Source organism: Chlorocebus sabaeus, chromosome X, assembly GCF_047675955.1.
Source record: "Chlorocebus sabaeus isolate Y175 chromosome X, mChlSab1.0.hap1, whole genome shotgun sequence".
NCBI lineage: Eukaryota > Metazoa > Chordata > Mammalia > Primates > Cercopithecidae > Chlorocebus > Chlorocebus sabaeus.
Window position 1 is genome coordinate 33,112,604 of NC_132933.1, and position 72,089 is coordinate 33,184,692.

At 39.1% G+C, this 72,089-nt stretch overlaps 1 protein-coding gene and 1 non-coding gene across 5 annotated transcripts; one reads left to right on the forward strand and one right to left on the reverse strand.

Moving 5' to 3' along the window:
* Nucleotides 1-20,219: 20,219 nt before the first annotated feature.
* Nucleotides 20,220-55,990, forward strand: CUL4B (cullin 4B). Of its 4 annotated transcripts, XM_037989094.2 has the most exons (22): nucleotides 20,220-20,335; nucleotides 21,086-21,628; nucleotides 23,675-23,790; nucleotides 34,588-34,691; nucleotides 35,217-35,286; nucleotides 36,120-36,193; nucleotides 36,993-37,155; nucleotides 37,434-37,523; nucleotides 37,827-37,909; nucleotides 38,598-38,665; nucleotides 39,901-40,019; nucleotides 41,061-41,253; nucleotides 42,236-42,340; nucleotides 43,157-43,267; nucleotides 43,717-43,808; nucleotides 44,899-45,006; nucleotides 45,993-46,106; nucleotides 47,649-47,754; nucleotides 49,658-49,830; nucleotides 52,000-52,152; nucleotides 53,428-53,485; nucleotides 55,441-55,990. In XM_037989094.2, the coding sequence occupies exons 1-21, from the start codon at nucleotides 20,308-20,310 to the stop codon at nucleotides 53,467-53,469; spliced, it is 2,655 nt and encodes an 884-aa protein (XP_037845022.1). In that variant the 5' UTR covers nucleotides 20,220-20,307; the 3' UTR covers nucleotides 53,470-53,485; nucleotides 55,441-55,990. The 4 variants fall into 4 exon arrangements, with proteins under 4 accessions (XP_037845022.1, XP_037845020.1, XP_037845021.1 ...); XM_037989092.2 differs by lacking the exon at nucleotides 53,428-53,485 and having other exon boundaries at nucleotides 20,221-20,335; XM_037989093.2 differs by lacking the exon at nucleotides 53,428-53,485 and having other exon boundaries at nucleotides 20,221-20,335; nucleotides 43,717-43,802.
* LOC119621020 (small nucleolar RNA U13) lies at nucleotides 37,218-37,321 on the reverse strand. Its single transcript, XR_005237556.1, has one exon. It is a non-coding gene; the product is annotated as a small nucleolar RNA U13 (small nucleolar RNA).
* Nucleotides 55,991-72,089: the final 16,099 nt, after the last annotated feature.

Sequence of the window (72,089 nt, forward strand, 5' to 3'; positions counted from 1 at the left end):
TTAGGTTTTCTTATCTTCCCCCCAATTCTCTCCTCCTCATCCTCGCAACAGAGTTATAGCAACTTTTGGATAAATTATTATGTGTAAATAATTAACAGATGAGCCAAGTAATATATTATAATTACATTTCCTTTCTTAAACATTTGCTTTTCCTGGATTTAACAATTGCCTCTCCTTTTCATTTGCTTCGTTTTCTATGGTGCTCTGTGAAGTTGTGCAGTGCATAACTTATGCAGTTATATATGGCAGCCCTGTCTATACCTATGGCTAAGTCATCCCAAACTATCAAACAGAGCTTCTTTTTTTTCCTCTAGGGTGAATGAGGGGTGAGGGGGCTGGGTTTCTGAGAAGGGAGCCAGACTTTCAATATAATTTTACAGACAGTTAAATTAATAGATGATCTATCCATTCATTTTTTTTTTCTTAGATGCCTCTGTCTTCCTACTTCAATATCCTGTGTCAGATCATCTGTTTCCTGGATGCTATGTCTTCCTCTTTCTTGGTTTACCCTTTAGTTTGAGTGCAGCATGTCTTCTAGTTACTTCTTCTGAGTGTGTGCATGGGAGGAAAATTATTTAAGCACTGCATATCTGAAAATGTATTTATTCTACCTTAAAACTCAATTGATATGTTGACTGAATATAGAATTCTACATTGGAAATCATATTCACCAATAATTTTGAAGTATGGTTCCACTGTGTTTCAGCTTTACTGATTTCCATTAAGAAGCCAAATGCCATTCTTTTTTTTTTCTTTATTATTATTATACTTTAAGTTCTAGGGTACATGTGCATAGCGTGCAGGTTTGTTACATATGTATACTTGTGCCATGTTGGTGTGCTGCACCCATCAACTCGTCTGCACCCATCAATTCGTCATTTACATCAGGTATAACTCCCAATGCAATTCCTCCCCCCTCCCCCCTCCCCATGATAGGCCCCTGTGTGTGATGTTCCCCTTCCCGTGTCCAAGTGATCTCATTGTTCAGTTCCCACCTATGAGTGAGAACATGCGGTGTTTGGTTTTCTGTTCTTGTGATAGTTTGCTAAGAATGATGGTTTCCAGCTGCATGCATGTCCCTACAAAGGACACAAACTCATCCTTTTTTATGGCTGCATAGTATTCCATGGTGTATATGTGCCACAGTTTCTTAATCCAGTCTGTCACTGATGGACATTTGGGTTGATTCCAAGTCTTTGCTATTGTGAATAGTGCTGCAATAAACATACGTGTGCATGTGTCTTTACAGCACATTAATTTATAATCCTTTGGGTATATACCCAGTAATGGGATGGCTGGGTCATATGGTACATCTAGTTCTAGATCCTTGAGGAATCGCCATACTGTTTTCCATAATGGTTGAACTAGTTTACAATCCCACCAACAGTGTAAAAGTGTTCCTATTTCTCCACATCCTCTCCAGCACCTGTTGTTTCCTGACTTTTTAATGATCGCCAATCTAACTGGTGTGAAATGGTATCTCATTGTGGTTTTGATTTGCATTTCTCTGATGGCCAGTGATGAAGGCTACAGTAACCAAAACAGCATGGTACTGGTACCAAAACAGAGATATAGACCAATGGAACAGAATAGAGTCCTCAGAAATAATATCACACATCTACAGTCATCTGATCTTTGACAAACCTGAGAGAAACAAGAAATGGGGAAGGATTCCCTATTTAATAAATGGTGCTGGGAAAATTGGCTAGCCATAAGTAGAAAGCTGAAACTGGATCCTTTCCTTACTCCTTATACGAAAATTAATTCAAGATGGATTAGAGACTTAAATGTTAGACCTAATACCATAAAAACCCTAGAGGAAAACCTAGGTAGTACCATTCAGGACATAGGCACGGGCAAAGACTTCATGTCTAAAACACCAAAAGCAACGGCAGCAAAAGCCAAAATTGACAAATGGGATCTAATTAAACTAAAGAGCTTCTGCACAGCAAAAGAAACTACCATCAGAGTGAACAGGCAACCTACAGAATGGGAGAAAATTTTTGCAATCTACTCATCTGACAAAGGGCTAATATCCAGAACCTACAAAGAACTCAAACAAATTTACAAGAAAAAAACAAACAACCCCATCAAAAAGTGGGCAAAGGATATGAACAGACATTTCTCAAAAGAAGACATTCATACAGCCAACAGACACATGAAAAAATGCCAAATGCCATTCTTATTCCTGATCCTTTGTATGGAAACTTTTACTTTTTCCTACCTCTGGAAGCTTTTAAGGTCTGCTTTAATACTCTGAAATTTTACAATGGTATGCCTCCATGTGGGGCTCTTTCTCGCTCATGCTTCATGTTTTATGAATATAACACTATCTTTTATTGTTCTGCATATATTGGAGTAGAAGCTTAGTAGGGCTTTTTTTTTTTTTTTTTTTTCTTTTTAATGGTTTTTTGTTGGTTTGTTTTTGTTTTTGTTTTTTGTTCTTTGGAGACAGAGTGTTGCTCTGTTACCCAGGCTGGAGTGCAGTGGTGTGATCTCGGCTCACTGCCACCTCCGCCTCCTGGGTTCAAGTGATTCTCCTGCCTGAGCCTCTGGAGCAGCTGGGATTACAGGTGAGCACCACCATGCCTGGCTAATCTTTTGTATTTTTGTAGAGACGGGGTTGCACTATGTTGGCCAGGCTGGTCTCGAACTCCTGACCTCAAGTAATCTGCCCACCTCAGCGTCCCAAAGTGTTGAGATTACAGGTGTGAGCCACCACGCCCAGCCTTTTTTAAAAATGTTTTTATTTGTTCTCGTCATTGTTTATATTTTCTCCCACCTCCCTTTTTTTGTTTTTTGGGTTTTGTTTGTTTCACTTCTGACTTTCACGTTGGAATTTTCCTTGAGTTGTTTGAAATCTTTAGTGATTTGTTCATATTTAAGAGTAAGGCACTAAAAAGCTGCCTGGAAGTTCTGAATGCCTGGGAGAAGGGGTGGGCTTTGATGTATGGCAATTGGATAGCAGGATGCTTTTTGGTTGAGGTACCTGTACCTGTAGACTATTCTTTGATGTGGCTCAATTCTTCAGAGAAGGAGCCTTTAAATCTCCTATCTGGGATATAAGCCTGGCTGCTTACATTCCAGGAACTAGATGTGAGAAATAGAATCCCAGACTTTATTCCTCCTATTTTCAGTTTAGCATACTCTACTCTCCGAACTTGTCTCTAAGTCTATAACCTCTGTGGTTCATTTTCACTTATTTGCATTTTAGTCTATTTTAAAAACGTTTTGTTGGTAAGTAACATACAGAAATGCACAAATCATTGGCCGGGTGCAGTGGCTCACGCCTGTAATCCCAGCACTTTGCAAGGCTGAGGCGGGCGGATCAACTGAGATGGGGAGTTTGAGACCAGCCTGACCAACATGGAGAAACCCCATCTCTACTAAGAATACAAAATTAGCCGGGCATGGTGGCACAAGCCTATTATCCCAGCTACTCAGGAAGGCTGAGGCAGGTGAATCGCTTGAACCCGGAAGGTGGAGGTTGCAGTGAGCCCAGATCGCGTCATTGCACTCCAACCCGGGCGACAAGAGCAAAACTCCATCTTAAAAAAGAAAAGAAAAGAAAAGAAATGCACAAATCATAAGTGTACTGCTCAATGAACTTTTACCAAAAAAGCTACATAATGAGCATCCAGATGTCTCTTGTTTGGTTTCTACAAATAATAGACCTCTTTTGCTGGAGTAACATACGTAAAGCACTGTCCATCTACTTTCCATCTGCCTTTCGTTCTTTTGTTCTTTTCTTTTCTTTTTTTCTTTTTTTTTTTTTTCTGAAACAGGGTCTCACTTTGGCCGAGGCTGGAGTGCAGTGGCACACTCACGGCTTACTGCATCTTTGACCTCCTAGGCTCAAGTGATCCTCCCACCTCAGCCTCCCTAGTAGCTGGGACTACAGGTGTGTGCCAACCACATCGAGCTACTTTTTCTATTTTTTGTAGAGATAGGGTTTCACCATGTTGCCCAGGCTGGTCTCAAACTCCTAGGCTCTAAGCAGTCTTCCCTCCTCAGCCTCGCAAAGTGCTGGGATTATAGGCTTGAGTCACTGCTGGGATTATAGGCTTGAGTCACTGCACCCAGCTCTAAGTAGTGTTTTCATGTAGCATTTACCTCTCTTAGTTTCATGGAAGGTAAAGTCTACATTCCAGTTTCTCCATTTTCTTGTTTTCAGGAGATTTCTGTACTTCACTATCTTCCTTACAAAATTTTAAATTTTGATGTAGTCTTACCTGTTAATGGATGGCCAAAAGGCATTGGATAAAAACCAGCAGCTATTCCTTATAAATGAGTACAATGAGCATAGAAAGTACAATGATTATAGAAAAAAACTTTCTGTGTTTTTTTTGTTTGTGTGTGTGTGTGTGTGTGTGTGTGTGTGTTTTGTTTTGTTTTTTTTGCCATGGTCTCACTCCGTTGCCCAGGTTACAGTACAGTGGCATGATGTCTGCTCACTGCAACCTCTGCCTCCCCAGGCTCAGGTGATCCTCCCACTTCAGCCTTTGGAGTAGCTGGGACTACAGACACACACCACCACACCCAGCTAATTTTTTGTATTCTTTGTAAAGACTGGTTTTACCATATTGCCCACGCTGCTGTCGCACTCCAAGGCTCAATCCACCTACCTCGGCCTCCCAAAGCGCTGGAATTACAGACATGAGCCACCACACACAGCTAGAAAAGAACTTTCTAAACACAGTTAAAAGTATCAAAAAGCCAATAAAAAGCATCATAATCAAGTCACTTCCCCTGAAATTCAGGAATAAAGCATAGATGTCCACTATAGTGTTTTGAAGGCTCTGGAATGTGACAAAACAAGAAAACAAAATAAGCTGCATAAATCTAAAGGAAAGAGAAAAGAGGAAAAAAGTATAATTATTTGTAGATATCATTATACACATTAAGAATCCAAGAAACTTAACTTTATTTTATTTTATTTTATTTTATTTTTTTGAGGCGGAGTCTTGCTCTGTTGCCCAGGCTGGAGTGCAGTGGCACTATCTCGGCTCACTGCAAGCTCCGCCTCCTGGGTTCACGCCATTCTCCTGCCTCAGCCTCCCGAGTAGCTGGGACTACAGGCGCCTGCCACCACGCCCGGCTAATTTTTTTGTATTTTTAGTAGAGATGGGGTTTCACCGTGTTAGCCAGGATGGTCTCGATCTCCTGACCTCGTGATCCACCCACCTCGGCCTCCCAAAGTGCTGGGATTACAGGCTTGAGCCACCGCGCCCGGCAAGAAACTTAACTTTAAAACATTAAAACTAATAAGCCTATGTAGTGGATATCTGCTGTTTTGCTTTGCCCAGCATTCCTTCCTCTCTGCTTCTAGCAAGAGCATTCTTCTTCCTTTGGATACCTGCTCCTACTTTACCCTTGCAGTATAGTCCTGGTAGGACAGGCAATCACAATAGTCCCCTCCCCTGCCTGTGGCTGGGCACCTAACCCAGGATGGACTAATCATAATATAATCATAATATCCAACCCCATTGGACTTAGTGGTAGCTCCAAGTGGTAGGCATGAGACCTGGCCCAGAGATACAAGACCTCCTTTGGAATTTTCCAAATCAAAGGTAAAGAAGTAACTTTGTCTTTTCCTTGGATCTTGAACTGTAAGGATGTGACCCCAGAGCAAGTGGTAGCCATGTTGGGTCTCTACCATGTAAAAGAGTCTTAGAGAATTAGGCGATACAGAAAGAAGCAGAGATGAAAGATGAGACGGAGTGAGGGCCTAGATCCCATTTGAGTCCCTGGATCTAGCTGGGTCTGAGATCTGCCCTATTCTTCCCAGTTACATTAACCAATAAACTCAATTTTCCTCTTAAGCTTATTCAACTTGGGTTTCTGTCACTTGCAAACAAGAGTCCTAATACAAGCCAGATGTAAAATAAATATACAGAATCCCATCATTTCCAGTTTTTTCCTTTTCAAAGTATTATTAAATAGCTCCCTTTTATTTTCCAACATGTTATAAAAATGTTCAAACATGCAGAAAAGTTTAAAGAATTTTTACAGTGAACATCAATACACCCACGACCTAGATTTCAAAATTAACATTCTTTTGTTATATTCCAATAATTTTCCCTTATTCTAGTAATAACAGAACTAGACATTATGTGTACATATATATATCACATTCACAACAGTGTGAAACACCAACAGATACAGACTAAAGCCTTAACAAAACTCTTCTCTCAAGACAAAGGACCAAAAAAGGAGCAATCTAGCAATTGAGAAAATTGTAGATAGCTAATCTCGTCAAGCCAAACGCCATGGGGAAAAAGAAATGCAGACTCACCCTCACCCACGCCAGCAATGGCGGAACAGGAGCCTAGACTTCGGCTCTTAGAAGGCTCCAGTTCCCGTCTCCCATCCCCCACCTTTTCCCGCTCAGCAGAGACCACGTGGAGAGCCTGATGCCCCTCCCTCTCCCCTTGGAGGAGATGTCAGCATTACCCTGATGCCCCTCCCCCTCCCCATGAGGGTGATGTCAGCACTACCCAATTGTGAAGACACAATCCCTCCCCAGCAGTTTAGTTTAGAAACTGCCAGTCTTGGTATAGAACAACCTTGGCTTATCTGTTGAAGTCCCATAGGTAGTATTATTAGAGAATAACCCAGACTTTGGGAACTGTATAACTCTGAGATCATTTGAAATTTTCGTTTTGTTTTTCTTTTGGCTCCAACCAGGCCCCTGTTGTTAGTCTTGTGGGGTTTCCCCCTGCAAAGATTGGTCAGATCTGCTGTCTATCATCCTGGAAGGTGTTAAATACACAGGAAGTCCAGTCTCAGTCGGCAGGACCTAGCCTGAAAGGGCGGGCATTGCTAATGTGTTTTCAAAAGGTCTTCCCAATCCTCTGCTTTAGACAGATTGGACCTTAGAACACAACGGATCCTCAAGTGACTGACGGTGAGCTAATATGCCCTTTTGAGATTTTGGAATGTGGGGAGGATCTTGTTTAGGAACTTATTGAAGGTGGACCTGGTTATGGGTCACAAGACCTAAGCAAAGCCATATTTTTAGGCAATTTTAAGTTATTCTCAATGTTGTGCTAGGTTTCGTTATTCCCAAATATTTATAAGAGGTATGTTAAAAGTTACAGCCTTTATCACCTGTGATGTGGATAACTTAGGGAAAAGCTCGTTAGAGTCATAGTTATTTGTGAAGATCCTGCCCAGCAAAGTGGTGATCACAAGATGGCCTTCAACAACCATAACACTGCAACTTAATGAAGAGGCAGGAACAGAAGAAAATCTGCGACCTGATTCAGATCGTGAGATAGTATTTTGAAGAACCTCCAGAAATAGCTGGAGGACACTTTGAGGGGAATCTGTTTTGTTGACATTCAAGCCAGTAGGAGTTCAAGCCGTTGTAATTTAAAAGGGCATGTCAGGCTTCCAATTTAAGAGAGTCTTAACAAATGTGTTTTCCTACCCAAATCAGCTTTAAATGACAGAAGAAAAAAAACAAGTAAAAGAATAGCACTAAAATTGCAAAGGTTAGCAAGGAAGGATGTGATTAGCAGACCAAAATTTTGATGATTTCCTTGATATCGAACAAATAGGATAAAATTGGCTGGGAAACCGCAGTCAATGAATTCATAACACTGTACAGATATGGGAGAGGACTGCTGTAAAAGTGAATTCTCTGTTTTCTATCATAGACCCAAAGGACAGATGATGTCACAGTCATCTGGATCAGGAGATGGGAGTGATGATGAGGCTACTACCTCTAAAAATGGTGGTAAGTAAATGAACTAGTAAAACTCAAGAGTTAATCTAAATAATTGTTAACAGCATGTCTAGGAAGCTTGAGTAAATTATTATGAAATTATTCCTCAGGGCCGGGTGCGGTGGCTCACACCTGTAATCTCAACACTTTGGGAGGCCGGCAGGCGAGGGCGGGGGGCGGTTACGGGGGAGGAGGGGTTGCGGGGGAGGATCACCTGAGGTCAGGAATTCGAGAGCAGCCTGGCCAACATGGTGAAACCCCGTCTCTACTAAAAATACTAAAATTAACTGGGCGTGGTGGCACGCGTCTGTAATCCAAGCTACTAGGGAACAGTGAGCGGAGATTGTGCCATTACACTCCAGCCTCGTCAACAAAGCGGGACTCCGTCTCAAAAAAAAAAAAAAAGGAAAAAGAAGGAAATTCTTCAGAAGATCAGAAGATCAAGAGTAATGAAACAATGAACAACAACAACAAAAAAAATTAATAGCATGGTAGAAACAAGTTTTCCCAGAGAAAATTGGGATCAGGGGATAGTGGTCAAGAGGGCACTCCTGCTTTTACTTTGTTTTTGTTGCCTTACAGTGAGAATGAATTCATGTAATATTTTGGCAAAAACTTTAAGGTCTGATAAAATTTAGTGTTACTAAGGATATGGGGCAGTTAACGGTCATTCAGAAGGTGGGGATCATATGTTGGCACAACATTTCTGAAGGGTAAATATAACAGTGTATCGAAATTTTAAATATACCTTCCTCTTGACCCAATTCTACTTTTTCAAATATATCCTCAGAAATACGTTTATACATGCACAGATTTATGTTACAAGGATGTTCATTGGAGCATGTTTGTAGTCACAAAAATTGGAAATAACCAAATGTCCAAAAATAGGGGAATAGTTTAATACAATATGGTATATTTTTACTGTAAAATAGTATACAGCCCTTAAAAAGAATGAGGTAGATTTCTATATACTGTCATGGACAGATCTCTAATATATATTAAGTGAAAAAAGCAAATTGTAGAGCTATATGTACAGTAATTATGCCATTTAAAAAATATGAAAGCTTCCTATTTGTATATATACAAGTATATATGTACATAAATGCTGAGGAAGGTGATGCACCAAATTTAACAGGTAAAAGAGACACTTTTAATTTTATTTTATTTATTTTTCTTTTTTGTATGCTTGTCTGACAACCAACACTTACACTTTTTATCCTATATTCTTCTATATTGTTTAAATTTTTTCTTACAAAAAGAATGTTTATATATTATTTGCATAACTAAACAGAACTGAAAGGTGACCATTAATAGAATGTAAATAGTATGTAGAACTTCCAAAACACTAATAGTTGAAAAAAGAAACAAAGGAAATTGTCTGTTCAGCAACATGAGGTAAGAGAAAAAAGCAACAACAATAACGTATGATAATTAGATTTTTTTAAGTGATAGGAATATGTATCCATATATAGTATAGTATGTTGTCCTTAAAAATAGTGAAGTAGATCTGTGTATAGTGACAAGGAAAGATGTTCATGATATAATATTAAGCAAAAAATAAAGTCACAGAAAAACTTTTACTGTGTGATTTTTTTTTTTTTTAAAAAAAGCAAAAACTCTGCATGTTGGTTAAATGTATAAAAAAAGATCTTTAATCAGCAAATTTAACTGAAATTACCTTTGGGGGCTGGATTTAGTTGGGGAACAGGGACTGAGTGGAGATTTCACCTTACTTTGTAGTCAAAGGTTGTTGAGACCTGGACATTTCTTTTTCTTTTTCTTTTCTTTTCTTTCTTTTTTTATTTTTTTTTTTAATTTTTATTTATTTATTTATTTTGAGACAGAGTTTCGCTCTTGTTGCTCAGGCTGGAGTGCTATATGGCATGATTTTGGCTCCCTGCAACCTCTGCCTCCCGGGTTCAAGCAGTTGTCCTGCCTCAGCCTCCCAAGTAACTGGGATTACAGGCATGAGCCACTACACCCGGCTAATTTTGTATTTTTTTTTAGTAAAGACAGGGTTTCACCATGTTGGTCAGGCTGGTCTTGAACTCCTGACTTCAAGTGATCCACTCGCCTCGGCCTCCTAAAGTGCTGGGATTACAGGCATGAGCCACCGTGCCTGGCCAAGACCTGGACATTTCTAACTGTACCTCTGGTTATATTACTCCCTTCCATATTTGATGCCCTTCAGTGGTTACCCATGACTTACTAGATAGAATCTAAACTCTGGAGGATGACATACAATATTCGCCATGATCTGAACCCAGCCCACCTCTCTGTCTTCATCTCTCACCATTCCTCCACAGGCCTACTGAACATCAGTCACACAGCATGGTAATATGGTTGTTTCAAGGTATCTGCAGGGAACTGGCTCCAGGAACCCTGCAGATACCAAAATCGGTGCACATTCAACTCCCACAGTCAGCTCTGCAGAACCCACAGATACAAAAAGTTGGCCCTCCATTTACAGGTTTCCAATCCTGCAAATCCTGTATTTTCCATCCATGTTTGATTGCTGATGTGGAACCAGCTCATGCAGAGGGTCGACTGTATTTATTTAAAAAATAAGTATATAAATGGACCATCACAGTTTAAACCCCAATTGTTCAAGGGTCAACTGTACTTAAACAGTTGCCTAAATGGGCTATGATCTTTCTCATGCCTCCATGTCTTTGTACACACTGTTCCCCTTTTCAAGTAATCCATAGATCTCTAGATCTCACCATCCTGATACTACAAATTAAGTTTGGATTTTTTTTTTTTTTTTTTGAGACAGAGTCTCACTCTGTCACCCAGGCTGGAGTGCAGTGGCATAATCTTGGCTCACTGCAAGCTCCACCTCCTGAGTTCACGCCATTCTCCTGCCTCAGCCTCCCAAGTAGCTGGGACTACAGGTGCCCGCCACCACGCCCAGCTAATTTTTTTTGTATTTTTAGTAGAGACGGGGTTTCACGGTGTTAGCCAGGATGGTCTTGATCTCCTGACCTCATGATCTGCCCACCTCGGCCTCCCAAAGTGCTGAGATTACAGGCGTGAGCCACTGTGCCTGGCCTTAAGTTTGGATTTGTATGATTAATATACAGATTACGACGTTAAGCCCCCATGTTGTGGACCACAGAGAGTCCATTCTTCCACCAGGTTGGAGGGTGCATCCCCTGCCCTTGAGTAATTTCCAAAAATCCACAAGGTATGCTTAAATGTTACAAAAATCAATCCTAGTTGTCATTTGTTATCTCTGTCAGCTATTCTTTCTGCATACTGCCATGGTCTGCCTTCAACAAGTCACCACTTCCTGTCTTGAAACTTTTTTAAAAAAACCTTTTTATTTAATTTTTTTAATTTTAAAAAATTTCTGCAAACACTATGGTGACTTGTGTAATTTTAATACATACAAAAGATGTATGATGTGTAATTTATGGAGCATAATTATTAAGCATCCAGGAATCCATCATCTGTGCATGAGAACTAGAACATTACTGATGCTTTTGAATCTACCTAAATTCCCCTTCCCTAAATTTTCCTCCCACACTTCCCCTAGAGCAATCTCCTATCCTGGATCTTATATTAATTACTCCCCCCCCCCTTTTTTGTTGTTATCTCCCTGTGTTGCTCAGGCTAGTCTTGAACTCCTGGGCTCAAGTGATCCTCCTGCCTCAGCCTCCCAAGTAGCTGGGATGACAGGTGCATGCCATATCACCCAGCTATTTTCCTTCTATACTTTAATACCTTTACCATATTACATATCTGTAAGTTTTTCTTATTTTTGAGCTTTATTTAAAAAGTTATCAAATTGTAGGTATTCTTTGGTGATTTGTGTTTTTCACATAACATTGTTTGAGACTTATGCATATGGCTGTAATTTATTCATTGTTCAATGCTATATAGTATTTCATTATGTGACTATACCACAATTTATTTAGCCATTTTCTTATCAAAGAATATTCTCTTGCCATCCTTTGAAGTCTGCATGCAGACTAGGAATAGAAAATCCTTAGCATGTCCTAAATCACTTTCGCCTTTGTGCCATGTCTCTATTTTTAACAATTAGTATATTCAAATACAAGGATTGGCAATTTTTTTTTCCTGTTAAAGAACTAGTAGGAACTATTTTAGGCTCTGTGGACCATATGGTCTGTTTCAAAATTCTAAACTCTGTTGTTTTACCATAAGAGCAGCCACAGAAAACACGTAGACAAATAAATATTGCAATGTTCCAATAAAACTTTATTTACAAAAACAGGTAAAGGACAGGATTTGGTTCATGGGCTGTAGTTTCCAAACCCTGCTGTAGTTCATCTGAATTTCTGTAGTGTTGCCCAGTATTGTGGTTCTTATTATCAAGTCTGCCCTTGTCTTATTTTGCACGTGTCAAACCCTATTCTCGCCCTTTGTGATTCTCACCTCCTATATCTAAGAGTGAGCCTGACCTGTAAATCCAGTTCCTGAACCAGTGTGGCTCAAGGCAAGAAGTATTATCTGTAGCCACAGCTCCAACAGCAAGCAGGGCATATGAGTAAGATTTGGTGCTAAGAGGCCTAAGATTGCTGTACCAGACTTGAGATTGGGATGCTGCCTTCATTTCCTTCATTAGCTCTTCAGAGTTTCTGGTTAGGACTGAAGTTACACTCTAATAACTAGTCTCCTTGCAATGTCCTGAATGTGCCTTATTCTCACTTCCTTTAGGATTTAAATGTGCTTCCTATCTTCTTTCTTTATGCCCCCTGCTCCCTTTCACTCCCTTTGTCTGGCTAATTCCCACTCACTCTCCGGGATTTAAATTGGATTTATTTCTCTGGAAGCTATTCTTAACTCCCTTCCCTTCCTCCACTGCACCCTACCTCACCCTCCTAGGCTGGGCCAGGTGTCCTGCCTCTGTGTTCTCATAGCGGCCTTTGTCACTCTGTCTTGTAATTGTGTGCCTTACCCACCAAATATATGACTTGGTAATAGAAATTTCCCTAAAGTGAGTGATAATTTAAAAGTTGGGCATTTAGGGATAGTTCTAAACCTACATTGGCAATTGAGAATGGAGGGCAAGGGTTGTCTTTGTATACTAAGGGAGTAGATCGTAATATGTCTGCGGGCAGGGTTCCTTCACTGTTTTCCTGGATTTGGCCAGGAGAAGCAGCCAGTTTCTACCTCTTGTGAAGATCAGCCACTGGCTGAGGGTCCAGCCAGAGAATAAACTGATTCTCAAGAACAAAACTGCCACCATCTCCTTAAATGTGCATTGCCTGCTGTTTTGTCCTATCTGCTTGATGGTGGCCTGAACTGCATGCAAGCTTGGTCTCCTTTTGGGCATTTTGATTTGGCTCATCTCAATAAAGGAGTTATTTTCTTACTCTTCATTTTTTTTTTTCTCTTTGTGAGTGGGGCTCTGAACGTCTTTTTCTAACTTGTCTACTACTTGAGACTATTTTTATGGTGAGTCTCCTTATAAAACTGTAAACTATGGGAAGTACTGTATTTGGAGTCAGTGAAGAACTGAACTTAGGCCTGTGTGCTTTGTGACTTTAACAAGTAATTTTAACCTCCTTTGCTGAGCCTATTTCTTATCTGTACAGTGGGGATGGTACTTGATCTATCTCATAGTGTGTTTATGAGGATAAAATAAGATTGTATGTGAAAGTGCTTTGGAAAACTGTGAAATCAACTACAAATTGAATTTTGTGTTATTCTGTATTCTCTCACGATGTCTAGCACCGTGCCTTGCTGAGAGTAGTTGCTCAATACATTTTTGTTGAATGACCAAAGGAATTGGAGACAGAAATAATGCTGTTGGTGGGAATAAAGGACATTTAGTAATAGAAGCAGGAAAAATACATGATTTGGTAATAGAAACTTCCCTAAGGTGAGTGATAATTTAAAAGTTGGGCATTTAGGGATAGCTCTAAACCTACATACCCAATATCTGCTCTCTGCTTTGCTTATAAAAATATTTAACTTTTCTTTTAGTATGATTTTGGCAGCTTAGATAAGCTGTCAAACTTGATTAGGTTTTAAATATGCAGTCATCAAAAAGCAGGATTGGCCCTAGGCAATACTGTGAGGTCAGCAAAATGTACTCTCAGAAATCTTTCCTTCCTGGTTGGCAACTTCACCTCTCACCACTCCCTATTGCAGTGGCTTCTCCTAGTTCTGTTTACCTACAGGCTCCTAGGACTTTCCTATTAGCCTTTTTCCTCCAAGAGGCATTCACCTTAAAGGGTTAGGAACTAAGTCTCCTTGGCTAATTTGCACTTTAAAAGATTCCTAGAGAAGGAGGCAATGTGTTATCCAAATGAGTGAATAAATAATCATGACATTTCAGGCATTAAAGGGAATATAAGGGCTTATCAGCCCCATTCAAATCACAAGACATACTTACTTCACCTACAACTACGGTTTCTCAACCTTGGAGGTATGTAGAACTACCTGGAGAGCTGCTTCCCCCCCCCCCCCCCCCCCTTCAGAGTCTTACTTTGTCACCTAGGCTGGAGTGCATTGGCACTATCATAGCTCACTGCAGCTGGAACTCCTGGGCTCAAGCAATCCTCCCACCTCAGCATCCCAAAGTGCTGGGACTACAGGCATGTGCCACCACAGCCAGCTAATTTTTTGTTTTTATTTTTTGATAGAGATAGGGTCTCGTTTTGTTGACCAGGCTGGTCTTGAACTCCTGGCTTCAAGCAATCCTCCTGCCTTGGCCTCCCAAAGTGCTGGGATTACAGGCACAGGCATGAGCCACCGCACCTGGCCAAGAGCTTCTTAAAAATACTGATAATTGAGGTCCTCCTCGCAGAGATTCTGATTGAATTGGACTGACTAGGTTTGGACCTGGGTAAAGATTAAAAAACAAAAACAACTCCCAGGTCATTCTATTGTATGGTGAGTTGGGAACCCCAGATTTAAATCTAAATTGGCACTGGGTGCAGTGGCTCACGCCTGTAATCCTACCACTTTGGGAGGCCGAGGTGCGTGGATCACCTGAGGTCAGGAGTTCGAGACCAGCCTGGCCAACATGGCGAAACCCCATTTCTACTAAAAATACAAAAAAATTTAGCTGGGCATGGTGGCGCACACCTGTAATCCCAGCTACTTGGGAGGCTGAGGCAGGAGAATCACTTGAACCTGGGAGATGGAGATTGCAGTGAGCCGACATTGCGCCACTGCACTCCAGCCTGGGTGACAGAGCCAGACTCTGTCTCAAAAAAAAAAAAAAAAAAAAAAAAATTCTAAACTGGCCTTGTCTGTGAGAAAAAGAAAAGCTGAATGACATTAGATCAAACATTGAGCAGGGTGGGGTTGGAGGGACTTTGAGAGACATTGATAAAGTAAACAGAATGTTAAAAATAGGCCCATGCCATGGCACATCAGCTCGCCAAATATATATATAGGCCCAGCAACTCCATAATAAGCAAGTGCTTGGCAGCACCCAAAGAAGAAGTCATCTGTGGCTGGTCTGGCTCCCCACTCCCAGACCCTCAGGGAAAACAGCCTATCTCTAACTTTTAGTCCTTAAATCTGCTTTCCAGATGGTTCACAGGTATGACAGATAAAATCTCTGAGCTAAGGTAAGAAGTGCTTGAATGGTTGATGTACCAAGTCAGTAACTTCAGGCGATGTAAGATAAACAATTTTGTTAAAAATATGAAATCTGGCTGGGCGCGGTAGCTTACACCTGTAATCCCAGCACTTTGGGAAGCTGAGGTGGGCGGGTCACTTGAGGTCGGGAGTTCGAGATCAGCCTGGCCAACATGGAGAAACCCTGTCTCTACTAAAAATACAAAATTAGCTGGGCGTGGTGCTGCATGCCTGCAATCCCAGCTACCTGGGAGGCTGAGGCAGGAGAATCGCTTGAACCCAGGAGGCGGAGGTTGCAGTGAGCCGACATAGCACCATTGCACTCTAGCCTGGGCAACAAGAGCAAAACTCCGTCTCAAAAAAAAAAAAAAAAAATATATATATATATATACACACACACACACACGAAATCTGTGTTATCTATTTACATTTTACTTAGCACATAGGTTCAGCACATGTTATTACTTTCCTTGCTTTTATATAGCAATCCCAGGATGGGAAATGGATGAATTCACATTGTGTAGTTGGATTATTTTTGCTTGAGCTTTGGCCTCCTCAGCAGCCCATTGGTGTTGACAGCATAACAAAGCCCTTATTATGATACAATCTTTACCATCTCAGCATTGCTTAGTTTGCCTTCTCTGTATTTTCCTGCTTCAAAGATGGTCCTTCAGAAAAGTAGATGAAGAAAATGGACTGCCTTTTACCTAGCAGTATTTTTTTTTACACTTTTTTTTTTTTTTTTTTGGTAACAAGGTTTTACTCTGTCACCCAGGCTGGAGTGCAGTGGTGCAATCTTGGCTCACTGCAACCTCTGCCTCCTGGGTTCAAACGATTCTCCTGCTTCAGCCTCCCAAGTAGCTAGGACCACAAGTGTGTACCACCATGCCTGGCTAATTTTTGTATTTTTAGTAGAGACGGGGTTTCGCCATGTTGGCCGGGCTGGTCTCAAACTCCTGGCCTCAAGTGATCCACCCACCCTGGCCTCCCAAAGTGCTGGGATTACAGGCGTGAGCTACTGTGCCCAGCCGTTTTTTCTGTTTTGTTTTGTTTTTGTTTTATGCATTCTCAGAAAGATCTTCAGATTCTCCTGGGCAAGCAGTCTCTCCCATTCCTAAGGAGAATCCCACCCATTGGATAAGAAGGCTTCTAGGAGGGTCTGTCTAGTGGCAAGCCACTGGTATGAGATATCTGGAGAGGACCTAAAGCACCTCAGATGGCTATAACTGTATGGCATTTTACATTACACATCTTGATTCCCCAAGTACACTGGGGAATCCTTGTGATCAAAAAGGGGAAATGGGTTACACTCTGCCTTTTTAGGGAGATGTCCACAGAAATAAAGGAATTGACATTATAAAAGAAAGTCCCCTGTCTTTGTATTTCTTCCTTTACGCATATACTTACCTTTATAAACAGCTTGGTTAAAAGGCGGCCAATAATAACTACACCTCATGTGGCAGCATTGTAAAGTTTAATTAATGTTTCTAAGGTATGAGTTGAACTCACAAGATGAAAGATCCTAAATATGGAATATGTGTTAAGTGCCCAGTCTGGTTTAGTCTGATAATGGCTATAATTGTATGGTGTCCCACATTACACATCTTGATTAGTGTGGCTCCCATGAGTTCAACCTTGAAAATGTATTTTAATGTTGAGAATGTGTTTAACGTTGGTTGGCAAACATTTGGGTGTATAGAATATATGCTTCTGTTCTTCAGCTAGCCTCAGTTAGTTGGTTCTTGATGTAAAAGATATTTTACAAACCAACTCGGGAGGTTTTTTTTTTTTTTTTTTTTGAGACAGAGTCTTGCTCTGTTGCCCAGGCAGGAGTGCAGCGGCACAATCTCAGCTAACTGCAACCTCTACCTCTTGAGTTCAAGTGATTCTCCTGCCTTATCCTCTTGAGTAGCTGGGATTACAGGCACCCTCCAACATGCCCGGATAATTTTTGTGTTTTTAGTAGAGATGGGGCTTCGCCGTGTTGACCAGGATGGTCTTGAACTTCTGACCTCAGATGATCCACCCGCCTCAGCCTCCCAAAGTTTTGGGATTACAAGCCTGAGCCATCTAGCCTTGTTTTGTTTGTTTGTTTGTTTTGTAACAAGGTCTCATTCTGTCGCCCAGGCTGGAGTGCAGTGGTATAATCTTGGCTCTCTGCAACCTCTGCCTCAGGTTCAAGGGATTCTTTTGCCTCAGCCATTTGAGTAGCTGGGATTACAGGCGAACACCACCATGCCTGGCTCATTTTTGTATTTCTAGTGGAAACGGGATTTCACTATATTGGCCAGGCTGGTCTGGAACTCCTGGTCTCATGTGATTCACCCATGTTGGCCTCCCAAAGTGCTGGGATTACAGGCACAAGCCACCATGTGTGGCCGGATCTGTGCTTTTTAAAACCAAGATATAACTCAGAAGACTGAAGGGCTTAGATAACCATGTGAGATAGGGAACTATTATTACTAGAATGTAGTTATATATTAACAGGACTCAGCTCTCATTTAGGTTAGTAGAAAAGTTTATCTTTGTATGGCAAAAGCAGCTTTCTCTTATCTTTATGTCCATTCCCTTTCAGTTGCACTAATATTTGTAATTTTTTAAATGGCTAGTACTTCATATACCCTCCTAAAGAATTTAACTACATGAATTAGAACAACCGTGTTCATTAAATCCTGAAAATGAGCCAGTTAATCCTCCCTTATAAAGACACAGCATTATTTTATTCACATGCAATGAAATACTTAATTCAATAAGTATTTACCCTGCGTTTACAGTAGTTCAGAGTTTTGTGAAATGTGAGACACGATAAAGGAAAACTCAATGTTTTAAGGCATCTTTCCTGGCCTTAAGAGTTTACTGTTTCTATTTGGGCAGCAAGAACTATATGGTAGGCCCAGCACTTTGGGAGGCTGAGGCGGCAGATCACTTGAGGCCAGGAGTTTGAGACCAGCCTGGCCAACATGGCAAAACCCTGACTCTACTAAAAATACAAAACAATTAGCAGGCATACTGATATGTGCCTGTAGTCCCAGGTACTCAAGGAGGCTGAGGCACAAGAATCGCTTGAACCCGGGAGGCAGAGGTTGCAGTGAGCCAAGATTACACCACTGCACTCCAGCCTGGGCGACACAGCAAGATTCTGTCTCCAAAACCAAACCAAACCAAACCAAAAAACCTATGTGGTATATTCAAAACAGATAGGAGTGCTTCCATCTGTCCCTTTTCAGGCCCCTGTCTCCCTTCTCAGGGGCCTTGGGTTCTAAGTTCCATTAGAGCCTTGCTTTCAGCAGGCTGTCATCAAATAGCAATGATATAGTCTAATAATGCCAAACGTTGATTTGCATTTTAATCAGGGACTTTTCAAGACACAAAAACAAGTAGGCCTGTTTAAACAAAGTTAGAAAGTTATTTATTTGCAGGGTTCTGATTCACCTATCACAAGCTATACCATACAAGCTGCTTTTACTCCACTCACAATCCTGTCTCTCCTGGTTTGTAAAAGCTCTGCTTGCTGGATTGTCTCCCTGCTATCTATGATCGCCTACAGAGTAGACTCCAAATTCTTGGCTTGGTGTGCCAGGCACTTTTGAGCTTCATCTTCCTTACTCCCAGCTAGACATCCTACTTCCCAGCCTCACTGCACTTTCCATGTTTCCATAAACAGGCCAGGCCCTTTCACTCCTTGCTTTGCCCTTGTTTCCATTCCCCAAAATGCCTTTCATCCTGTTCCCTCTTGTCTTTTTGGCAACTCCCACTTTGAGGCACAGCATAAACACAATCTCTGTAAAACTCTTCCTATTCCAGATTTCCCCCAAATTTCTTGTTTTGCCTCTTCTGACATCACTTTGTATATCTGTCACAGTATTGTTATGGAAATTAGTTTTGAAACTATCTTCCCCTACTGGCTTCTCAAGGGCAGAGACCTTGCATAGTGTCTTACCATACATGCTCACTGAATGCTTTTGCAGTTAGAATGATCAACAGGTTGGCAAATTTAGTTCTATTTGACATTGTGTTACCTCCCTCTGAGAATGCCCCAAGGTTAAGTAAAAACTCCCAACAGGGAATTTACAAGGTTGATTGTTGCTAATTTAACTAAATTTAAAGATTTTTAAAATCAGTCATCAAATGTAAAGCGGGGGCTCATGAAACACATTGGTAGAAAACATTGACTTTTGCCGATATTGTTCTAAAATGTCTCCTTTGGGACAGCGTGTAAGCTGAGATTTGGCAAAAGGAGGAAGTGGGTCTTAGCTTTGGTCTATAAATTACTGAGTTAAGGACCGATAGCGTGGGGGTTAGGACGGTCCTGGGCACAGTGCTCGGTGGATGAGGGGTTAGTTACCTTTCTATTTCTTCGCCTTAGAATACACCCTTAATTTGGTCAGCCAGCTTAGAAAATGCTCCTGGTAGGAAGATAAAAGGATTTACAGCTACATGAAAGAGAAAGGCATCAAAACTCAGGCCTTATTCAGCCTTGGGTCTGTGGTGCCTTGAGATAAAAGAGAAACAATTTATAGCGGCACCGAATCAAAAAGTCCTTTTCTTCCTATCTTAGCTCGTTTTCTTCTCCTTTCCTATCTTAACATCGGTACATTCCTCTCCAGTAACGGGCATAATAGCATGATTATGTTTTCCTCTATTTAGGGTTACTCCCCTAGCCTTGCAACCACTCCTTATTCCTTTATCTCTTTCAAAGTTTCCATTCTCCCGGACCTTTACATTTTATTTCGTCCCTCCCTCTCTCCTCCTCTTCCTCCTCCTCCGTTTTCCCAGCTAGCTCACTCCGCCCCTCGCCGTCACTACCTTCCCTCCCCCTGAGGCTCCTTCCCGCTCCTCCCCGTTCCTCCCGCCACCCCCCCACCCCCTTCAGAAAGCTCCAATCAGGAGCTCCGAAGGTGTCTCGAAGGCCCGCCCCCTCCTCCCATCCACTTTTCTTCCCCCCAATTTCTCCCTCCCCCCTTCCCCCCCCAACTCAAGTCCTGCGGGCCTGGGGGCTTCGGGATCTGGGCGCTATGAAAAGTGTCTGCCCAGTCACTTCCGGTAAGGGCGCTGCGGCGCGGAGCTTCCCGCGGGACCGTTAAGGAGAGAGTGGGAGTCCCCGGTGGGCCAGGGAAGGAAGGCGCTGCCAGGAAGGGGGAGCGCGAAGGAGAGCGGGAGCCGGAGCGAACTAGCGCGAGCGTCTGGGGCACTTTAGCCGCCCCTTCCCAACCGCCCCCTCACGCGCGAGCTCCCCCGCCCCCCGGGCGGCTGCAGCGCTTCCCTCACCCCCAATCCCTGAGATTGGCACCGCCCCTCCCTCGGTGCCGCGTGACCGGAAATGGCGCCATCTTTAGCCTCTTGTGCTATTGACAATAACAAGCCCTGGTTGTTTCCCCCTCCCCCTTTCCCCCAACCACAGCCTCTCCCCTCCCAGGGAGAGGGAGAAAAGGAGGAGGAGCTGCAGCCTCACAGACTCGCTGAGTCGCTCCTGCAGAAAGGGGGGGAGAGAGATCGAAAAGCAGGGGAGGGGGACGGCACGGCCGTTTACCTGTCTGCCTCCTCATTCGCTCTCCCCCCTCGTTCTGCTCACTCCTGGTGTCAGCCTATCCGCCTTCCCAAACCCTCCCATTCCCCCGGTGTAGCCCCCCCCCGCCTTCACTTTCCTTCTCGTCCTCTGTGTTTCTCCTCTCTTCTTTCTTCCCTTCCCCCTCTAGCATTGCCACCTTCTCTCCTACACGCACGCAGGCATATAAACGTAGGTTTTTGATGCTCCTCTGCCTGTTGACCCCGCTATTTTCATGTTTCCAACAGGTTTTTCTTCCCCCAGTCCCTCAGCTGCTGCTGCTGCTCAGGAGGTCAGATCTGCCACTGATGGTAATACCAGCACCACTCCGCCCACCTCTGCCAAGAAGAGAAAGTTAAACAGCAGCAGCAGTAGCAGCAGTAACAGTAGTAACGAGAGAGAAGACTTTGATTCCACCTCTTCCTCCTCTTCCACTCCTCCTTTACAACCCAGGGATTCGGCATCCCCTTCAACCTCGTCCTTCTGCCTGGGGGTTTCAGTGGCTGCTTCCAGCCACGTACCGATACAGAAGAAGCTGCGTTTTGAAGACACCCTGGAGTTTGTAGGGTTTGATGCGAAGATGGCTGAGGAATCCTCCTCCTCCTCCTCCTCATCTTCACCAACTGCTGCAACATCTCAGCAGCAGCAACTTAAAAATAAGAGTATATTAATCTCTTCTGTGGCTTCGGTACATCATGCAAACGGCCTAGCCAAATCTTCTACCACCGTCTCTAGCTTTGCTAACAGCAAGCCTGGCTCTGCTAAGAAGTTAGTGATCAAGAACTTTAAAGGTAACCAAGGCCAAAATCCATAATCACCTAATAAGGATTTGACACTCGAGGGGTCACGTGTTCTATTTATGTTAATATATTAAACAGTTTGGAGGTGGCCTAATGTTTTATGCATAATCAATGAGGTGGAGGGGAGGTCCTTTTTTGGTGGAGGGTTCATTTTCCGGGGGTGGTTAGGATCCTTGTGCTGAAGCATACACCGGGTGTTTCTGTGCAGTATTTTGAGGTTTTTTCCAACCTATTGTATTTAATCTGTTATTCCTTATAACACTGACAATCGGTATGATTGATCCGGATTTTACAGGTGAGAAATTTGTATTCTAAAGAGGTTTATTTATTTCAGGTGCATAGCGAGCCTTGGCACTGCTGGGATTTTTATTTTTATGCTTCAGTAGGCCACATTATCCAATGCCTAGAAATGCAGGTAGCAATAGTGATCTTTTTGTGCTCAAATAATATTTATAATTAGATTTACACTGTATTCATGAAACTCATTTGGAAGCAATATTTGAAGAAAAATTTATGTTCTCTGTATTTCTTTCCAAAGGTAGGGTTTGAAAGTGAAAAACATTGTGTATACACAGAAGTAGTAAGTCTGTGTACCACTAGTCTAAAGATAGGAACAATTACTACATCTATTTTTTCCATCACTAAAATGGATTTTAAAGTATCGACCTGCAGCTTTTAGGAAAATTTGTTCAGACCGTGTTTGAGATATGTGAGGAGAGTATTATGAATGCATTGATGCAAATATAAAATCAGCAATTTTTAAAACTGTATTTGAGCTGAATTTTTATCTGTTGAATGTGTTTCTGTTTTTCTGACTGACTTTTCAACACCCTTAACTGCCAGGTAATCAGTGCTACAGTGTTTATTAAATAGAGAAGTAAATGAATGAACTTAAGCAATATTTATGAGATAAGTGCTTTGTGGCTGAATATTAGTATTGAGAAGATTAGGTTCTCTATGCTTGTGTTTTTAACATTGAGTGGAAATCAGGAATGTGCTCTATTTTGTCTCAAGCAGAGGGCTATGGTGTTGTCTATTTTTAACTCTTTCTTTTTTATATCGCTACCTTCCCATACCCAGGTTCTCAGTTTATGATTTAATAGTAGGGCTTTCTGAAGTCAATATGAATTGTAATTGACTAACGTGTTCATTGTTTCACTTAAAAATATATGGATTTTTATAGCCAAATATTTTTAAATGAGTTATGATCCTGGTTGCATTTTCAAATTGGTTTCAGAGATTTTTTTCTCTCCCTCCTAAGATAAAAGCATATTAAGGCATTTGGATGTTCTAATTAAAACTTTTTTCCCCACACTCATTGCTAGTCAGTGAAGTTTAAAGCCTAGAGTAAGGTGCTTCTTTCTATTCTGAAAATGCAACATGATTTCTGGAGTCATTTGGTTGTTTCAATCTTTAAAAATTTCACTCTGCTCATAAATGTAGTTTAAAACTACATGGAGTTAAGATATTTCCATTTCTATAGATGCTACATAAATTTGGGGGTCAAACAGACCTGGATTAGAATCCCAGCTTTGCCATTGACTAGCTATGATGACCTTGGGCAAGCTTACTAAATGAGTTCCAGCCTCAGTTTCCTCGGTTGTAAAATAGATTCCTCAGGGTATTGTTGGGAAGATTAAGAGGTTTATAAAGTATCTTGCACATAGGCAGTGTTTTAAATCTCAGGTTAAAAATTCATGTCGACTTAGGTTTTACACATGATGAAGTAAGATCAGGATTGTTGTTTTTTATGGTCATTCTTGAATTTTTATTTTTTTGAAGCAATACAATCAATAGGAGAAAAACCTCACCTTCAATTTTAATAGGTGAGTCAAAATGACTTAAATAGTATTATGACATTTCAAATTTTATTCTTTATATTAAGCTTAAATACAGTGGTTACTTTAATGATTAGGTGTGATAGTTATAAAGATCATAATTTACCCTAAAAATAGAGTAATGCTGTTGTATTTTATTGATCTTTGGTTGCTGTATCTGACATGGTATTCTGATACCAACCTTTTACATATCATTTAGATAAGCCTAAATTACCAGAAAACTACACAGATGAAACCTGGCAAAAACTGAAAGAAGCAGTGGAAGCTATTCAGAATAGTACTTCAATTAAGTACAATTTAGAAGAACTGTACCAGGTATGTATTAATATGCATAACCAGATTTGATTAACATAAATTAAGGTGGGATGTATATTGATTTTGCTTTCTGAAATAGGTTCTTAAGTAGACTTTTGGTTCCCTTCTAGTTTTAGTTTCTCAATTAATTGATGAACTCTTTAATTAGACCACGTATTCTCACATAAACTATGGGTACAGTCATACCGGTATAAATTGTGCTTATCTTTGACCCTTCTGATGAGGAATTACAGTTAGGTGTACCTTGGTGTAATAGAAGTTCTACCTATAATGAAATCCTATAGCATGAATCCCAAAGATGATTTCTGGTGACATGTCATTCTATTGTGATAATTGTTTCTTAGTTGTGTTACCTACCCATAGGAAAGGCCTCAAGACATGCAGATATTATTCATATCCTTTATTTTACCTCCTTCTTAATAGTAGACTTTGCTATTCCTTTTTCTTGCTCTTTACATTTTTCTAATACCTGGGCTACAAGACGCACCTTAGCCCAGAAATGAGCAGCAGTTTGTAGTCCAGCAGCTTAGTCTGAGGTTCAGATTCTTTAGCAAATGGGTCCTTACACTTAAATATAATGTTAAGGGCAGTTACTAATGGCAATCTCTTGCTACCGAGAAATTTTTCCCTACTGTGTATTTGACACACAACCAATTCACGAAGTTACTTTCATTAGAGTGTCAGGGATTTGGTGTTAAAAGATACTTCAGGCCGGGCACGGTGGCTCACACCTGTAATCCCAGCACTTTGGGAAACCAAGGCTGGTGGATCACCTGAGGTCAGGAGTTTGAGACCAGCCAACCAACATGGAGAAACCCCGTCTCTACTAAAAATACAAAATTAGCCAGGCGTGGTGGTGCATGCCTGTAATCCCAGCTACCCAGGAGGCTGAGGCAGGAGAATTGCTTGAACCCAGGAGGTAGAGGTTGTGGTGAGCCGAGATTGCACCATTGCATTCCAGACTGGGCAGCCAGAGCAAAACTCCATCTCAAGAAAGATATTTCAGAGTACTTCAGAGTACAATAGCTTGAATTTTTGTATTGATGAGTACCTTGTAAGAAATTATGTTGGTTCGATTTATCAGTATTTGTATATTTTAGTTGCAGAGCTAGTATGGTGATGGGCAAATCCTGGATTAGGAGTCAGAAGATGGGTTTGGGATCTAGTTTTGACTGCTGTGACCCTTGTAATATTGGGCCAGGTACTAAAGCCCTCTCAGTTTTTTTCCTTTTTTTTTTTAAGAGATAGGGGTCTTGCTATGTTGCCCAGGCTGGTCTTCAACCCCAGGGCTACAGCAGTCTTCTCACCTCAACCTTCCAAGGTGCTGAGATTACAGGCATGAGCCACCAAACCCAGCCGTCCCTCTCAATTTAAATTTCCTCCTCTCTAAAGTAGAGGAAATAATAATTTGCCCTACCTATCTCACAAGGTTGCTTATAAGAATCAAATAAGATATTTGTGGAAAAAACCTCCAGGCACTATAATCTTACAAATATGATGATATCACGAGTCATGCTTTTTTACAAGCCACAGTATAGCTTCTTCACTTGTAATATGTCAATTGAGATCACCGGTTTCTATTGCTGTGAAAATTAGTCAGTACACGCAAAATACTCAAATCAGTGCACAACACATAGTAATAATGCCATGTAACATTATAAACATTGTAATGCTATGTAAATGTCAGCTAGTAGTTGTAGTACTAAGCTATTACTTAAGAATAAGCCCGTTTCATATGGCTCTTTTGGCATATTATATGTGTGTCTCCTAAAATGTACAACAATAAAAGTCAAAATATGAAATTGACTTGGAAAGGCCTTAAGAGAGCATGTGGTCCAATATTTTTCTTTGTGGTGTCTGTGACAGCCTGCAAAGGGGATTCATCTTGTATTATCTCATATAAGCATTACGAAAACCCTTTCTGGAGTACGTAGGGTAGTAGTTACTATCTTCACTTTTTATTTTTATTTATTTATTTATTTATTTTTGAGATGGAGTCTTACTATGTCACTCAGGCTGGAGTGCAGTGGCATGATCTCGGCTCACTGCAGCCTCTACCTCCCGGGCTCAAGTGATCCTCTTGCCTCAGCTTCCCAAGTAGCTGGAATTACAGGCACCTGCCACCACGGCCTGCTAATTTGTATATTTTTAGTAGAGATAGGATTTTACCATATTGGCCAGGCTGATCTCGAACTCCTGACCTCAAGTGATCCACCCACCTCCACCTCCCAAGGTGCCGGGATTACAGGTGTGAGCCACCGCGCCCGGCCTATCCCCAGTTTATTAATGAAGAGACTGAGTCTCAGAGAAGTTGAATAACCTGCCCAGAGTCACATATTGGCAGAGTCACATATTGGCAGAGCAGGGGCAACTCAAACTGAGATGCTGGATTTCTAGTTCGTTGCACTTTTACTCCTGTACTACCTCACTAATATACCCTGGTACTTTGAATACCACTGTAGTGCAGTGTTTGAAGCAATTAAATTGTTTTACTTTAGGGAAAAAGCTCTTTATCATTGAAGTAGTATTTTTATCTGTGCATGCATAAGTGATGTTTATTTGGATAGTATATGGTGTTTATTTGGATATGCTGGTATACAGCATATTTAATTTCAATAATGTGTTATTTTATATATTCCATATTTATAACAAATGTTTATTGTAGTTGTTAATGAACCCTATTTACTTTACCTTGAATATTTTTCCAGAGCTTTTGCTTTGAAAATATTTTTCCTGATATATTGATTCTGTTAAATCTTTTCGTTTCAAGAGCATAGAGCTTGCATCTTTTGTTTTTGTTTTCTTGTACTTTGTTTTACCTGCTGTTGTTCAGTTGCATTTCTTTTAGCCTAGTCACAAGTCTTATAACTTCACTGTTTGCATTTTTCATAATACCTTACTGCTTTTGCTATAATGAATTCAAAAGCATTGGTTTTTAGCTCTTTTACTGTTTTTGACCTTAATTTTATAAATGTTCCTTTGGATTGTTCTCAGAAAGATTATTTTGAGATGTTCAAGTTCAAAAAGGAGGATAAAGGAGGTAAAGCTATTTCATATAATCTGGACTTCAGGTGCTTGTTTGGTTTTAACTCATTGAAACGTAATTAGAAGTATTCTGTCAATCTACCTGAGTGGGAAATAAAAAAATAAGAAAAAGTACTCTTCTCTTCTAAAATCGAAATAATGTGGAAATATGTAGTTATACAAAAGTTCTCCAAACCCCTGTCCTACTCTCTTTCTCTGAAGTAAACACTTACTGGCATATATCTACTTAGAACTTAACTTCTGCAAGAAAAAACATTTTGCTTTAAATCTTTAAGTATGGAAGTCCCTAGTGTGGGTTGCATGTACTGCCTACTAAGTTTTTAATTTCTATAAAAGAACATGCTGTTCTAAGTACACTTGCAGTAAGCAAACATTGTCTTTTTAAAGTAATTTTAAATTAGAATTGGACCTGAGTTTTAAAATTATCTTTCCTTGACAACCTTGAGATCCTGTGGGTGTGAGGCAGTGATTATATGTTTTCATTTGACTGTTCTGTTTGTTTGCGGCCTTGTTTTTGATTGACTACAAGTAAGACTGATTAAATGCACTGACTTTTGAGCTGTTCAGCTTGCCTTAGGTTACAAATCTGTCACTTGTCATATAACTTTGGGCGAGTTACTTCTCTAAGTCTTGGTTTCCTCATTTATAAGATGGTGAGACTAATGGCTACTTTATATGGCAAGGTTTTTTAGACGTAAATGAAATATCGCAAAAAAGTAATTATCACAGTCCCGGCTATGCATTGGTATGTGTCATCAGTGCTAGTAAATATTTGAGTCTTTAGAAAAGAAATCTTTATGTTAAAATTACATTTTATTTTAGAGCTCTGAAGCCACATGATTTTAAATTCTAAATCTACACTGGGCCAGAGCAGCTGGCTGATAAATAGATTACATTCCAAATGTGCTTCAGTAGACACCATTAGCGAAATTGAAAAACATAATAGAAAAAGACAAGAACTCTCTAGGAACAGTGTCCCTCTACACTTACAAAGAATGTGTCCTGTTTTCACATGTGGTATCGTACAGTTGGAATTTTGGTTTTGGTGAGTTTTTTACTATTAATAAGTAATATTTTAAATAGGATTATTTTCATAATCCTATTATGAGCTCATGTTCTCAACTTTTGTGTGAGTAGTCGCAGTGTTTTGTTTTGTTTTGTTTTAAATAGAGATATGGGGGTCTTGCTATGTTGCCTAGGCTGTTCTCGAACTCCTGGCCTCAAGCAGTCAACCTGCCTTGGCCTCCCAAAGTGTCGGGCTTACAGGCATGAGCCACCATGCCTGGCCTAGTACAGTGTTTAAGATCAGCTGCCTTTTTTGGAGATGCTGGAAGTTTGTACAGGAGCGTATAGCATTTATCTTTCCTATAAATCTCTAGCTATTTTTAAAGTCAAGCCTAGTTCATACTTCAATTCTGATGAAAATAATTTTATTTATTATTAATGGGAACTGTAGTTATCTGTTTGTGAAATAAACCTTAAATGATGAACCTTTATTAATGATTCGCTTATAGAGTAAATGACCACAGGACTAGAATAAAATAGTATAGATTATCCATTGTAAAATCTGGTTGCTTAAGCAGTCAGTGATTATAAGAAAGCAGTTAGATTCTTAGCATTGTTGATGACTAGCGGTTGGATTCTATGTAACTTTTGTCACCCTGTTGGTGTCTTAAAGCTTAGTCTATTATGCATTATGTATTTCTCTTTTTACTGAATCGTTAATCAGTACTATTGTTGCTGTTTTTTAAAATGTACAACTAAAATTCTACTCTTTAAGTTATTTTGAAATATACAGTAGATTATTAAATACTAAAAAATTTTAAAATGTGCACTTATAAATTCTTTATCCTTGATAATTTTCAGTCTTATTTAAGTCCTGTTTACTGGAAGTAAAAAGAAAAGGAGTTTAGGTTTCATTGTATAGTTGGTTTCCTTTAAACAGATTCTTAGTTTTTGAATATTTAGAGTATCTTAGCCATTTTTATTTGACATAAAAAGAGAGATAATGTAGATCTTATTGCTATATCAGTTGTTGAATTTTTGTTATGTACTTTAATTACTATCTGTAAACATAGCTTGAAAAATAAGACTCCACTCCTTAGACCAGTGACCAGAGTTCAACACCCTGGCGGAAATTCAGTATCTTTTTTATTGTCTGTTGTTCAGTAAATATTTGCATATGTCATTTGCTACACGTTTATATATATTTTTGGAGGGTGTTTTTTTTCAGACACTTTTTTTTATCTCATCCTTGTGAAGAAAGACACATTTTTTTATGTACCCTGTGGATTTTGGGGGGAAGGGCTAGGATTTGGAAGAATAAGGGTTAGAAGCTTGCTAGAATGTCTGTATTTTATACCTAAGTACCTTCAAAGGATTTAAGGCGGCATATTTACTGGTAATTAGTGGGAGCTTAAGTAAAAAGATAGTTTTATTAAAAAGACTTGTAAGGCTGGGTGCGGTGGCTCGCGCCTGAAATGCCAACACTTTGGGAGGCCAAGGTGGGCGGATCACCTGAGGTCAGGAGTTCAAGACCAGCCTGGCCAACATGGTGAAACCCAGTCTCTACCAAAAATACAAAATTCAGCCGAGTGTGGTGGCACGTGCCTGCAATCCGAGCTACTGGGGAGGTTAAGGCACAAGAATCACTTGAACCCAGGAGGCAGAGGTTGCAGTGAGCCGAGATCTCACCATTGCAATGCAGCCCAGGTGACAGAGCGAGTCAGGTTTCAAAAAAAAAAAAAAAACTTGTAAAGTTATCTAGAATCTGGATACAAATAGTTGTTACTTCTAGAGATTCCCAAAGTGTTTTATTAGTGTAAATAATAAATACGTAATGCATAATATGTAAAAATACATAAATACATAATATTTAAATAATAAATACATAATGCATAATATGTAAAAACACATAAATAATAAATAATATTTAAAATAATATATTTCTAAAAGTACATTTCAAAGATCTAGAGTAAAATAGAGCTTATCTCAAACACCTTCTTATTCCTGTTTCCATCCCAGCATGTAATAGGATGAAGAGTACTTAGTAAACAGTCATTCCTTGTTCAATCCATGACTGCTTACTGTGTCCAAAACTGGACTGATACCTTGGGGTTATGGAAAGCACTTAGTACTAGCAAGAGAGCATAAGTACCTACCCTAAGGTACTTATGTTCTAATGGGTTCATGAAATTAGATTGTTTGTGACCAGCATTTTTTAAAAAGAAATGAAATAGCAAATATCAGAATGCGTCACATAGAGTAATGATGTGTAGGTTTGTGAAGATTTTATTTTAGTTACATAAATTTATGTATGATAGATTGTGACATTAGATTTCCTACTGTGGCTTTGGGTCAAAACATTTTGGAAGCCACCATTTTAGAGACACCACTCCAAATCTTGCCCAAAAGTGAGAAAAGTGGAGTACTTGGATGAAAGGGTGTGAAAGGTTATAATCAGGGGTGGCCAAGGTGGCTCATGCATGTAATCCAGCATTTTGGGAGGCTGAGGTGAGCAGTTCACTTGAAGTCAGGAGTTCGAGACTAGCCTGGCCAACATGGTGAAACCCCAGCTCTACTAAAAATACAAAAAAACCTAGCTGAGTGTGGCAGCGCATGCCTGTAATCCCAGCTACTTGGGAGGCTGAAGTAGGAGAACCACTTGAACCCAGGAGGCAGAGGTTGCAGTGACCTAAGATTGCATTTCAACCTGGGCAACAGAGCAAGACTCCATCTAAAAAAAGTTATAATCAGACATGAGATGAAAATGGTAAGATTGGCCTTGAACGCCATGCTAAAAAGTGTGGTGGTGGGGAAGTTAGAAAGGCTTTTATTGGGGAAGGCAAGTATTTAAGTTTTTTGAATACCTAGTATATTTCTCTGGTTCAAAGCCCCAAAAGTATTGCAGAGCATGTAGTGAAAAGTCTCGCTTTCACCCCATCCTCCAGTCCCCCAGTTAGTTAGTTCTCTTTGTGACAGATATTATTAGTTTTTTGGGTATCTTTCCAGAGATGTTTTATATTCATAAAAAGGCTGTGTATGTTTTTATTTTGTCCTTTTTTTACATAAATGATAGCAGACCATGTACCACATAGTTCTGTTTTTTTGTTTGTTTATACCTATTATGGGATTGCTCCATCACAGTACAGGAAATGCTTGATGGAAGGTTGTTGAGGAAGGAAAATGACTAGATCTGGTCTATAGGTTAAGCAGTCAAGGCTAAATTAGAAAAACAGAATGTTGCCTTCGAACTTGACCTCAAAACTCACCTTAGATGCTCCTGCCTTTCTTGCCTTAAAATTCTTAAACCACCCTCCAGCTAAACACAGGTGAGACTGTGTACTGTAAAGCCCAGCTTAATTTTCGATTTCTCACTATTTCCACTAACTTTTATCTGTTTCCCTGTGGGTCTTTGGGACTCTGTCCCTTTACCTCTTTCCAGGAAGGCTTTTCTGACTTGCCCTCCCTTAAATGCTGGGTTAGGGGGCCTTATCTCTCTTATCCTCATCATAGCATCTAGCACACTCAATTGTAATTACATGTTTTCTGGCAATTTTTCTCATACTAGAAGCCCTTTCTATGTACAGGACACGTTGCTAGAGTTTTTTTGAATACTTAATGTATTCACTTGGTTCAAAGCTCAAAAAGTATTAAAGAAACTTATAGATAGATGACCACACAATGTCTTTCTGTCATTAAGGAGTCAGAGAGACAAGATATACACATAAAAAGATAAGTAGTTTTGTGTAAGAAGTATCCAGTGGTTGGGAGATGTATAGTGTTGACTCAATGACTAAGTGAGTGTGGTATGATGGGTGCGAGTGCCATGTGAGTCACTGGTAGCTGAGTCAATTAAGAAGAACTTATTGGAAGAAGTGGGACCTAACTGAGTAGTAAGGGAATGTGGTATCTTGTGTGAGAAGATAAGTAGATGTGCCGAGAACTGTTTTATGTGAGAAGGGAACATAGCTGAAGGAAATGGGATAAATAGGACTTAGAGAAGTACTGGAAGTGGGCGATGTGGAAAGATGAAGTACGCACTGAGTCCTATGATGGAATCTAAGCAGAGAGATAAGAAATGCTGAGAAAACAGTCATTCATTCAAAAGGAACGGTGAGATGCAATGAGAGGAATACTAAAGGTGGAAAGGGGACAGTCCACAAAGGACCTGTGTGAACAGAGAGGCACATGAAATAAACATAAATTCCCTTAAGCATCTGTGGCCTAGCCTCAGGTCACATGAAAAGTGGGCAGGCCAGCAGGGTCTCAGCTTTCTTATTCCTCCATAGCTGCTCAATCTAATTGACCTGCTGTTTCCTGATGAGGTGTGGTGACTTGTCTCTTGTGGTGTAAGAGGTTTCCTTTAAGTTCTCTTCCCTTCCCCTTCCCCTTCCCCTTCCCCTCTCTTCTCTTTTTGAGACAGAGTCTCACACTGTCACCTGGGCTGGAATTCAATGGCATGATCTTGGCTCACTGCAACCTCCATCTCCCGGGTTCATGTGATTCTCCTGCCTCAGCCTCCCGAGTAGCTGGTGCACACCACCACACCCGGCTAATTTTTGTATTTTTAGTAGACACGGGGTATCACTATGTTGGTCAGACTGGGTCTTGAACTCCTGACCTCATGATCTGCCTGCCTCAGCCTCCCAAAGTGCTGGGATTACAGGCATGAGCCACCACGCTCTGCCAAACTTTCTTTTCATTTGCTAATTTATTTACTGGACCTGCATATTGGGAATGTGACTTCTAACTACGTATTTTTAAAATTCCACTCCAACCCACAGAACTTGGATGCCCCCCTAGAGTCCATTTTAATGGAATTTTTTTCTTCTGTTGCGGTGAGAAAGGAATCTTGGTGTTATATTTAAGTCATTACCACTCAGAATTATAGATTATATCAGAGTTTTCCCAAAGAGTTTTACCATGCCTGTTATTTTACATTTGAAAGTCTTTTATATACGCATAACAGGAAACTTACTGAAATCTGAAGGTCATCCTTCTGGAATCTGAGTATAAAAGAAGACCAGTTATTACAGTGAAGTAAAAATGCAGTCATTTCTTTTGTAATTGGTGTTAATTCAGTTGTACAAATTTTGTTTATTTTATTTTTTATTCCTTTTTGAGATGGAGTCTCTCTCTGTCGTCCAGGCTGGAGTGCAGTGGTGTGATCTCGGCTCACTGCACCCTCCACCTCCTGGGTTCAAGCGATTATCCTGCCTCAGCCTCCTGAGTAGCTGGGATTACAGGCGTGCGCCACCATGCCCGGCTAATTTAGCGGAGATGGGGTTTCATTATGTTGGCCAGGCTGATTTTGAACTCCTGACCTCAAGTGATCCGCCCGCCTCAGCCCCCCAAACTGCTGGGGTTACAGGCGTGAGCCATTGCGCCTGGCCACAAATTTTAAAATCTATATTTAACTATTATTAAGCTAAAATGTTGGAGAAAATTCCTTGGTATTATATCATACTCATTATCATACTGCTAGCAATAATTTCTGCTTTGTTCTGTTCAGGAGAACCCAAGAACGTTTAAGTAAATTTTAGTTCAATTGTAGTAGGACTGCCTGATCCATCTGATACATAAACAATAGGTGAAATTCTTTTTTAAACCCAAAATGAAGCTCTGCTTGTGAAAATGATTAACATTTTAAACAACAAGACAGCTTTTTTATTTTTGAGACAAAAAAAACTTTTGTTTTTATTTTATTTTTTATTTTTGAGAAAAAAAAAACTTTGTCCCCAGGCTGGAGTGCAGTAGCATAATCATGGTTTACTGCAACCTTGAACTCCTGGGCTCAAGTGATCCTCCTGCCTCAGCGTCCTAAATAGCCGGGACTACAGGTGCACACCACTGGGCCCAGCTAATTTTTAAATTTTTTGTAGAGATGGGGTCTTGCTTTGTTTCTGTATTAGTCATGGTTTTCTTAGAGGGACAGAACTACAGAACTAGTAGGAGATATATAAAGGGGAGTTTATTAAGTGTTAACTTACATGATCACAGGGTCCCCCAATAGGCTGTCTGCAAGCTGAGGAGTAAGGAGAGCCAGTTTGATTCCCAGAACTGAAGAACTTGGAGTCCGATGTTTGAGGGCAGGAAGCGTCCAGCACGGGAGAAAGATGTAGGCTGGGAGGCTAGGCCCTTCTCTCCTTTCCACGTTTTTTGGCCTCTATATTCACTAGAAGCTGATTAGATTGTGCCCACCAGGTTAAGGGTGGATCTGCCTTCCCTAGCCTACTGACTCAAATGTTAATCTCTTTTGGCAACACCCTCACAGACACACCCGGGATCAATACTTTGTATCCTTCAATCCAATCAAGTTAACACTCAGTATTAATCATCATAGTTGCCTAGGCTGTTCTTGAAGTCCTGGCATCAAGCAGTCCTCTCACCTTGGCCCCCCAAATGTTGGGATTACAGGCACGAACCACTGCACTCAGCCCAAGTAGGATTTTCTTTGAGCGGCATGTTGGCACTCAAAAAGCTTCAGATTTTTGAGCGTTTTGGGTTTCAGATTTTTAGATTAAAGATGCTCAACCTGTAATTTGTTCTTTTCTGATACAGTGCATTGGTTATGAGAAAGTTTGCCACCCACATTGATATATTTTGTTGTTTTACCTTGTGTCTTAAGCGGATGAATAACCCTTTTTAATAAGCTGATGTGGTAGAAATATCAAATTAATAAGAATCTGATGTAAATAGTTGAGAAATCCTTCATCCTCTCCTTAAGAAAGTATGTGTTTAACCTTGCAGGCTGTAGAAAATCTCTGTTCTTACAAGATTTCTGCAAACTTGTACAAACAGCTGAGACAGATCTGTGAAGATCACATCAAAGCACAGATTCATCAATTCAGAGAATATCCTTTTTAAAACAAAAAATCATAAATAGTTTTGTCTTCCTCTCTGTCCCCTACCCCTCACTGTTTAACCCTGCTTGAAGTAGAATGCCTGTATTTTGTAGATTTGTCATTTTTTTGTGCCTTGTGTTTCTCGAGAAAAAAACACATTTTGACTTTTCAGCCTTAATTCGTGTCCAGAACTACATGTGGTATTCATGTAAATAAGATGTCCTTATGTCTTTACCCTTTTTGCCCTAACAGATTTCCACTTGAGGAAAAATAATCTAAGGAAATCGTAAACTGAAAACATGATGTTCAGTTCTGTCTAAGACTTGTTTTTAAAAGTGCTTTTTAGTATAAACTATGTTTTTCTTTTTTTTTTTTTTTTTACAAATTAGGAAATAGCACTTTGGTGCATAATCAAGTGCCATTTAGTTTCATTTAGTATACAAAGTATTCATATTTAAGACTAATGTGCTGTCTGTCACATGGCACATATGACTTGTACCAAATGCCTTAAAATATCCTTAACATATGTTTCAGGGATTCATTGGATAGTGTTCTTTTTTTAAAGAAGATTGATAGATGCTGGCAAAACCATTGCAGACAAATGGTAAGCTGGAAAAAGTATTGTATTTCAGCTAAACATTGTATTAATAGTTAAAAACATTTCTTCAAATACAGGAATGTTAGTTTTTAAAACTTAGCAATAGGGAGATTGCTTCAATATCTGTTCCTTTTTTGTATTGGAAACTAGTTTTGGTTGAGTTTTCTATTTTAAAACCACAAGTTACAGGTAAACCTGCATTTCAGAATGACTTGTACCTTAGGTTCATCTTTATTTTTGTCACACTTACCAAAAATGTATTTATCTCATTCATTAAAAAGCTACATTTTGTCTGTCACTCTTGTTTTTTTTCTCTCTTGATGGTTATCCTGTCCACTATTTGATTACCTGTGAAGGTGCCTGATGGTCCTGTGTTTTATTCAGATGACAACCTTTTCCATTTTTCTTAGTCTGGTTTATACCTTATATTCTACAGATTAAAATCTTAAAATCCATCACCCCCAGCCCCACCCCCTGCCAAAATAAACCCTCACATATGCAATGTAAGGCAGCTTCATTCCCTAGCACTGTGTCTCAGGAAGAATTATATGAGTGTCCGCTTGATTCCCTGTTATTATTTTCAGTTATTTCTCAAGTAGTAAAGAAGTCAGAGGGCCATTTTAAGTGTCTTTTCTAGAAAACACAACAAGGATTAAGACTGTTGAATAATAAAAATGATATGGGCATATTCTTAGATAGATGTGTTTATCTGCATGTTTGATCCTAGTAATCTAATATATATACAGACGAACCCTTCAGTTTTATTCTTATTGAAAGCAAATATTTCAGCTTCACAACATACAAAACTTGATTTCTTTTTTTTTTTTTTTCATTGGCAGATCATGATCAGGAGCATTTTTTTGTTTCTGGATAGAACTTACGTTCTTCAGAATTCAATGCTACCCTCCATTTGGTAAGGATGCCAGAAAAACATGAAAAGATTGTTCCAAATCATACTCAAATCTTAATTACACTAATGAAAGAGTATAAGCTATACTGTGAATATTCTAAAAATTCACATTTGGCTTCTAGACTTTCCTTTGTAACGGTTTTATCTTCCTAATAATATGTTGCCTATGCTAATATTGAAGACAGCTAACATTCCCTGGGCATATATTAATTTATGAAGAAGTTTTTTGTTAGCCAAGAGGACTAAAGTTTGCTCTGGAATGTCTATGATTGTGATTCATTTTGCTGCTGATCATCAAGAGTTCACTCATTTAACATTATGGAAAAGTATGTGTACACGAAAATAGAATAGTATCATGAACTCTTCCCCCTATCATGTACCTATCATCTGCCTACAGCAGTGATCAGAATTCACTGATTCTTGAGTATTGAAGCCAGTTAATAAATAACCAAATAAGCTTTCAATACCAGTACAGTGAAAACTGTTTTATGTCTTTGAACTAATTTTGTCTCTTGATTTGAGCAAGGAAGAAATCCACAAAAAGAAATAATACAACAAAACTTAGTTATGGAGGAAAATAGGAATTTAGCTTCAATTCTCAGTAAAGACAAAATGAGTTTCCTATGTGCTTTACTCTAATAATGTTATTCAAAATTAAATGTGTGGATTTTATTATTTGACAATTGCTGCTTCAAAGCCCTGGAGCCCTAATTAGCATGGGAACATGTGGTAAGAAGTAAAGCAAACCTCTTCAGAAGTCGTATTGTCAATTAATTTAGGTTATATGTGTTTTTTATTTTAGGGACATGGGACTGGAGTTATTTAGGGCTCATATTATAAGTGATCAGAAAGTCCAGAATAAGACAATTGATGGTATTCTTCTCTTGATTGAGAGGGAAAGGAATGGTGAAGCAATTGATAGAAGTTTACTTCGAAGCCTTTTAAGCATGCTGTCTGATTTGCAAGTAAGTTAACTACTACACATACTATACAGAGCTGATTGCTTTTCCTAGTTTTTTTTTCCCGATGTCAGACAGGTGATGTGCTGATGTCATAACAATGTCTGAAGGAAGCACATCTCATACATGAGCATAAAAACCCAATCATCATGCTTCTAAACTACAAAAGGATCCTAGCTTGATGTTTAAAAACCAAATTCATAATGCTGTTTACATAGACATAGAGAACATTTAGTAAATATTTACTAAATAAATGATCTCCTTCATTTTGTTGCCCCTCCCAGATTTATCAAGATTCTTTTGAACAACGATTTTTGGAAGAAACTAACCGGCTCTATGCAGCTGAAGGCCAAAAATTAATGCAAGAAAGAGAGGTATTTAAAAATCATGACTAATACATTCTCACTGTCTCTCACAATAGACCTTACTTTGTAGAATATAAGCTTCCCTTTGCATTTATCTTCCCAACATTGTGATGCTCTTCTCTCACTTAGGTGCTCCTTTCTTTTCTCTCTTCTTAAAGGCCAGAATTCTGGATCATAAACTCTACCTATAATTTTTACATATGATTCTACCCTGTCACATTTGACAGGGCCGCTTCCAGGATCTTTTGGACTTGACATTTTCTGAGTGATTTATGGGGAGGAAAACAATAATATAAAAAACTATCTTTGTAGGTTCCTGAATATCTACATCATGTTAACAAACGTCTTGAAGAAGAAGCAGACAGACTTATTACTTACTTAGATCAGACCACCCAGTAAGTATTACATGCTGAATTTAATAGTCTTAAACTGTCGTTAAATCACTTGCAGCACTTTAGCCATCCTAAACATGTTAGAAACTGTTTTCAGGTGTGATTTGAAGTGTTAACAGTTGTTTTCATAATATAAACTTGAAGTTATTCTTTTCCCTAATTAATTAGTTTTCATCCAAGGATTCGATTAGTAGGGGTGGGTGGGGGGGTGTGTGTGTATGTGTGTGTGTTTAGAATGTAATTTAGAAATAATATTAGAGGCTGATGTGACCTTTAAACTCTTCAGGCCAATTAAAATTCAGTGGATCCCCCCATTTCTGTGCTTTCCTAAGTGTTAATATTGTCAGTCGGGGGGCTTCTGTATATAGTACTTCTTTACCTTCCTAATAAAAGTAGCAAAACTTGGAAAAAACCAACTACAGCAAGGTCTTGGAGATATTTATTTCATGATGTAAACCAAATTCTAAAATATGCAGTGGTTTTTAAAAATTTTTGCCCGTCAGTTCCTTTATGTTTTTTTCTTTAGGTGTAAAGTATAGTAACTCTGAGCACCAATAAATTTATACATAGGATAGGAATCTTGAAATTAACATAAAATGAACTATTTGATTCCCGCCCCCCCCCCCCAGGAGAGGCTTTACATTTTCCGGAAGTCAAACATCAATAATGCTAACCTTTTTTTTCCTCGTAGGAAGTCATTAATTGCTACTGTAGAAAAACAACTTCTAGGTGAACACTTAACAGCAATTCTTCAGAAAGGTAATTGGCAATTTGTAAATAAGAGATTGCTTTTTAAATGGTAGTGGCAAACTAGTAGGGAATTTTTAAAGATGTTGCCCTTTTAAAAGTTTGACAGCATGTGGCTGCATTTCTGAGGATGGACACAATCCTTATTAATCACAGTAAACTTCCTGGAGGTGCCAGTTTTCTTATCTGAAAATACAGGAACTAGAAGAGAGGGATCCACAAATACCAATAAAAAAACAGTGGTTGATACGTGCCTGTAGTATCAACTACTTGGGAGGCTGAGGCAGGAGGATTGCTTTAGCCCAGGAGTTTGAGGTCAGCCTGGGCAACATAGTGAGACTCTCGTCTCTTTAAATAAAATAAAAGAAAAAAAGTGGGAAATTCTTGACTTAATATGTTAGCTTTCAGTAAGGAAAGGTATTCCTTTTTACACTAAAGTGGTGAGGGTTTTTTGTTGTTAATGGCGTGTCAAACCAGGCACTTCTAATCCAAAGTGAATTTGGAGTACACCCTGCATTTTACTTTGAGAATGCCACAAATAGGTAAAAACTTTACCTTTCTCTTCAACAATATTTTCTTTGGTATAAAAATTTATGTATTTAGAAATTTAAGGCAGTTATACTGTTATTTCATCCTGAAAATCAAATATTTATTAGAGCCTCATTTAAATTTGACTTAATTTATGCATGGCTTTTGATATATTACAGGCCATATCTAATATTCTGAAATATAACTATGTACATAATATGGCTACTACATATATGAGGTATTTATAATGTATATTTATGTAAACCAGTTTTTATAAGTTTGTTTTTGCCTCTATCATGCTGAATGGCACAAACCATTATGGAGTTAACCATTTTTCTTTTTCTTTTTAATTTTTTTAACTTTTTGTATTAAAATAGAGAGGGGGAGGAGGTCTTACTATTGTGCCCAGGCTGGTCTTGACCTCCTGGGCTCAATCGATCCTCCTGCCTTGGCTTCCCAAAGTGCTGGGATTACAGGTATGAGCCACCGTGCCTGGCCTGTTTTTATTTTTATAGTGACTAAAGTCTCTATATTTAGTTTTTACCCAGAAAGATGATTGGGTTTAATTCAAAGGAAATCTTAGAACTCACATACAGACTAGTCATAGTTCAAACCAGTATCACAATAATGATTATAACTCAAATTTTATTAAAATGTCTGATAATCTTGTTCACTTTTTTGTTCACTATATTTTAATGCCAAAATGTTTTAAAATACAGGTTTAAATAACCTCCTTGATGAAAACCGAATTCAAGATTTGTCTCTTCTGTATCAGCTCTTCAGTAGAGTTCGAGGTGGAGTTCAGGTTCTTTTGCAGCAGTGGATCGAATATATCAAGGTATTAACAATTTACCTATGATTTTTCCCTCTTACAGCTTACCTACACATCAAGAGTGCATATTGGCAAGCATTTCTTGTTTGATCCATTTTTTTTTTTTTGAGACAGAGTTTTGCTCTTGTCACCCAGGCTGGAGTGCAGTGGCGCAATCTCAGCTCACTGCAACTTCTGCCTTCCAGGTTCAAGTGATTCTCCTGCCTCAGTCTCCCAAGTAGCTAGGATTACAGGCATGCACCACCATGCCCGGCTAATTTTGTACTTTTAGTAGAGATGGGGTTTCAGCATGTTGGTCAAGCTGGTCTTGAACTCCTGAACTCAAATGGTCCACCCGCCTCAGCCTCCCAAAGTGCTGGGATTACAGGTGTGAGCCACCACACCTGGCCTTGATCCAATTCTTTGAAGGGAATTTTAAATTTGTTTTAAAAAGTAATTGGAATTTTGAGAAGTTCAACCTGAGAATGGTAGCTGTGTGGCGTATCAGCTGTAAAACTTGATTTATGTCTGACATGATTTCTGTCTCTACCACTTAAAGCAGTGAATGTAGAACAAGAGGACTTTGAACCCCAAATCTCTTTCCTTTCTTCAATCTTACACTAAAGCCAGATTGCCATTTTAAGGAAATTGAAAGCTGACATCTTTAAAAATAAGGAAAAGATCCCAGAAGCTTCTAATAATACCCTGTTATGATATCATATGCCCAGTGATCATTGCTTACTATTTTTGTGATTATAGATGAGTGGTTAACAGTGTGGATATTTTAGCACTTAATTTTTTTGTCCTCATTTCACCATCAGCTTTATTTTGCCAGGTGCAGTGGTGCATGCCTGTAACCCCAGCTACTTGGGAGGCTGAGGTAGGAGGATCCTTTGAGCCCAGGAGTTTGAGACCAACCTGGGCAGCATAGCAAGATTCCATCTTAAAAATAGCTTTATTTTAGTTTTTAAAGATCTTTAAATATATATGCCACTTAAATATGATTTGGGGATTGTTTTCATTTTAGACAATTCGATTCCAGTAAAAAGTGGTAATTTTTCATTTTAGGCATTTGGCAGCACTATTGTAATTAATCCTGAAAAAGATAAAACCATGGTTCAAGAATTGCTGGATTTTAAAGATAAGGTTGACCATATAATTGATATCTGCTTTCTGAAGAATGAGAAATTTATCAATGCCATGAAAGAAGCATTTGAAACGTTCATTAACAAAAGACCAAATAAACCGGCTGAACTTATAGGTATGTTTTCCAGTCCTTTTTCCAGTTGTTTAATGATGTTCTTTGAGTCATAAAATGTCAATCTGAAATTTTTACCAGGTTGTAGTATTACTAATTCCTCATTTCTTTGAGGTTGCTTAGCTGGTATATCAAGTTTGAAAAGTGTTTCTAAAAACCTGGATGTAAATACTGAAAGCCCACATGTCAAAACATAATGTGCTTTCTTTGAAAGACAGTATGTTGGACCGTATTTACCTTATTGTTTATCTGTTTTCCAAGCCTAAAGCGATTTAGAAATGAGGCAGGGTATTATTTCAAACTACAAGAAAGGGCAGCATGAACTTACAGTTGTCAGTGAAAAAGGAAAAAGTCCAGGGCAAAAATAAACCTAATAATCTGGGCCCATTTAGCATAAGGATGTGATATATACTACAGTGCTTCTCAGGTTTTTCCACCCAAGTACCCTTAGTGTCAGAGGAGGCGATAACCTGAGAAGGTCTAGGGTCCTCTGCCAAAAGGATGAAATTTTGTTGCAACCTATCTACTATTTATCCTTAAACATGTGGCAAATTTCACCACTTACTCTGTGATGTATCTGGTTTATTTTAATAGAAAAGTAATGTTTAAGATTGCTCACTATTCCTATAAAATGGACACTCCAGAAGATTCCCCATGTCTTTCCGTGGCTTTGATTATGCCCCCACAGGGCTACATGAGACCTCCCCCACAGGATATCCCGATCCTATTTTCATAAACGTCAGTATAGTGGAAAGTGCATTTGATCTGGAGTCAGAACACTTGGGTTTATGTTCAGGCCCTGATGTTATTAGCTCTATGGCATTGAACACTTGATCTCCCTGACTTTGGAGACTTTAAAAAATGCATATAAATGTCTGAAATATTGAAAAACTCAGTGTATCATACTCCTCTTTGGGTATATATAGTGCCCAGTACCTCATGTATTCCCCTGGTTATTAAACAACAAACTTTTTCCCCATTTTAGCTAAGTATGTAGATTCAAAACTTCGTGCAGGCAACAAAGAAGCTACAGATGAAGAACTTGAGAAAATGTTGGATAAAATTATGATCATATTTAGATTTATCTATGGTAAGTATTTACTAATGTTTTAATACTTTTCTTTTAAAATAGCACTCAACGCCAGGCGCGGTGGCTCACGCCTGTAATCCCAGCACTTTGGGAGGCCAAGGCAGGCGGATCACGAAGTCAAGAGATCGAGACCATCGTGGCTAACACGGTGATACCCCGTCTCTACTAAAAATACAAAAAATTAGCCAGGCATGGTGGTAGGTGCCTGTAGTCCCAGCTATTCGGGAGGCTGAGGCAGGAGAATGGCGTGAACCCAGGAGGCAGAGCTTGCAGTGAGCCAAGATCACACCACTGCATTCCAGCCTGGGCGACAGAGCAAGACTCCATCTCAAAAAAAAAAAAAAAAAAAAAATAGCACTCAACAGAGAAGCTAGCAAGTATATTCAACCTGGAGGGAATATTTATTTGGGAATTACAGATTTAAAATTGTTTTTAATTCACTGGGGGGATACATGAGGAATGTTACCTGATTGTCCTATGCTTTGACTCTTGTATTAAGTGCCTTGATTTTTGCTACTTGGCTTAATCTCTTAAATATTGGCACCAAAGCTACCAGTCCACAAAAGCTTTTCTGAAGAAAAGTTAGTGCAGTCAAGACAGTTCCCATGCAAAAAAGTTTTACAATAAAGACTTTGAAATATCTGGCACAAAAATGGATCTCTACTGCTTCTTGCATTTAACAAACTTAGATAAAATGTATAAAGTAAAATAACTTGGAATAATGGTGTGCTTTATTAAAGCACTTTGAAGCAATTTTGTCAGAACTTTTTATTGGAATATTATAAATTTTGCATTTTTTTTTTTTTTTTTACATAGGCAAGGATGTTTTTGAGGCCTTCTATAAGAAAGATTTAGCCAAGCGCCTGTTAGTCGGGAAGAGTGCGTCTGTAGATGCTGAAAAATCAATGCTGTCCAAACTTAAACATGGTAGGTTTCTCATTCTTTCTGTTCCTTTTCTTTGATTTCTGAAGGAGAATGTTAGCTTCTTACCCTTTCAATCGATTTCCTCTTTTGTCAGTCGTGTCTATATATATATGATGAAAACATAAATTGAGCAAGCTCCTGAGGTTTCCAACTTATTGTACATATATCCAGAGTTGTTGTGTTTTTTAAGATAAAGCATTGTTCTTGGTTTTATTATTTGTATAAAAATTTCCCATTTATTTTATACCTAAATAGTAGATAAGGTTACTACAGGATTAAAGAGTTTGACTCTGAATTAATGGGGCATACACTTTGGGGTAAGGATTTCTTTTTATTCTTATGAAAGTTACAGATCATACTAAAGTAAGTTTTGTATTTCGTGTTTCCCACTTTTAAACCTCTTTTGTTTTTACCACTTTAAAATATTATACATGTACAAACATCTTTAATAGAATGCGGAGCTGCTTTCACCAGCAAACTTGAAGGAATGTTTAAAGACATGGAACTTTCTAAAGACATCATGATTCAGTTCAAACAGGTAAAAGTGAGTTAAACTCTTACTTAATTCCTCGAACTTAGTTATATTTAGTTATCCGCTTGCTGTGATTTGTACTGAAGAGGATAAATAGAAACGTGTTTGTTGTAATTACTTCATGGCAACTGAGGTGATATTCACAGTAGAAAAAAAATCATTGGTGAAATATAAGTATATTTGACCTACTTTAGGATTTATTTTTAACAAATACCCAGAATAACACAAAAATAAAAATAAAATGTATTGAACTGAAGTCAGTACAAGAAGAGCTATAGTGGGAACAGGGCTTTCCCCAGCGTCTTATCATTTGGTGATTTGCATGTTCAGAGCTTGCAGTGGGGAGAGAGGAGAAGTGATAATGTAGCTGTATAAAGCCTTTGGGGACACTGGGGATAGAAAGCTAGATCCACAGTTTTGAAGATGTAGGTAGAAAGTAGTTTTGAAATGTTTAAGAACATAGGTGATAGTGATGGCAAGTTAGATTTTCCTCTTTTGGGGTTTTAGTAGTGACTTCTTTACCCCACAATGTTGCTAAGGTGGGAAGTGGAAGTGAAAGAATTAAGAAAAAATCAGGGTCAGTAAGATTATGAATTCTATAGTAGCTACAGAATGGGGCTTACCTGCTTTGCCCTTTTCCTCTCTTTTTCCTTCCCTACTCCAGGCCACTCCCTGCAGACAGGCAGTGGAGCAAGCGAAAAACTGGAGACTTGGGCTGGCTGGTGGGGTGAGGAATGGGGATTGCTGCAAGATGTTTAAGCCATGTAGGGGTATTCAAAGGTGGGGATTGCAGGTGGTATTGGGGAAAAGAGTGGAGGAGAGATCCTGTAACAGCCCACTGTATGTGAGAAATTATTTAAGTTGATAATGCCTCTAATGAGGTCATGTGATCCTCGTATGCCTTTGTATCAAAATGTTAACCTCTGTACTTGCCTAATGCATTTTGTGTAGGCTTCATTTAAAGTCCTCTTAATAATTGCCTTTTATTTTAAGGATGGTCAGTGTTTGCATGTAATTTCATAATGGGGAACTTCTTAAATAGGTTATTATGATACAAAATGTATGCAGTTTTAAGATCTCAGTGTGTGTTTTGATCTTATAGTATATGCAGAATCAGAATGTTCCGGGAAATATTGAATTAACTGTGAATATCCTGACAATGGGCTATTGGCCAACATATGTGCCTATGGAAGTTCATTTACCACCAGAGGTAAGAGTTACTGTTTAGAACCTGAGTTATAGGCATAGAAATCATAGCATTTCCATTTTGCTTGTCATTTAAAAATAGATACTTAGAAAAAAATAGAGACCCAGGGCCTCGCTGTATTGCTCGGGCTGGTCTTGAACTCTTGGGCTCAAGTGATCCCCCCTGCCTCAACCTTCCAAAGTGCTGGGATTACAGGTGTGAGTCACCAGGCCTGCCATAGATACTTTTAAAAGTGAATGTCAGTAAACACACCAACACCAAATACCAACTGCTTTAATATTTTACTTTTGTACTTCTAAGTCCAGTTAAGAGCCTACCTAATAATGCCAAAGTTCTGGGTTCAGGGTCAGTTTCCCTGGCTCTTCTTCCATCTTCACAGATTATACCCCTCACTCTACCTAGTTATTAAGAATTCTTGCACATATTTCACCCGTAGGTGGGATTGCTAAATGATGGATGCTTGATTAAATCTATCCTGACTCCTGGGAAACTGTCTAGCCCAGGACTGAAGTCCATAAAAGGGATTAAGGCTAGACAGACAGATATTGAGAATCCTCCATGGAGATGATTATGAAGGCCCAGGGAGTAGATCTGTCTCAAAGAGGAAGAAAAAACAGCAGAGGCAGAACTTTAGAAAAGGCTCACATTTGGCAGATGGTAGAAAGAGGAACCTGTGAAGGAAACCAATGCAGAAGCAACAGTGAGATAAAGGAACCAGCATAGTGTAGAGGCACAAAAGCTGCTGCAGGTCAATGTTTCAAAAGAGTGGATGATTAAATGGTTCAGAGAGAGCAAAGGGTATAAATCCTAATAAATCCCATTTGATTTGGTGGTTGGGAGATCATTATTTTTCATCAGAGTGATTGGTGGACCTACTGGATATAGTCTTAAAATTTTCCAGAAATTATATCACATGAGGTAAGTATAAAAAGTGGTAAATGTGGTATTGGGTACAGAGCTTAAATAAAGCCTTATTTTATTTACTTTAGATGGTAAAACTTCAGGAGATTTTCAAGACATTTTACCTAGGCAAACATAGTGGCAGGAAACTTCAGTGGCAGTCAACCCTAGGACACTGTGTGCTTAAAGCAGAATTTAAAGAGGTAAGTGGATGTTCCCAAAACTTTTAGTTTTCATCTTTGTCTTTAATATTTAGGTCATCTTTCTTAACTGAAAGGTTAGGCTATTGTTTTGTGTTTTTTTTTTTTTTTCCAGACAGAGTCTCACTCTGTCACCAGGGTGGAGTGCAGTGGCGCTATCTTGGCTCACCGCAACCTCTGCCTCCCAGGTTCAAGTGATTCTCCTGCCTCAGCCTCCCGAGTGGCTGGGACTACAGGCGTGCGCCACCATGCCCAGCTAATTTTTTTGTATTTTTAGTAGAGACGGGGTTTCACCATGTTGGCCAGGATGGTCTCTATCTCTTTTTTTTTTTTTTTTTTTTTGAGACGGAGTCTCGCTGTGTCTCCCAGGCTGGAGTGCAGTAGTGCGATCTCGGCTCACTGCAAGCTCCGCCTCCTGGGTTCACGCCATTCTCCTGCCTCAGCCTCCCAAGTAACTGGGACTACAGGTGCCCGCCACCACGCCCGGCTAGTTTTTTGTATTTTTAGTAGAGACGGTGTTTCACCATGTTAGCCAGGATAGTCTCGATCTCCTGACCTCGTGATCCACCCGCCTCGGCCTCCCAAAGTGCTGGGATTACAGGCTTGAGCCACCGCACCCGGCCAGTCTCTATCTCTTGACCTTGTGATCCGCCTGCCTCAGTCTCCCAAAGTGCTGGGATTATAGGCATGAGCCACCACGTTTGGCTAGTTTAAGCTATTGTTTTATAATTGTATCCTAGATATCCGCATGACGACAGTGAGAGCTTGTCATAGCTTTATGTATTTTTAAGTAATTTTAGCTGTGTGGTCTTTCCACAATTGATTTGGCCCTTCTGCAAAACGAAAAGCAATGAACTTTTCCCCTACTCTTTCCTCACCTGTAGATGAAAACTTTACACTGCCACTTCCTATTTTTATTTATTTGTTTACTTTTAGAGAACAGGGTCCCACTCTTGTCACCCAGGCAGGAGTACAGTGGCACAATCACAGTTCACTGTAACCTCAAACTTATGGGCTCAAGCTATCTTCCTGCCTCCGCTTCCTAAAGTGCTGGGATTACAGGCATGAACAACTACACCCAGCCTAACACTGCCACTTCTTGACAGAAATCTTGTTGCTGGGAGCTACGAATAGAGTGGGAGTTAAGGGGAACAGTGTGCAATATCTAATCTCAAAAAACTTTAGCTTTTCATGACTAATCTGAGCCAAACAAATAAAAAATACATTTGAAATAGTGATTTCTTGCTGCTTGTGATGAAGATCTAGAATGACACATAAGGCTGATTAATTTTCATTACTTTATTTATAAGGCTTAAAAATAAACTGTTAAAAGGTCAGCTAATCCTTCCCCCTGTTTTAGGTAGGGTCACACCTAAACCCCACACTGAAATACTGTATTACCACATCAAGTGGCTTTGCTGGATAATGCTAATCATGTTTCTAAATCTACTAATTGAAAAATGCTTTTCCTGTAAGAGATGATTTGATTAATTTTTCATGTGTTTTTTAAAAAGTGATGGCTAAACACTTTTATTTCTTCAACAGGGTAAAAAAGAACTCCAGGTCTCTCTTTTTCAAACACTGGTGCTGCTAATGTTTAATGAGGGAGAGGAGTTCAGTTTAGAAGAGATCAAGCAGGCAACCGGAATAGGTTTGTGTTGAATTGGTTGATTAGCAAACATTAAGTGTTCACTATGTGCATACCACTATGTTAAGAGGTCTGAGGGACATATTTATAGGAATAATCCCTTGCCTCAGAACTCTTTTGAGGGTTTTTTTTTTTCTTTAACGAGGGTCTCAGTCTGTCACCCAGGCTGGGGTCCAGTGGTACAATCATGGCTCAGGCTCAAGTGATTCTCCTGCCTCAGTCTCCCAAGCAGATGGGACTACAAGTGCATGCCACCATGCCTGGCTAATTTTTAAATTTTTTTTTGCAGAGACAGGGTCTCACTATGTTGCTTAGCCTGGTCTCAAACTCCTGAGCTCAAGGGATCTTCCTGCCTCAGCCTCCCTAAGTACTGCGATTACATGCATGAGCCCCTGCACCCAGCCAGAACTCTTTTTTTTTTCCCCTGTCAAGATGGAATCTTGCTGTGTCACCTAGGCTGGAGTGCAGCGGCGTGATCTCAGCTCACTGCAACCACTACCTCCTGTGTTCAAGTGATTCTCCTGCCTCAGCCTCCTGAGTAGCTGGAATTACAGGTGCCCGCCACCACACCTGGCTAATGTTTGTATTTTTAGTAGAGACGGGGTTTTACCATGTTGGCCAGGCTGGTCTCGAACTCCTGACCTCGTGATCCGCCTGCCTCGGCCTACCAAAGTGCTGGGATTACAGGTGTGAGCCACTGCGCCTGGCCAAAACTCTTAATATAACCATAGGGAAAATGGGAAATGACGCTTGAAATAATGTCAAAACCAATAAGTACTGACTAAGTGGCTTGTGGTACTGACTAAGTGTGGTAGGAGTTCAGCAAAGCAAGGGATCACTGTGGACTAGCACAATTGGGAAAGCTGTCATGAAGCAAGTGGCATTTGAGCTAGGCCTTCAAGTTTTGGTCAGGGAGAAGGCATATACAGCAAGGGGAAATATTTTGAGATGAGATTGGAGGTAGGAATGGGCACAGTATAGGCCCATGAAGAGCTTAATTGTAGCATGGAATCATGAAGAATCATGAAGAGCTTAATTGTAACAGAATAGTGAGTTAAAAAATTAGGTAGGATGAGTAGGGCCTAATTGTGGAGAACCTGATAAATCTAGCAAATGCAAACCTACATTGTAGTGCCTCAACTATGTGGCATGGTGGAAGTAATTATTTGGACCACTTACTGAAATCAATGTACAGGGCAACTGGAAGGATCAAGGGATTCCAGTTTAGACACTGTTGGGATGATTCAGGCATAAAGTGGAAGGGCCTTAGACTAGAATGAGGCCATGAAAATGGAGAAAACTCATCTCTGCGGAAGCAACAGCTAGCTATTATGTTGAGGATGAGGGAGAAGGAAAAGTTAAAAGATGATTTCAGGGTTTCCCAATTGTGAAGGTTAGTAGTATCACCACTGACAGTTGGAAAGAGGACACAGTTATATAGAGATGATGAATCAGATTTTGGACGTGACTACAGTTGATAGTAAAGCAGCCAGGCGGAATTGCCGTTTAAACGTGCAACTAGAGAGAAGTGAAATGTCATTTTGGAAGATTTGGTAGTTGCCCACATCATATGATAATTGACACCTTTAAAAGATGACTAGGGGCTGGGCGTGGTGGCTCACACCTGTAATCCCAGCACTTTGGGAGGCCAAGGCGGGTGGATCACTTGAGCTCAGGAGTTTGAGACCAGCCTGGGCAACATGGTGAAACCCCGTCTCTATTTTTTTTTCAAAAAAGAAGAGAACTAGGAAAAAAGCCATTGGCTAGGACAAAGAAGAGTTGTTGGTGACCTTTGGGAAAAAATGAAACAGTTTTAATAGGGGGATGGAGTGGAAACTAGATTGAGGTAGAATGTGGTAGTTGTTCACGCTGGTAACAAATAACTAAACCTCTCTTTCTTCTTCAGAGGATGGAGAGTTAAGGAGAACACTGCAGTCATTAGCCTGTGGCAAAGCTAGAGTTCTGGCAAAAAATCCAAAGGGCAAAGATATTGAAGATGGTGACAAGTTCATTTGTAATGATGATTTCAAACACAAACTTTTCAGGATAAAGATCAATCAAATCCAGATGAAAGAAACGGTATTTCTTTCACTTTCTCCTAGTCCTAACACACTGGAATTATACATGTTAATAATCAAAATATATAAAGATTTTATACCTGTAATACTGCCAATACCATTAACATTTTCTGTGCTATGTCCAGCTAAATATATTTCCGTATTTGATTTTGGGTTTTTGGGAGAGTGCTTGTACAGGATTGGGTTGATACTCAACATGGTTTTATATCCTACTTTGTTTATTTAATATTCAATCTTTAGAATTTTTCCATGCCATTAAATAGCTTCAAAAAATGGCAAATGGCAGTGTAATATTTTTACATGGCTCTTACAGTTTATTCAACCACTGTTCATTTTGGGGCAATTAAATTCATGACTTTTTAGTATTATAAATAAAATTGCAAGAAACCTCTTTGAACCTAAATTTTAATCTCTTTGATATATGATAAATGTGTGGAAGTAGATTTTTTTGGGTTAAAGGGTATGAACATTTTAGGAGTCTTAGTACATAATGTCATATTGTGTTCCAGAAAGACTGAACCAGTTTATACTCTGTCCAGCAGCATATGAGAGCCTGTCTTACTATTGGGTCCACCAGCACTAAAGATTATATTTTCTTTTTCCAACTTGCTTGGTGAAAAATCTGAATGATTTATTCACTATTTGTTTGATTAACAGTGAAGGTGGGCCAGGCACGGTAGTTCACGCCTGTAATGCCAGCACCTTGGGAGGCCGAGGCGGGTGGATCACCTGAGGTCAGGAGTTCAAGACCAGCTTGGCCGACGTGGTGAAACCCTGTCTCTACTAAAAATATAAAAATTAGCTGGGCGTGGTAGTGCGTGCTTGTAGTCCTAGCTACTTGGGAGGCTGAGGCATGAGAATCACCTGAACCCAGGATGTGGAGGTTGCAGTGAGCTGAGATCGCGCCACTGTACTGCAGCCTGGGTGACAGTGAGACTCTGTCTAAAAAAAAGAAAAAAACAAAAACAGTGAAGGTGAATATTTTGTTTGTTTTTGCCGTTTGAATTTGTAAGAGACTTCCAACTGCAGCATCCTGAAACTGATGGTTTCAGTTCCAATAAGGTTTAATGCAATATTTGAAAAAAAAAATTTTTTTTTTTTTTTTTTTGATATGGAGTCTCACTCTGTCACCCAGGCTAGAGTCAGTGGCGCGATCTTGACTCACTGCAACCTCTGCCTTCTGGGTTCGAGTGGTTTTTCTGCCTCAGCCTCCTGAGTAGCTGGGACTACAGGCGTGCACCACCACGCCCAGCTAATTTTTGTATTTTAAGTAAAGATGAGTTTTCACCAGATTGGCCAGGCTAGTCTCAAAACTGCTGACCTCACGATCCACCCACGTCGGCCTCCCAAAGTGCTGGGATTACATGTGTGAGCCACTGCGCCCAGCCGAGAAAAGTTTTAATGTAGGACAGCGACCGGTATCTTCAAACAAGTTCCTGTCATTTTCACATACACATCAAAGGATATTTTCTTAAAGGATTACCGTGTCCTTACTTTTAAAATGTTTATGCTGTACCAGGAAGAAACTGCTGCAAAAAGCCCAGACTTTTTTTGGTTTAGTTACGAAAGATGAACATTTTTGCTTTAGCATCAAGATTGGTAAACCGCCTCCTAAATACCTACATGTCTATAAGTCTTGAAGGATTGTAAGCATTAATGGCATGCATGTCTGATTTATATATTACAAAATAAAAATTAATTTTCAAAGAGTTTGACTCTTAACTAGTTTGCTTAGCCAGTTAATACCATGCCTTGAGTTGGGTCAGACAGAGTCAGTCACTTTATAGAAAAGCTATTGTCATAGAGAAATCTGGTTAACAATCCATTGAAACTGATACACATATTTAGAAGATATCAAAGACAGAGTAAAAAAACAAAATGTTAAATTCCATATCAGCTATCTCTACTTCTAGAAAAGCAATTCAAAGATGATGTTTTTCTATTAACTAATATTAGCATTACTTCATTGGTATAGGGCAATATAATCAGAACAGAAAGGAGTTATGTTTGTAGGCTTTTTCTCTGTCAGCATCTATATTTATAAGACCCCAATTAGAAAATTCAGTACCTTTAAAGCAATAACAATGCCATATCCCTAAAATGCACAATTTATGTAAATAGTCAGGTTTTGCTTCTGGTATAATTCTTAGGTTTAAAACTTTTTTGTTAGGTTGAAGAACAAGCAAGCACTACAGAAAGAGTATTTCAAGACAGACAATATCAAATTGATGCTGCAATTGTTCGAATTATGAAGATGAGAAAGACACTTAGCCACAATCTCCTTGTTTCAGAAGTGTACAACCAGTTGAAATTTCCAGTTAAGGTAGGTACTTCTGTGTTTTCCTATTGAGCGTGTTATAAATAAAAGAAAGTAGGTTAGATTTTCAGATACAAATCTTGCAAACATAAAGCGTCATGACCATTTAGAGAGAGAAAAGTTTTAATTTTCCATGTTGATGCATATGATTTCCAAAAAAACTTTGTTGGCATATGTGGGCAGCAGTGACAAAAGGGGAAAATAACAGAAAATCCTGGATACCTGAAAGTTTAACTGCTAAGTGAGTCTTTGAAATTTTCAAGTTTATTCACTATATTTCTTTTGAACTTCTTGGTTGGTTTATTTACTACTTTTCCTCTTGAAATACCATGGTATTTGTTGAAATACCATGGTATTTGACAGATTCGGTTATTGTGGATTGAGTTAAATCTCCTGTTTAGTTAGCTTATATAAGAGATCATCTGTTAAAGACCATGCAGATAACTAGTCATCATTAAGCATCTTTTTGAAAAGTGTAGTGATAGTTCTGGTAAACTGAAATTGGTCATTAAATGGAAATGTTCCACTGTGAGTGCCCAATAATAAAGTCACTTAATGTGATGTCGTACTGGCCTATTTTCCAAGTTTTAGGAGGTAGATAGCCAAACCCTTGGATGATAAACATTGATAGAGTTTGAATAGACTGCTAGCTATTAGGGTTCTTATGAGCTTTAGACTTTCATAAATCACTTCACTTTGCTGATCTTGTTTCCTCTTTTGTAAAATTGAGATAATAGTGCTTACCTTGTAGGATTATTGTGAGGTTTAAATGAGATCATGAATGTAAAAATCTTAGCACTGGACCTGGTACATAATAAGCACTCTGTAGCTCTTAGTTCTAATAAGGTAAGCATTTTCTTTTCTCCAAACCTAATATTGCATTCCTTATTACCACACTCTTACCCTCATGCTCTGCCTAACAATCATTTCAGCTGAAGCCAGAGAGATCACTGATGCTGGGGAAATTAGGGAATCGCTGTAGTTAATATTGTGCTGATATTCTAGGTCTTTCACTGTAATTAAGATAAAGTCATTTGATTTCCAAACCTTGGGATTTCTGGATAAAATTTTCACTGCTGCATCAGACTGTCTCACCTCTTTTCCCCTCTTGAACAAGTGGTCATTTTACTTATACTGAAAAACTTTCTATTAGCAAACAAGATTATATTATATTTACAGGCTAGATACATAAGATATATAGTGGAATTTTGTCATCCAGGAGCTTAGAATGCAATCATGAAGATAAAGCTACAAGCTTTCTTGATTACTTTTAAATCACAGGATGCAGAAATCCAAGTCAGATGCATTAAACCAGAAGTATGAAGATCTAAATTATGAGGTACTTCATTTATCAAGCCATTTCATGTAGTTTTTTTTTTTTTTTTTTTTTTTTTTTTTTTTTTTTTTTTTTTTGAGATGGAGTCTCACTCTGTCATCCAGGCTTGATTGCAGTGGCGTGATCTCGGCTCACTGCAACTTCCGCCTCCCGGGTTCAAGCAATTCTTCTGCCTCAGCCTCTCAAGTAGCTGGGACTACAGGTGCGCACGACCACGCCTGGCTAATTTTTGTATTTTCAGTAGAGACAGTGTTTCACCATATTGGCGAGACTGGTCTCAAACTCCTGACCTCATGATCCGCCCACCTCAGCCTCCCAGAGTGCTGGGATTACAGGCATGAGCCACTGCACCTGGCCAGTATTCTTTTAAATAGTGATTTTTTTTTTTTTTGAGATGAAGTCTTCTTGCTCTGTCACCCAGGTTGGAGTGCAGTGGCGTAATCTCAGCTCACTACAACCTCCACCTCCCAGGTTCAAGCAATTCTCCTGCCTCAGCCTCCCTAGTAGCTAAGACTACAGGCACCCGCCACCGCACCTGGCTAATTTTTGTATTTTTAGTACAGATGGGGTTTTGCCATGTTAGCCAGTCTGGTCTTGAACTCCTGACCTCAGGTGATCCACCCGTCTTAGCCTCCCAAAGTGCTGGGATTACAGGCATGAGCCACCACACCTGGTCTAAATAGTGATTTTGTCAATACATTTTAAATCTTAATTTATAAAAATTAAGCCAACTAACTCTTGCCCAAAGTAAAGGTGTAATTCACAAACTATCTTGACAAAACTAGTATTCAGTGTTCTTAAACTACCTTATAGTCCTCATGTGAAGTTACAATAAATGTAGTCTTTTGTATTTAACCACGCAAAGGGTAGCTGCTTCTGGCATGACCTCTTTAAAATAGAAAAGTAATAGAAAGTATTGCGTAACAATATGACAAGGGTGTGACAGTTTAATGTATGTATAGTATATAGTACGGGTTGAACACCTTTAATGAGAAAATCCAAAATCTGAAATGCTCTAAAATTGGAAACTTTTTGAATGCCAACATGATGCCACGGGTGGAAAATTCCACACTTTACGTCATTTGACAGGTTGCAGTCAAAACTTTGTTTCATGCACAAAAGGTATAAAATTATCTTCAGGCTATGTAAGGTATATATGAAACATAGATGAATTTTGTGTTTAGACTTGGGTCCCATCTCCATGATATCTCACTATGTATATGCAAATATTCCAAAATGAAAAAATCAGGACCAGGCAGGGTAGCTCATACCTGTGAGTACTGGGATTCCAGTACTATGGGAGGCTGAGGCTGGGGGGAATCACTCAAGAACAAGAGTTTAAGGTAAGCCTGGGCAACATAGCAAGACCCTGTCTATTTTTTAAAAAATTAAGAACTATTAAAAAAAATTAAAAATCGAAAACATTTCTGGTGTTAAAAAATCTTCAACATAGCTGAGCATGGTGGCTCATACCTGTAATCCCAGCACTTTGGGAGGCCGAGGCAGGTGGATCACCTGAGGTCAGGAGTTTGAGACCAACCTGGCCAATATGGTGACACCCCGTCTCTACGAAAAATACAAAAATTAGCCGGGCATGGTAGCTTGTGTCTGTAGTCCCAGCTACTTGGGAGCCTGAGGCAGAAGAATCGCTTGAACCCAGGAGGTGGAGGTTGCAGTGAGCCGAGGTGGTGCCACTGCACTCCAGGCTGGGTGACAGAGTGAGACTCCGTCTCAAAAAAAAAAAAAAAAAAAGAATCTTCAACGTGTATAAAACATTTTTAAACCTGGTTTATTTTCATGATATTTTTCTCTAAAAAAGATATTTAAATAAATAAAAATTTTAAAAAAGGAGATTAAATTCGTGAGCCAAAACTGTTGTCTTTTTAATGGGGTGTTAACTAAATGGGCTTGAGCCAATGATAATGAACTTTACATTGAAAATTTGCCTTCTCTTACAGCCTGCTGATCTTAAGAAGAGAATAGAATCTTTAATTGACCGGGACTACATGGAAAGAGATAAAGAAAATCCAAACCAGTACAACTATATTGCATAGAATGTTGCAGCATTTGGTGTCATATGCAGTAGCCAGTGGATAAACTAACCTGTTGATTCAATATTATTTGACTCCTTTTTTACTACCGATGACCAAATGAAGCAGTGTAATTAATGGAAATAGTTGAGTGGACTTTTTCTCAGTGGTTAACATGCCCATTTTAAAGAGTAATACTTACCTTTAAGAAGAATGTTGTTGAACTCTTTGCATGTTATTTAGTATGATGTGCAGAAAACACTTAAGAACGTACCTGGTCTTCATGAATTCCTCTTTGGAACTGGGAAAGAGATCCCTGTGGCTATTAAAAATGGGGGAGGGTTCTTATATACCATTAATTATGAAGCAAAAGGTTTATTTGCTTAAAATGTCATTTAAAGATACTTAAACTGCATGCAAACTTTATTTACTGTACAGAGTTCTGGATGTATTTATCAAATAGAAAAACCACCCTTGACTTGGTTGTTCACCCGTTTTGTGATTTCCCTTGAAAAGAGAAATGAATTGTCATAGCTATTGATATTTTACTAGGTAATGTTCTGTTACACTGAAAGGGATGTTTTTTAAAAAAATTATTTGGAAACAAGTTTTCAAGTAGGGGGACAGTTGCTTACATAATATCTTGTATATTCACATCCTAAAAATTTTCATTTATGAGTATGGGATGTGTATATATGTCTTAGCCCCAAGTTAACTGTGCTGATTAACAAGTACTTATAAAAATAGCTAAAATAGAAAATTAATGATCAGTTGTACTAGAGGAACATCATAGAAGAGAAAAATCCAACTCTTTCTTTATATTAAAAATGAATACAATAAGAAAATTGCAGAAGAGACCAAAATGAACGTGTTTTGTAAATTGTTACAGGAGCAAAAACTTCTCAACTAGTTTTCAACATACTTTAGACTTTAAATGTTGTTTGGACAGTTTTGTCTTCAACTTGGACCAATTGTAGATTGTTACAGGCTTCCCAGGATTTAGCATTCCTATTTTCTCTACCAAAGTTTTTTTGGAAGCATCCCAACTCTTCTCTTTGTTGATAAATAAGCCTTTCCTGTCATCTTCATTTTAACTTCCTAAAACCCTAGATACAAAGGTCCTCCCTCATTTTTCCCACACAACCCCTGTTTGGGAATTTGAGATTCTGTGTCATGCTGGTTTTCCTTTCAGAATTGCTTGAAATTGAGTTCTCTTAGCCACTGGACACCTAGTTTTCAGGAGAATGTCCCAGGATTGTTTATATATACAAAATGGCAAAAGTACTGTTTTTCGAATTGATAATTCAAGCAAAAGGCTTCTCTTTACCATCAGTGTTTGTTTTTGTTTTGCTTCCTTGTTTCTATTTCCTTGAAGCTTTGAAGGGAGGAGAAGCAGAAAATTTTGTTCTTGTTTTTTAAAAATCAGAACTACTTAATGCTTTTTGCCACAGCATATTTCCTTGCCTGTTGGAGCCGTTAGGAAGATTACCTATGTCCTAATCTTCAACCTGAGGAGATTTTTGACTCTTGTGTCTACTGTTGATTGTTTTCTTGAGTTCTCAAAGACCTGTGGCCAGGTATTTTAAAAAGTTGCCTATTTCTTTCTAGTTGCATCAACTTGCACACTGGTGTCTAACTATATGTGGTATTCGGAACTTGTAATTCTTATTGAGCAGCCATTGCCTGTATTTTCTCAGCTCCTCACTGATTTCTTTATATGAGCTCAGCTGACAAGCAAATGCAGCTATTTTGTTTGCCCTCTCTTCATACCGTACGATCAACAACAGTGTTCTAACTCATTTCTGATGGTCTGTGAGATGTAGACTATTACACAAGATTCAGGTTACTTGTAAGCAACTTTTAGATAGAGTTGGTCCTGTTAGGAGGAGACTCTTGATATCACATTCGGTATCTTGACAGCAGGTCCCCTCCCTGAGGCTCTTAATTCTTTGAAAACTTGATGCTGTTTCAGCTGAAAAATTAGCAAGACTTAAAAAAACAAGTTGAGGGGAGCTGTTTAAGAAACTGAAAAGTAATTGCAAACTACATTGGATAATTGTGACTTTCAGTTGTTGTTCTGTATCAGTTGAATTTTTGTGCTCTTTTCCCTGTGTACGTGGTGGTTCTATTTTTCTCCAATAAAACTTTTATTTAAAAAAAGTTTCTAGAGAAGATCTTTAAAATTCAAGTATTGTAAGAAAGTTATAAAATCACAGGACTTAAAATCTTCCTAACAACTTCTAATGAACTCAATTTGTCAATTTTGTTATTTTTAAACTTTTTAAAATTTTTGTGATGATTTTGTGATAATGCTATATAAGTATGGGGGAGGGCATGGTTAACAGGGTGAGGAAAATTCCCAGGAATCCTCAAGGTGGATAATTATTCTTAAACATGCGGATACAAGTATAAACATTGCTTCATTCAAATCTTCAGTGTCAAATTGTTTCATAAAGTCACTATGAAATGAGTCTGGGTTTGAGTTCAGGGGAGAAGAAAATATTACTCTTAATTATGGCATTTGATTTGCCTTTTCTGTTAATAGTTTTTTGAGTTCTGGGCCAAATAATCTCATCGTAAGGTGTTCTCAAAGTTTTTGAACCCAGTTCTTGAGTCTGCTTGAATGGTCTTAATATGATGTCTAGCCATACATACTCTTGATATTTTTGCTGTATATATGAGTGTACAGTTCAGAAAACCAGTTTATTTAGGCATCTGGTTCTAAAGATTTGAGAAGTTCGGTTTTTTATCTTGATATTCATAAATCTTTTAAAATGAGCTGGTTTTTGTTTGTTTTCATGACCACTCTGATGCTGTGAATGGCAGGAGTGTCGTGAGCATGTTCTGTTCTCTTATTTACATAAAATTGCCGAAACAAATTGTTCATTAAAAAGAAAAGAGCAGCACTGATGAGAATTTGCATAATTATGCTTTGTAAAGTGATATCTTGCTAATGCTTCATTAATGAATATTTTTCAGTGTCCTACAAAAAAATCTGCTTTACATTTGAATATTGAAGTTTGTTCACCTGCAGACACTTGGTTCAAATCAAACACTTTGCTCAATTATTTTCCTTTTTCCTCTTGCTATTATAAAAAAGAGTATTTCTTCTTTTAAATGGACACATAATGTACCTTTATGTTTAACAATCCTTAGAAGTCATCTCTAGCATAGTGAAAAAGACCCTAACCTTTCTTTTGTAAAACCCTTTCTATTTGATGTAGAATATAAGAATGTGCTGCCTTGGCATGTTAGAACTTAATAGTTTTGCCAGCTATAACAACAGATCCTCCTCATTCTCTAATTTCAGAACTTTTCTTTATTTTTTGTTTTTCATTGTGGGTTACACACAAAATTTACCATTCTAACCATGATAAAGTATACAATTCTGACATTTACTACATTCACAATATTGTGCAACCACTATTATGTAGTTGCAGAACATTTTCGTCAACTCTAAAGGAAACTTGGCACCATTAAGCAGTCATTTCCCATTCCCCCTTTCACCCAGCCTCTGGAAACCACTGCTTTCTGTCTCTCTGGATTTGCCTATTCTGGATATTTCCTGTCAATGGAATCATTGTGTGACTTTTCGTATCTGGTTTCTTTCACTTAACATGATGTTTTCAAGGTTCCTCCACATCGTATGTATTGATACTTCATTCCTTTTTATGGCTGAATAATGGCATGTATATACCAGAGCTTGTTTATCCACTCATCAGGTGTTGGATATTTGTATGGTTTCCATCTTCTGGCTGTTGTGCATAATGCTGCCATGAAGATTTGTTTACAATTATCTGTTCAAGTCCCTGTTTTAAAATCTTTTGGGAATATACCTAGGAGTGAAATTGCTGGGTTATATGATAGTTCTATGCTTAACTTGTGGACGAACCACTAGACTTTTCCACAGCAGCTACACCATTTTCTGTTCCCACCAGCAATGGATGAGGTTTCCAATTTCTCTACATCCTCAACACTTGCTGTTTTCTGGTTTTCAGGTGTTATCATAATCATCTTAGTGTGAAGTGGTAGTTCATTGTGATTTTGAATCTCATTTCTTTAATAATGTTGACCATCTTTTTATGTGGCTATTGGCCATTTGTACATTTTCTTTGGAGAAATGTCTATTCACATTTTTGGGCTGTTTTTTAAATAGGTTGTTTGTCTTTTAGTTGAGGTGTAAGAATTATTTTTATATGCTAATAGTTTCTCCAGTTCTGTGAATTGCCTTCTCACTCACTTGGTGGTGATCTTTGCACATGAGTTTTTAATTTTAATGAAGCCCAGTTTATTTTGTATCTGTTGCTTGTGCTTTTGGTGTCATATATATTTTTTTATTTTCACTTATAAGCTCTCTATTTGTCATGGTGTCATATTTAAGAAACCGTTGCCAAATCATTGCTCATGGTTTTACCCCTATGTTTTCTTATAAGAGTTTTACAATTTTATTTCTTATGTGTAGGTCTTTGATCTTGAGTTAGTTTCTGTATATGATATGAAGTAAATGTTTAACTTTATTATTTTGCATGTGGTTATCTAGTTGTCACAGCACCATTTGTCAGAGAGACTATTCTTTCTGCCATTGAATAATCTTAACCCTTGTTGAAGATCAATTGGCCATAGCTGTATGGGTTTATTTCTTAAGTCTATTCCGTTTTTCTTGTATGTCAATCTTACACTGGCACTACACTGTTTTGATTACTGTAGCTTTTTAGTAAATTTTGAAATCAGAAAATGTTTGAGTGTTTCACCTTTCCTCTTTTTCAAGATTGTTTTAACTATTTGGGTACCTTACATATAATTCCATATGGATTTTAGGATCAGCTTTTCCATTTCTGCAAAAAAGGCCACTGGGATTTTGATAGGGATTGTATTGAATCTGTATATCACTTTGGGGAGTATTGTCATCTTAACAATATGAAGTCTTCTAATCCATGAACAAAAGATGTCTTTCTGTTTTTAGATCTTTAAATTTTTTTTCAGTGAAATTTTATACATGTCAGTGTACTTTTCTTGTATCTCCCTAATTATGTTCCTAAATATTTTGTTCTTTTTGGTGCTATCATAAATGTAATTGTTCTTTGAATTTACTTTTCATGCTATTCATTGCCAGTGTATACAACTGCATACAACTGATTTTTGCATGTTTATCTTGTATCCGGCATTTTTGCTGGATTTGTTTGCTAGCTCTTATGAATTTTTATGGATTTTTAAGGAGTTTCTATTTATAGCATTTTTGCCATCTACAGTTTACTTCTTCCTTTCCATTTTGGGTGCCTTCAATTTCTTGCCTAATTTCTCTGAGTGGGGATTTCAACAGGGTTAAATACAAGTAGCTAAAGTGAGCATCCTTGACTTGTTTCTGTTCTTAGGTGGGAAGCTTTCAGTCTTTCATCATTGAGTATGATGTTACCTGTGGGTGTTTTATAAATGCCCTGTATCTTATTGAGGAAGTTTTATTTCTCTTTTATTTAGTTTTTTAGAGATGGAGTCTCACTCCGTCACCCAGACTAGAGTGCTATGGCACAGTCATGGCTCACTACAGCCTCTACCTCCTGGGCTCAAGCAGTCCTCCCACCTCAGCCTTGCAAGTAGCTAGGACTACAGGCACCTGCTACCACACCTGTCTAATTAACATTTTTTTAAAAAAATAGAGACAGGGGTCTCACTGTGTTGCCCAGACTGGTCTCAAACTCCTGGCCTCAATTGATCTGCTTTCTTGGCCTCCCAAATTGCTGGGACTACAGGAGTGAGCCACTGTGCCCAGCCTGAAGTTTTCTTTCATTCTTAGCTTTCTGCGTGTTTTTATCATTAAAGGGTGTTCAGCTTTGTCAAACACTTTTTCTGTATCAATTGAGATGATCATGTGGTTTCCTTCATTCTATTCATGTGGTGTAGTACATTGATTTGTTTTCATATGTAGAATCACTCTTGCATTCTTGGCATAAATCCCATTTGGTCATGTTGCATAATCCTTTTGGTATGTTGTTGGATTTGATTTGCTATTATTTTTTGAAGATCTTTGCATCTATATTCATAAGAAATATTGATCTGTACTATTCTTACAATATCTTTGTCCAGCTTTGGTATCAGGGTAATGCTAGTGTTATACAATGAACTGTCAAGCGTTTGGTCTTCTGTTTTTTGGAAGACTTTGAGAAGGATTGGTGTTCATTCTTCTTTAACAGAATTCACCAGTGTGAAAGTCAGAAGATGAAGGAAAAAAAAGAAAATTCACTAGTGAAGCTGTCTGGTCCTAGGCTTTTCTTTTGTGGGATGTTTTCGATTATTTAGTACCTTACAGGTCTGTTCAGATTTTCTGTTTCTTTTTGCATCCGTTTTAGGTCATTTGTATATTTCTAGGAATTTGTTCTTTATTATTATTATTATTAGTTTGAGATGGAGTTTCGCTCTTTTCGCCCAGGCTGGAGTGCAGTGGCGCAATCTCGGCTCACTGCAACCTCCGCCTCCCAGGTTCAAGCGATTCTCTGTCCTCAGCCTCCAGAGTAGATGGGACTACAGGTGCACACCACGGCTAATTTTTGTGGTTTTTTTGTAGAGACGGGGTTTCACCATGTTGGCCAAGATGTTCTCGATCTCCTGACCTTGTGATCCGCCCGCCTCAATTTTATCTTAGATATCTAATTTGTTAGCATACAGTTGTCGATAGCAATCCTTTTTTCTTTTTTTGAGACAGGGTCTCACTCTGTCACCCAGGCTGGAGTGCAGTGGCACGATGATAGCTGACTGCAACCTAGATCTCCCAGGCTCAGGCAATTCTCCTACCTCAGTATCCCAGGTAGCTGGGACCACAGGCATTCACCACCACACCTAACTAGTTTTATTATTATTATTATTATTATTATTTGTAGAGATGGGGTCTTGTTGTGTTGCCCAGGCTTTTCTCAAACTCTTAAGCAATCCTCTCACCTCAGCCTCTCAAAGTGCTGGTATTACAGGCATGAACCATTGTGCCCAGCCTCATGGCAATTTTTTATCACCCTTTTTACTTCTGCGAGATCAGTAGTAATATCCCACTTTCATTTCTGATGTTTGTAACTTGAGTCTATTCTGTTTTTCTTTTTTTCTTCTTCTTCTTTTTTTTTTTTTTTTTTTTTTTGAGAACAGGGTATCGCTCTGTTGCCCAGGCTGGAGTGCAGTGGCACAGTCACAGCTCACTGTAGCCTCAAACTCCTGGGCTCAAGCAATCTTCCTGAGTAGCTGGGACTATAGATGCATGCCATCACACCCAGCTAATTTTTAAAAATTTTTTGTAGAGATTGGGTCTCCCTATGTTGCCCAGGCTAGTCTTGAACTCCTGGCCTCAAGCAGTCTTTCCATCTTGGTCTTGCTGGGATTACAGGCGAGAGCCACCATACCTGGTCTATTTACTCCATGTGGCCAGAGAAGATAGTGTATGGTTTCCAAATTGCTGGGATTACAGGCGAGAGCCACCATACCTGGTCTATTTACTCCATGTGGCCAGAGAATATAGTGTATGGTTTCCAAATTGCTGGGATTACAGACAAGAGCTACCGTACCTGGTCTATTGTGGCCAGAGAAGATAGTGTATGATTTCAGTCTTGTTAAATTTATTGATAGTTGTGTGGCCTAACATGGTCTGTCCTGGAGAATGTTTCATGTGGAGTTGGGAAGAACGTATATTCTACTGTTTTGTGTGGAATGTTCTATATATGTCTACCAACCTGAGTAGGTTTGTAGCATTGTTCAGTTTTTCTATTTCCTTGTTGATCTTCTGTCTAGTACTATCCATTATTGAAAGTGGGGTATTGAAGTCTTCAACCATTATTGTAGAACTGTTTATTTCTCCCTTCAATTCTACCAGTTTTTACTTCATATATAGTGGGACTGTTAGGTGTGTCTGTGTTTATGATTATTAACACCTTATTGATGGATTGACCCCTATATCAATATATATTATTGTTCTTTGTCTCTTGTAATAATACACTTTTTTACTTAAAAGTCCATTTTATCTGACATTAGTGGAGCAACCCTAGCCCTCTTTTGGTTTGCTTGCAATGTCTTTTTCCATCCTTTCTCTTTCAACTTGTTTGTGTCTACAACCTAAAGTGAGTCTCTTGTTGACAATCTATAATTAGATCTTGGTTTTAAATCCATTCTGCCAATCTCTGACTTTTGAAATTGGAAAGTTTACTTTTTTTACCTCTAAAATAAATGATGAGGAAGGACTTCTGTCGTTTTGTTATTTGTTTTCTATATGTCATATTTTTGTTCCTTAATAGCTTTATTACTGCCGTCTTTTGTGTGTGTTTCTTTTTAAATTCATGGGTTTTTGTTTCACTGCTGTGCTTGATATATAGGAAGTAACAGATACTGCATTTTTACTTATACATTTATTCTTGGTTGAATTATAATAACCATAAACATCTGGTAGAAATAACATAAGCTTATTCGACTAGTAAACTCAGATAGAATAAAAATTGTGTGTCTGCATTATATTTAATGCTGATGCTGACAACTCTGAAGGCATTGTCTTTTTTTTTTTTTTTTTTTTAATAAACTAAACCAACAGTATTATTTACCAAAGATTACCAGTCAAGTGAACTTGAAAAGCATTTGGGTTAGTTCTTCTGTTTTCTGAGAGAATACTTAATTTATCTAAGTTTATCTTTCTGTCCTTTTTTTTTTTCCTGAGACAGAGTCTTTCTCTGTCACCCAGGCTGGAGTGCAGTAGCTGGGTCTCGGCTCACTGCAACCTCCACCTCCCAGGCTCAAGCAATTCTCCTGCCTCAGCCTCCCAAGTAGCTGGGACCACAGGCGTGAGCCACCGCACCCGGCTAATTTTTGTTTTTGTAGAGATGGGGTTTTGCCATGTTGCCCAGCCTAGTCTTGAACTCCTGAGCTCAGGTGATCTGTCCGCGTCGGCCTCTCAAACTGCTGGGATTACAGGCGTGAGCCACCACGCCTGGCTTTTTTTTTTTTTTTTTGTGAGACATGGTCTCTGTTGCTTATAATGGAGTGCACTGGCAGGATCATAGCTCACTGCAGGCTGGAACTCCTGGGCTCAAGGATTCTCCTGCCTCAGCCTCCTAAGTAGCTAGGACTACATGCACAAGCCACTATGGCTAGCTAAGTTTTTAATTTTTCTTTTGTAGAGACGAGGGTCTCGTTATGTTGCTGAGGGTGACCTTAAGCAATCCTGCCTGGGTCTCCCAAAGTTCTAAGATTACAAGCCTAAGCACCACACCCGGCCAAGTTTATTTTTCTTAAAGCTAGTGAAGTAGACCTTGTTTACAAACTATGTAATACCATGGGGACAGAAAAATGTCATATCTACAGAGACATACATAAACATACAGATACAGATTTTACAGCTTTTAAAAATTTTAGCCATGTATCAGGGCCGGGCACGGTGGCTCATGCCTGTAATCCCAGCACTTTGGGAGGCCAAGGCGGGCGGATCTTGAGGTCAGGAGATCGAGACCATCCTGGCTAACACAGTGAAACCTTGTCTCTACTAAAAAATACAAAAAATTAGCCAGGCGTGGTGGTGGATGCCTGTAGTTCCAGCTACTCAGGAGGCTGAGGCAGGAGAATGGCGTGAACCCGGGAGGCGGAGCTGGCAGTGAGCCGAGACCCAGCTACTGCACTCCAGCCTGGGCGGCAGAGCGAGACTCTGTCTCAAAAGAAAAAAAAAAGAAAAGAAAATTTAGCCACGTATCAGGTATAATAACATGAAACTCACTAGTTTGTAAGAGAATAGCTGTATCTAATTTGTGTTTCTAGCAGATAGAGTAAGTTAAGGTTACCTACTCAGATGGCTAAAGATTTTTACAAGTATTTGTGGAAAAGACAAGATTCTTCATTTGCCCAGTTTCCAAACAGCTCCTTTTTTTTCCTTCAGGTGAGAGTCATCTCCTTGAAATTTTCATTTCAAAAGAGATAGCCCTCAGGCCCTAGAGAAGAAATTTCACATCTCAAAGACACAGAGAAAGGATGAAAGTTCTCTCCTAGGAGTTTTGTAGCATATTTGCCTGTTTCCAGAGGTCAGTCTTAGGAGGCTATGGACTAAAATGTAGGTGACTGAGGAGACACCTAGTGGTTGTCTACCTCTAAAGCCCATCGAAGTGGATGAAATATCCAGCCTATTTCTAACTAGCCTTCCTTTTCTTTTTAGCCTCAGGTAATTGCTTTTGGAGGTCCCTAAGTCCTTTGAGAGCCAGAGTTCTACACTTCAAGAGACTAAGGGGCTGGAGTGGGAAGGTAAAAGGTCTGGAAGTGGTGGACAGAAGGATGGAGGAGATTGGGGCTTGGAGGGGGAACAGATCAAGGTTCAAAGGAACTGAATTAAGGATCGAAAGTGACAGAAGGAGGAGCAGAAGCAATGGGGAGGAAGAGGTCTTAGCACCAGTTTGGGGAGATCTTAAGTTTTCTGAAGAAGCCAATGAAGTTTCAAGTTATTAGCAAAATTGTGTCAACAAAAAGGAGGTGGCCAGAGTTGGCAGAGCATATAGTTTGCAGGATTTTGAGAAAGGAATTTCAGTTGACTGAGGTTTCCATGGGAGGAGCAGGATCAAAAAGAATAGAGAATATTCCTGGCAGAATTGAACTCCTTTTTTTTTTTTTCTTTTAAACCAAATGTGTAACCATAGTAGGTTTCTTGCCCAATGTACACAGCAAATCGATATGCTGAGACGCTGGGTTACAGCAGAGAAAGAGGTTTTTTGTTTTTTGTTTTTGAGACGGAGTCTTTCTCTGTCGCCCAGGCTGGAGTGCAGTGGCACAATCTTGGCTTACTGCAGCCCGTGCCTCCCAGGTTCAAGCGATTCTCCTGCCTCAGCCTCCTGAGTAGCTGGGATTACAGGCGCATACCACCATGCCCAGCTAATTTTTGTATTTTCGGTAGAGACGGGATATCACCATGTTGGCCAGGCTGGTCTCAAACTCCTGACCTAAAGTGATCTGCCTGCCTCGGCCTCCCAAAGTGCTAGGATTTCAAGTGTGAGCCACTGCACCCGGCCAAGAAAGATGTTTAATGGTAGGACAATTAAACAAAGAGATTGGAGGAAACCTCAAATCTGTCTTCCCAAGGAATTTGAGTTTAGGGTTTTAAAGGGTTTTGGAGTGGGCCAAAGTGTGGAGATTGTTGATTGGTTGAAGAGTGCACGATGAAGTCATAGGACACGGAGATGAAGAAACTGTTCTTGGCCAGGTTGATGCCTATAATCCCAACACTTTGGGAGCCCAAGGCAGGAGGATTGCTTGAGGGCAGGAGTTGGAGACCAGCCTGGCTAACACAAGAAGACCCCATCTCTACAAAAAAAATTTTTTAATTAGCTGGGTGTAGTGGTATTTACCTGTAGCCCCAGCTACTAAGGAGGCTGAGGCTGGAGAATCACTTAAGCCCAGGAATTTGAGGCTTTAGTGAGCTATGATTGTGCCACTTAACTCCAGCCTGGCTGACGGAGTAAGACTCTATCTTTAAAAAAAGAAAAAAGTATATTCTTATGCTGATTTGGTTCCTCTCTAACGGTCTTGAAACTGGTTGGCTTCAGCCTTGCCACTGGAATTCAGGATCCAAAGAATATCTTAAGCAGTCTTTAAACAAAAGCCTTATGATTCCAATGTCAGAGATCCTATCTATAGGAACAATGGGAATGCAAATAGTCAGTGTCTAGTACTACATGACTTTCAGCAAGAGGAAAGTGGGCCAAAGGGCAGCCTGATTAATTTTTAACTATATATTTCTGTCCAGAACCTGGCATGCAATTCATGTCACCCCACTGGGGACATTTTCAGAGGTACATTTATCGAGTGACTTGACCAACGCCAATAAGCCCTTAATGGCTTAACTGTGGGTATAAGAGGTGTCTTCATAGAGGGTGCAAAGATACAGTCCCCCCGCCCCCAAGATCCAGAGCCACTCCCAGAGATAGCCAAAAGACAGAGAACCCCCTGAGAGCTGGCAACAGTTGGTAGGACCCTAGATACAAGTAGGGTACAACCCCCATTTCTGTCTGGCCATGTTATTGGGGGCTGCCAACCTTTCAGTTGGCTGCCTGCAAACACAGGCTTGATAACCTGTGTGCCCAGACAGGTAGAAAGCCAAGCTAAGCTTTCAGAACACAAGGTGAGACCAACAGGAAAGCAAAAGCTGTCTCGGATCAAGCCAGAGTCATAATCCAAAAAAATCAATTCGTACAGATGTTTTCCTCCTGCTAATCAAAAGTTAGAAAGTAAGGAGCAAAGAAAAGTGTTTGCCCTCGTCTTCTCTACTAGGTGCTACAGACAGATCCAGGAGAGTTGCCTTTGGTAAGAATTCTTACCCTTAGCCACCTTCTGTCAGTATCCCCAGGATCCCATTGGCAGGTTCCAGAGTGAGCAGGGTACCCCAGAGATCCTATCCTCATCACCAGAAACTCTACGGGAGGAAAGGTAATTTTCTCTCTACCCTTTATAGTTTTTAGTTGTGATGGACTCCTGTAACAAAAGGTAGATTCACAAGAGAAAAACAGTTTAATAGCTTGTACAGCAGTCCCCCCTTATCTGATGAGAGTATGTTCCAAGACCCCTGGTAGATGCCTGAAACCATAGATAGTACCAGACCCTATATATATGTTTTTTCCTATAAATACATACCTATACTTCATTTATAAATTAGACACAGTAGGAGATTAGCAACAATAAAATAGGACAGTTGTAACAATTTGCTAGCATTACTACTCTTGTGCTTTGGGGCTATTAATTAAAACAAGGGTTACTTGAACAGAAGCACTGTAATACTGCAACAGTTGATCTGATAACCAAGACGGCTATTAAGTGACTAAAGAGTGGTGTATACAGCATGGATGTACTGGACAAAGGAATGATTTGCATCTTGGGTGGGATGGAGCAGGACGGCATGAGATTCCATCATGCTATTCAGAATGGCATGCAATTTGAAACTTATGAATTGTTTATTTCTGGAATTTTCCATGTAATATTCTTGGACCATGGTTGACCACAGGTAACTGTACCCAGGGAAAACAAAACTGCTTATAAGGGGGGACTATTATATGCCTCATATATACATCCAACCAGGGAAGGATGAGTAAATCTCCCCTTACGTTGTATTTGATTTTTTTTTTTTTTTGTAGTATATCGTTTTGATTCTCTTCTCATTTCCTTTTATGCGTATCTTTTTTTTTTTTTTTTTTTAATAGAAGCAAAGTATCACTATGTTACCCAGGCTGGACTAGAGCTCCTGGGTTCAAGTGATCCTCGCTCCTCAGCCTCCTGAGTAGCTGGAAGTATAGGTGCACGCCACCTCACCTGGCTTCTTTTCATATATATCTTTTTTTTTTCTTAGTGGTTACCCTGGGGATTATGATGGGCATCTTAAGTTTACAACAAAGTAGTATGAATTAATACTAATTTAGCTTCAATAGTGTATATAAAAACTGCTTCTATACAGCTCTACCTCTCCTCCTTTATGTAGTTATTGTCCCAAAGTACATCTTTATACATTGTGTGCCTATTTAGAGATGAAATCTTTCTCATATTTCTTAGTCTGAAATAGCCAATGAGACATTCTTAAGTTGAAAGCAATATAAATATCAGTGTGAGTTGCTTTTAGATATTCAATTGTTTTGTGTTAATTTAAAAATCCCTTCTGTGCATAAACGCATTTTATTTTCATTAACTCTATGTCAGAAGTTTGATTTTTTGTTTTTGTTTTTGTTTGAGACAGAGTTTCACTCTGTCGCCCAGGCTGGAGTGAAGTGGCATGATCTTGGCTCACTGCAACCTCCGTCTCCTGAATTCAAGTTATTCTCCTGTCTCATTCACCCGAGTAGCTGGGATTACAGGCATGCACCACCACGCCTGGCTAATTTTTGTATTTTTAGTAGAGATAGGGTTTCACCATGTTGACCAGGCTGGTCTCGAACTACTGACCTCAAGTGATCTGCCCACCTCGGCCTCCCAAAAGTGCTGGGAGTATAGGCGTGAGCCATTGCGCCCAGCCTATATATCAGAAGTTATTTTTTTAAACATTTGGCAGATAGTAAGAAATTTTTGTTAAGTACAAAGACATTTTTCCTTTGTTTAAATCATTGGTGTGTGAATATCTTGTGAAAGCATTTTTAGAAGTGGTCATAAGAGTCTTCAGGCCAGGTGCGGTGGCTCACGCCAGTACTTTGGGAGGCCAAGGTGGGCGGATCACCAGGTCAGGAGTTCGAGACCAGCCTTGCCAACATAGTGAAACCCTGCTACTAAAAATACAAAAATTAGCCGGGCATGGTGGCATGTGCCTATAGTCCCAGCTACTCGGGAGACTGAGGCAGGAGAATCGCTTGAACCCGGGAGGCGGAGGTTGCAGTGATCCGAGATCATGCCACTGCATTCCAGCTTGGGTGACAGTGTGAGACTTCTTATCCAAAAAAAAAAAAAGATTATTTATAATGGTTAACATTATACCTAAAAGGGCAGTATGGAATTTGCTGGATTTTTAAAAGGTAACACAAGTGAGAAGCAAAGACAAATTTTCCTAGAATCAGGCCTACATAGTGAATTAGACTTCTGTCCTAAAACACAAGCAGCAATTCAGACTATGGAGTTAGCATTTTTCAAAGGTTTATTTCTAATTCCTCTTTGAGTTCAGGATTATGAGGCAGAAAGATAACTGTATAAGCATTTTCCTCTTTATCTTTCAAACATTTTTAACATAATTTAACATTCAGGAATTTCAAGTATCCTACTTAATCAATATGGTTTTGCATGTGATTGTTTAAGAGGAAATTAGATATAAACAGGTCAAATGTTTTAACCAAAGATAAGAGTAGTATGAAAACCTCAAACCTCTTTGAATGCATGAGGCCCATATTAGCCTTTTCACCCTCCTCTCGTGTAGGAATTAATAAATGGAGAGTCACTTCCTTTGCAACTAAAAGGAACAAGAAAAGATTATTTCAGACCAGTATATATAATTCCTACCTAAAACAGATCACTAGATTCTGTCATCTAGGAATGAGTATCTTGGGGATATCAGGCTCTAGTATAACACTAGAACATTCTGCTAATTTAATTTCTAATTTATTTTTCTAAAGCACATCATTAAAATGTACATTTTATTTTATTTTATTTTAATTTTATGACAGAGTCTCGCTGTGTCACCCAGGCTAGAGTGCAATGGCATGATCTCGGCTCACTGCAACCTCCACCTCCTGGTTCAATCAATTCTCCTGCCTCAGCCTCCCAAGTAGCTGGGCTTACAGGTGCCTGCTACCACACCTGGCTAATTTTTGCATTTTTAGTAGAGTTGGGATTTCACCATGTTGGCCAGGCTAGTCTTGAACTCCAGACTTCAAGTGATCCGCCCACCTCGGCCTCCAAGACTGCTGGGATGACAGGCATGAGCCACTGCACCTGGCCTAAAATGTGCTTTTTAGAAGAAAGGAGTGGGATGCAAGAAGCAATGATGACCAAAGTAATTGATAAAATATATTCATATACCTAAATAAGCATTGGCTAAAAATAAAAATTACTGATTTTGTTGGGGAAGATTATAATTAAGAGTAGCACTAAAATACTAGACAAGCTAACATGGAAGACGGAAGATAAAAGTTTGGAGTTAAAATGTATTAAGATCTTTGTTTTATTCAAAAGGGGAATAAAGATGCTAACTTTGGACTGTATGCATATTAAAATTTAAGGGTACCCAGAAATCCCACCCCTAGGTATTTTCCAAGAGGAATGAAAACTAATTCTCACACAAAAGTCTGTATGTAAATGTTTATGGTGGTTTTATTTATAATTACCAAAAACCTGAAACAACCCAAATGTCCTTCAACTGGTGAATGGGTAAATAATGGTACATCTGTGTAATGGAATACTACTACTCAGCAATATACAGGAATGAACTGTTGATACATTCAACAACATGAACAAATCTGCAATTAATTATTCTAAGTGAAAGAAACCAAAGTCAAAAGGCTACATACGGTATAATTCCTACATTACATTACGCAAAAGGCAAAACTAAGAGTGGAAAACAGATCAGTAATTAGCATGGGTGGGGGTGAAAGGAGGGATATATAAAGGGGTATTAAGAGGGAATTTGAGGCATAATGAAACTCTTTGGCATCTTAATTGTAGTAGTGTTTACACAGCTCTGCATTTGTCAGAACTGTACAACAAAAATAAATTATACTGTATATAAATTTAAAAATATATTTTTAGGGTGACTCTAAAAGAATTAGAATGTGTAACATCCAAACCAGTAGAAGGGGGAAACATGATCATTGAAACAGGGAAAGAACGAAAGAAGCTTAGAAAAAACAAAGTTAATACAAAGCACAAAAATAATATGGTAGATATAGTTCCAATATAACTAATCAAAAGGCCCCATACAAATCAGAAAGACAACTTACAGTCTGGGAGAAGATACTCATAGTGCATATAACCAACACAGGATTAATATTCAGAAAATATAAATAGGTTTCATAAGTCAATAAGAAAAACAGGTAAGTTCAAAAACGAGCAAATATGAATAGGAGATTCACAGAAAAGGAAACCCGAATGACCAATACATTCATAAGATCAATCTCATTATGATC

Coding starts and splice junctions, on each gene's coding strand:
- CUL4B (XM_037989092.2), top strand. CDS start 20,308: ATGAAAAGTGTCTGCCCAGTCACTTCCG. Junction 40,020..41,060: donor AGTGGATCGAATATATCAAG/GTATTAACAATT, acceptor TTTTCATTTTAG/GCATTTGGCAGCACTATTGT. Junction 46,107..47,648: donor TTAAAGCAGAATTTAAAGAG/GTAAGTGGATGT, acceptor TTTCTTCAACAG/GGTAAAAAAGAACTCCAGGT.